General features: G+C 46.2%; 1 protein-coding gene across 1 annotated transcript; it reads right to left on the bottom strand.

The window, feature by feature from the left end:
• Window positions 1-31424: 31424 nt before the first annotated feature.
• TGM3 (transglutaminase 3) lies at window positions 31425-71444 on the bottom strand. The gene is made up of 13 exons (XM_041733131.1): window positions 71375-71444; window positions 60368-60541; window positions 59751-59993; window positions 58963-59081; window positions 57533-57661; window positions 54791-54968; window positions 54568-54703; window positions 45295-45398; window positions 42421-42666; window positions 38948-39256; window positions 36693-36850; window positions 32380-32513; window positions 31425-32033 (listed from the first exon to the last, which is right to left on the bottom strand). Exons 1-13 carry the CDS (start codon window positions 71379-71381, stop codon window positions 31886-31888), a joined length of 2085 nt encoding a protein of 694 aa, XP_041589065.1. The 5' UTR covers window positions 71382-71444; the 3' UTR covers window positions 31425-31885.
• Between the last annotated feature and the right edge of the window lie 270 nt (window positions 71445-71714).

The following is a 71714-nucleotide window of genomic DNA, read 5'->3' as shown; positions in this document are numbered from 1 at the left end:
GAGGAAAGGTGGAGTGGGTGGGGGGAGATTCTGGGAGATGGGGGGGCAAGGACGGGCTGGGTCAGCAAGTGCTGTGATCCCTGTGATCCCCTGAACATGCAGGAAAGTGTGTAAAAACCCCAAGTGTTTGATGTGGAAAGTGGCAGAGGGATTGAGTTCTGCTTGCCAGTTTGATGCAGGGCAAACATTTTTATGGGCTGTTTGCAGGCCTGCACTGCCTTTAATTACTGCCTGCTGGCCCTGGGCCCTGGTGTTCCTCCCTCCTGCCCTGCAGCCTGCAGACCCGGGCCCTAGGAAGCTGCCTTTCTGCCTGTGAGGGTCAGGCTCCTCCCCACTAATCACTATCTCATCCGGGGCCCTTTATCTTTCATCTTGGGTTGGCCTGGACTGGGATCCCAGAAAATGGGGCATTTAAATGCCATCCCCCCACCCCCCTCCCCACGCCCCTACCAGCTCAAACAACCCCAGATGACAATCCATACTCAAGCTTAGAGGAGAACAGTGTACTCTAGGAGGAGAGCCAGGAGACTAGGCTCTGTTATCTCTGGGCCAAACTGTGTGACCCTCCGCCAGTCCCTAAGCTTCTCTGGGCCTTGGTGCCCAATAAGATGGTAGCCCAGGTCCTACTGGTTCTGGTCTTCTCTGATTCTAAATGATCAGGAAGGAGCCAAAGACTGGGACTACTTGGGATAACCCAGTGTTGCTTCACAAATTAAAATCCCTGTCTGTGGAATAAACATATGTTTTTTTTTTTTTAAGATTTTATTTATTCATGAGAGAGAGAGAGAGAGAGAGAGCAATGGGGAGGGGCAGAGAGAGAGGGAGAGAGAAGCAGATTCCCCGCTGAGCAGGAAGCCAGACGTGGAGTTCAATCTCAGGACCTGAGCAGAAGGCAGACACTTAACCAGCTGAGCCACCCAGGCGCCCCTAAATGCGTCCTTTACAAATTGTTTGCTTTTCTGATTGTAAAGATAATACATAACTCAAGTAGAAAATCCAAGCAACGCGGAGAAGGAAGAAAGTATATACTTCATGCATATCGCTGCAAACATATGTAAATACATTCACAGACATCCCGCTGTACGGAGAGGTGGATTTATAGCCTAACCTTTTCACTGAACCATGCTCACATCGTGCTCCCTTTCCAGATCACGGCATACACACATGCACAGTCATCACTAGTGGCATTTCTAGTGTTAATTTACATATTTTGCTTACTTTCCCCGAATTGATGGGAATGCCATTTTTTTTCTCGGGTTTTTGCCCTTATGAAGAAATGTCATGCTCTTTGTAGAGGTGTTTCGGTGTCCTTGCATTTCCGTTTCCTTGACGACAGACATCTGGAGAGCTTCTTTGTCTTCTAACCTGCTCACTGAGCCCTAGATCTTGGAGTTGGGGTCATGCTAATGGCCCCTGTTCCTTTGGTGGGAGGAATTTAGAAAAACAGGGGCTTCTATCTGGGCAGTGGAGGATGGGGTGGGGGCTTCCGAGGGGGCGGCGCAGAGCAGCAGAGACCTAGGCAGGGCCTTCCCTTTAAAGAGGAATGGAAAAAAAAAATTAAAAAAAAATAAATAAATAAAAAATAAAGAGGAATGGATTACTCATAGGTTTCAACCCAGCAAAGTGGGCTCCAAAAACAATTTTTAAAAATGATTTTTAAGGGGTGCCTTGGTGGCTCAGTCAGCTAAGCATCTGCCTTCAGCTCAGGTCATGATCTCAGGGTCCTGGGATGCCCCCCAGCATCCGGCTCCCTGCTTGGTAAGGAGTCTGCTTCTCCCTCTCTCTCTGCCTGTGGCTCTGCCTGCTTATAGTTTCTTTCTCTGTCAAATAAATAACTAAAATATTTTTTAAAAATAAAAATAATTTTAAAAATCAAAATGATAACTTTGGGAAATAGAAGGATTTGGGGGGTTATTTAATTTCAAATTTACTCTTGTTTTAATTATAAGAATTGGAGGGCACCATGACTTTTCCAGGACTCAGGGCACCTGCCTGGCCCTGCCTTGGAAAGTGTCAGAGGCAGAGCTGTGAATCTGTGAGTGTGCGGTTAGCATCACCTGGAGCTGGTTAGATATATAGACTCCTGGGCACTTTCCCAGGCCCTCTGAACCCGAGTTTACATTTTAACAGTTCCTCACATGATTCATATGCATAATACAGTTTGAGAAACTCTACTGAGAGCAGTCTTTCTCGAAGGAAGATCTGGGGTCACCAAAGCTCTTTCAGGGAATCTGTGGAGCCAATCCTATTTTCATAGCACTAGGGAAGCTTTCTTTCTTTCTTTTTTTTTTTTTTTAATTTCATTTTTATTCTCTTGTGAGTGTACAGTAGAATGTGTGATACGTGATATTGCAAAAACTGAATGGAAAAGCAGATATGAGACTATAGCCATTTTCCTAAGAAGCCTTCTCTTTAAAGAGATTCTTCAAAAAAGAAAGTAAAACAATGCTATTCTTACTAATTTTATTTCTTTGATTTGGAAAACACAGTTATTTTTCCTAAATATATGTTATTTGTGTTAAGATGCAATGGGTTTATTAGTTTTTTTTTTTTTTAAAGATTTTTATTTATTCATGAGAGACACACAGAGGGAGGCAGAAACACAGGTAGAGGGAGAAGCAGGCTCCCTGTGGGGAGCCTGATGCGGGACTCAATCCTAGGACCCTGGGATCACCACCCTGAGCCGAAGGCAGATGCTCAACCACTGAACCACCGAGGTGATCCAGTTTATTAGTTTGCTTTTTTTTTTTAGTTTATTAGTTTTTAAAATGAGCTAATGAATAAACATTTTGTGAGTTTCTCAATGTTGATTTCTAAATTGGTAAATATCCATAGCTATAACCCACAGAAGCAAACCTTCTTCGGGGTCCTCAGTAGTTTTTTCAGAGTGTAAAGAGGTCCTAAAACCTGAAATGTTTGAGAACTGCTAGTCCAGGTATACTTTCCTCTGGGAAGTGGGAGTGGAGAGTGGGCCTGAGGCTGTGGTCTCTAGTAAGGACGAGTCCGTTGGCTAGAAAAATCCCAAAGCAACTGTGCTCTGCAGGGGCAGCCCACTCATTTCCAGAGTCCCGTGGCTCCAGCAACTGCCAGCATGATGCTGTCTGTGGGCAAATCCCAAGGTCCGAGCAGCCAGCTGGACACACGATCCCCTGTGTGCTCAGGCTGGGAGTCATCTACATGGTCTTGGGAATTCATCTTCACAGGACAATGAGTCAGAAGGACGAAGCTAAGTTGACCTGGACTGGTCTGGTAGCAGGCTGTCCCCTCCCGTCTCTGGGCCTCTGTCAACCTGAGCTGGGAGATGGGAGATGATACTGCTCCCTCCACCCTGGGGGAAGTCATTGGGTAACTAATAAAAGACTCTAAAGCCCTAACTCATCTCTACATCACTTCTTCCTCGGAGTATTAACCACGGTGACATAGCTAGCTGGCGTTCAGGCTCTGGGAGGGAGATGTTTGCATGGCCGGAAGGCAGGTCTCCATTCAGGTCACCATCTTCAGCAGACCTCCTTGTTGGCCACTGTGGGAGGGCCAGAAGCTTCGGGCAAACCAGGAGATCACAGGTAACCTGCCTCCCGACCTGTATCCAAGTGTTGCACTGTTCATCTACCTGCCTGTCTATCAAACATCATCAGGACCTAGAAGCTGCTCTGAAGCCGCAGAGCTTTTACAGCTTACTGTGTTTTAGTGTTGGGTGTTCATGATCCCCTCATATACTCACACTTTCATTCACTCTTTCCAAAATTTATTCAACAAATATATCTTTGTACCCACTCGAGAGTAAATAAATCTCTATGGAACCTACATAGGCTTCAGTACTTGTGGCAATTTTTTTTTTTTAAATCAGTGTTTATATATCAATCTATTTTAGATCCTCCTCTTGATTCATCATTGGTTCACTCATTCTTCTTTGAGGATAATATGTTTAAAGTATTTTCAGCTGTTTTTCTTATAAATTATGTTGCCTTGGGACTCCCAACCCACTGAAGTGGAGAGCGATGGCAGGCATTGGTTGCCTGATCGGATGTTCTGGTTTCTGCTTGCTTTGATTATTAGTGCCTAACAAGACAATGATCTTTAAAGCTTGGCCTTGCCAAGAAAGGATTTAGTAAACTTTAAACCTCCCCTAACAGTCAGGAGTCAGGCCTAATGGATAAGACTCTCAAGGTTACCATAAGCCAGGGCCAGAGATCTCTGGATATATCATTGAAATCCTTTCCATCTGGGAAGTGAAGGAAGTCCCCCCTCTGCTGATTGCAGGAAAGAGAAGGGACACCAGAGGAGGAGAAGCAGGAAGATTTCTTGACCTGACTTCAGGTCTCCCAACTGAATTTCCAGAGAGGTGGGAGGACAGACAGGGAGGTGTTGGTAGCTACTGCCAGAGTGCCTGGATGGCTCAGTCAGTTAAGTGTCTGCCTTCAGCTCAGGTAGTGATGTTGGGGTTCTGGGATGGAGCCCCCATCAGGCTCCCTGCTCAGCAGGAATTCTGCTTCTCCCTCTGCTCCTCCCCCTGTTCGCATGCTCTCTCTCTCACAAATAAATAAATAAAAGCTTAAAAAAAAGAATTATTGCCAACTAACCTGTGGTGGGAGATCAGAATTATGGTTGCCTTTAGGGGTGAGTTGGGGACAGGGATAGACTGGGAAGGGACATAAAGGAACCTTCTGCGGTGATTGGAATAGTTGATTGGGATGTTTGTTACACAGGTATTGGTAAGCTTCAACAAATGTATACTTGATATTTGTATATTTGAGGCACTGGGTTGGCTCAGTTGTAGAGCATGTGACTCTTGGGTCTCAGAGTGGTAAGTTCAAGCCCCACTTGAAATCGGGTGAGTTGGGTGTGGAGATGGCTTAAAAAAAAAAAAAGTCTTTACGACATCTGAGTGATTCAGTGGTTGAGCGACTGCCTTTGGCTCAGGTTGTGATCCCGGGGTCCTGGGATCGAGTCCCACATCAGGCTACCTGCATGGAGCCTGCTTCTCCCTCTGCCCGTATCTCTGCCTATCTCTCTGTGTCTCTTATGAATGAATAAATAAAATCTTTTAAAAAAACAAATAAAAATCTTTAAGAAAAGAATTTGCATTTTTCATTGTATGTGAATTTCACATTTAAGAAAAGAAAAACTGTAAGCAAATTTCAAATTCTAGTCAATGATAGATGTGAACTATTTAGAGGGAAGTGTACTGATTCTGAAATTTAATGATAGTGCAATTGAAATGCAACAAAAATGAGATGGAGGGATGGATGGAGAGATGTGTCATAAACCAAGTAAAGTCACATGTTAGTGGTGGGAACTAGGTGGTGGGCATATGGTGTTCACTATAAAATTCTTTGACAAAACTTTGTAAAAGGTATGTTCAAACATTTCATAATAAAATGAAAAAGGGCTTTCTTTCCATGGTGCATCATCTTATCTAATTGCCCAGCCCCTTTTGAATGCCTTTGCTGAGTATGATGAATTTCCAGCCTCAAGAGTATCAACCCAAAGGCAGAACACAGAAAATCCTGGCCTCCCTTGCAGTTAGGATTTAGACCTGTGACCTACACTCATCAGATCACACCAGACTCAAGCTCAGAGTGTGTAGTCCTTGCACATCCTGTGTTTGCTGGCATGAGTGGTGGCAGAGACCAGCTGCTCTGGCGGTTATGCTTTCTTAGATGTCGCAAGGATGAGCTCCTGTCCCAGAGGTGGTATTGGCAGGGCAAGGGCAGGAGCCTCAGTAGTATCTGCTGTTTCCTCTCCAGGCTGGTTGTGAGGTTCCAGGTATCATTCCTAGAAGCTGAGTGCTCCTGATGATTCTGAGTCCTCCTTATCCTTTTAATACACACACACACACACACACACTCTCTCTCTTTTTGTTATTGTTGGAAACAGCAGTTGCCAGGGAGGGGGCTTGAAAGGTGGGCCTGAAACAACCTTCTTATATATAACATGTGGGAATCCAGATGTTCTCATGTGCCCCTGGGAAGTAGAGATGCTGAAAGGGCTGGTGGAGGAGGCTTTCTGGTTCCCAGCCCTGCATATAGGGAGCTTGGATATCTCATGCTGTTCTATCAAGTAAACAATGGAAAATCAACAACTCTTCTTAGATCTGTCCCAGAAGTGGGGTCATAGGGTAAGCTACTGACCCCCAAATTGGAGCGATAGACAGGCAAGTAGAAAGGCAATTTACTGGAGCAGAAACCTCCATGGGAACTTGTCTTGGTATTGGAAGACCTAGTCCATTATTGATGAATTGCTGGAGGCTCAATGTGGACCAGTTTGAGAGATAAAAACTCCGGGGGCCCCGTCCTAGAAGGGACCCTACACCTTTGTAAGTTTTGTCTCCGGGAGCCCTACCAGATTCTCACAGTGCAGATTAGAGAACACTCCCCCATGCTTCAATCAGGGGCAGGGGAAAGGAACCATTTAGAAATAGCCCAAAGCATTCTGTTCTTCTTAACAAGGCCTGCCTTTAAGCGAGACTAACCTTAGCCTAACTATTGTGTGTGTGTGTGTGTGTGTGTGTTTTTTTAAAGATTTTGTTTATTTATTTATTCATGAGAGACACATAGACAGAGGCAGAGACACAGGCAGAGGGAGAAGCATGCTCCCTGTGGGGAGCCCGATGCGCAACTAGATCCCAGGACCCTGGGATCACAACCTGAGCCAAAGGCAGATGCTCAACCACTGAACCACCCAAGTGCGTCTCTACTGTGGTTTTGTAGAAGCCTAACTGACTTGGGCCAAGGAAAATACCCAACTCCATGCCCCTTTAGCCATCCTGTCCCACCAAAGGAGGCTGAGGGGCTGAGAAACACTTGTGATGGTCACAGCCCAGAGGCTCAGGCTCACTAAAAAGCTGTGACCCAATCATAGAACCACAGAATGCTTCCCTCCCCTCTCCCCAACACCTCACCACCATCACATCACTACAGGTCTATTTATCGAATTATTTTACCCAGAACATCATGTTCAGCTTTCAATGAAAAATCACAAAACATACTAGAAGGCAAAAACACAATTTAAAGAGATAGAGAAAACATCAGAACTGGACTCAGATACAGCAGGGATGTTAGAATTATTGGACTGGGAATTTAAAAGAACTCGGACTAGGGATCCCTGGGTGGTGCAGCAGTTTAGTGCCTGCCTTTGGCCCAGGGCGCGATCCTGGAGACTCGGGATCGAATCCCACGTTGGGCTCCCTGCATGGAGCCTGCTTCTCCCTCTGCCTGTGCCTCTGCCTCTCTCTCTCTCTCTCTCTGTGTGTGACTATCATGAATAAATAAATAAAATCTTTAAAAAAAAAAAAAGAACTATGACTATTATGCTAAGGCCTCCAATGAAAAAACAGACAATATGCTTGGCTTGGGTAATGTAAGCAGGAAGAAGAAAATTCTAAGAGAATCAAAACAAATGCCAGAAACTGTAACAGAAATGAAGAATGCTTTCAATGGGTTCGTTAGAAGACTGGAAATGGCTAATGAAAGAATCAGTGGGCTTAAGAATATGTCAATAGATACTTCCAAAAAAGAAAAGCAAAGAAAAAAAAGAATGAAAACAAAAACAAGCAAAACCACAAAGACCCCCCAGACCAGAACAGGATATCCAGAACTGTGGGACAACTACAAAAAGTAACATCTGCGTAACAGGAATGCCAGAGTACAAGAAAGAGGCAGAGACAGAGAGAGATAGAAGAAATATCCAAAGCAATCATGAGTGAGAATTTCCCCCAAGTTAATGTCAGACCCCAAATCACAGATCTAGGTAGGTCAGAGGGCACCAAGGAAAAATGTGAAAGCCTGCAGCCCTTGGAACCAGCGCCATTCCCAGAGGGCCATGTGGGACTGGGCATAAGTCACTTGTCACCAGTCAAGGAGCAGATGGATAGCTCTCTGTGAACAGAGGACTCCATCATATAAGCTCCAGATGCGGTGCTGGAGAGAAATAGGGAGAGAAGGAGCTCTGAGAGGCTGGGCATTTATCCAGTAGGGGTTGGACCATCACTGTGGACCACTTGGACTGACCCACATTTAAAATCCATTGTTTCAGGGCACCTGGGCGGCTCAGTGGTTGAGTGCTTACCTTTGGCTCAAGTCGTGATTCCGGGGTCTTGGGATTAAGTCTTGCATCGGGCTCCCTGGAGGGAGCCTACTTCTCCCTCTCCTTGTGTCTCTGCCTCTCTCTGTGTGTCTCTCATAAATAAATAAATAAATAAATAAATAAATAAATAAATAATATCTTTAAAAAAATAAAATAAGATAAAATCTGTTGTTTCTGGAACCCAGCACAGCCAGGGTTCACAAAGATTAGATCATGATAGAATGTTTATAAGCTATCTTTTCTTCACCTTTTTGAGAAATTGTCATGGTTACCATTTACAGTTGTGCTTCCTCTGTGCCTCTGCTCTAACCTGCTTCTCATGAATTATTAGTTACCAGTGTTGTCCCCACTTCTTAGAGAAAGCTGATGCTCAGAAAGGATCCATATATGTCTCAAGGTCACACATTTGAAGACCGATAGAGCCACACTTGAACCTGTGTAGCCTAAGTGTGGAGCCTGTACTCTCTCTCTCTCTTTTTTTCTTTTTCCAAAATAACATTTATTTAGAATTGTAAAATATGAGCAATAGCAAATAAAATGTCTTCATTCCGACAGTTTTTTAAGAGTTTGAAACCAAAGCATTTGCCCAGAAAGTTTTATGTATCTAGATCTCAGTCTGTACCTATCATAGTTTCTTTTTAGTTCATCTAATAAATGGCCTAGCCACAATGAGTCCAAACAAATATTTAAATTAGATGCCCATTTAGTAATTTTGGTTAAATATTTATTTATTTTTTGATTCATCTGTACTTTAGTACACTTGTGGATATTTTTCAAAGGGTAAAACAACTGCTATAGTACCATTTAATGATTTCATTAATATAAATTTATTTGGGAAGCCAGGTTTAAGATGACCCAGGTTTCTGGGTCATCTGTTTTGGTTAACTCTCTGGTCTAGTCTTATGATTGTATTTTTTAAATACATATTCTCTCTTAATCTTATAAATTGCTTTAAGAATTGCTTTTATGATATTATATCTAATATGTTTTTTATTTAATTTTTAAAGATTTTATTTTTTTATTTGAAAAAGTGTATGAGTGGGGGAGGAGTAGAGGGAAAGGGAGAAGCAGGCTCCCCAGTGAGCAGGGAGCCTGATTCGATGTGGGGCTCCATTCCAGACCCCTGACATCATGACCTGAGCCAAAGGCAGAGGCCTAACCTATGGAGCTACCCAAGCGCCTCTAAATAGTTTTTTTTTAACGTATCCTTGTCTTGCCTGTTTTTCTTACTCCTTGACCTTAATGTAGAGAACACATCTTAACCATTTTAAAAACCTTATTTAATGCCCTGTGCATATAAAATGCTCCATATATGGAGTACTAAACTAAATCTCAGAAAAATGTATGGAAAATAAATTATGTGTATGCATAGATGTGTATATATCTGTAATTTAAATGATATGTACATTCATAGCTTTATGTGAAATGGTGTTTTTTAAAGATTTTATTTATTTATTCATGAGAGACACAGAAAGAGGCAGAGACACAGGCAGAGGCAGAAGCAGAGTCCATGCAGGGACCCCGATGTAAGACTTGATACCAGGACTCCAGGATCATGCTTTGAGCTGAATGCAGGCGCTAAATTGCTGAGCCACTCAGGAATCCCAGAAATAGTGGGGTTTTTGACAAAGATTCATACAAAGGTATAAAACTTGTATAAATTGGGTATGCAACACTGGCTGTTTGAATATTAGACAAAAATATAGAAGACACAATTAACCCCTCTTCTTCTCATGCAAAACCAGTGAATAAAGGAAAAATACCAAGCCAAGGCTTTCTGTGGTAAAGCAGGTTAAACAAGGGCACGTGGGGGGCTCAGGTCAGGATCCTGGAGCCTGTATTCTCAATGCAGGGTTATGCAGTGAATTGATGTTCAGCCCCAGGGCAATTTTTTTGTTTCTTCATTTCTTCAGTAAATAGCTGGTGCTATTTATTGGGTTGGGATAGACACAGCAAGAATACAGCAGGGACACTGGGAGATTGCTGTGCTCCTGCTTCTCTGGTCCAGTTATCACTGTTGGAGACTCCCCATATCTTCTTGTCAGTCATCGAATGCATATTAGCACCTATATGGGGCATCTGGGCAGGGTCCTTGGAAGATTAAGGAGTTAAACACACTCCTGCTACCAAGTGTTATTTTGTTCAGAATTCCTCGATTCATTTATTCATTCACTCCATCATTTATAATGTTTATTCACACCTGCTCCTGGCAAAGTGACAGCAGGAGGTGGGGAGAGAGATTAAAATGAATAAGACAGTCTATAGCCTTAAAGAAACTCAACGTTTGTAAGAGAAATAAAACACATACCCCAAATAATCACAACACATGGTAGAGATGGATTATTCCCAAGAAATACATAAACAGAGAATAGGTTAGCTCAGAGCTGGAAGAGGCCATTCCAGCAAAAGTTTCCCAGGAAACGAATTAAAAGTAATTTAGTTCTGTTGGGAGTAGGATGTTCTTCCTGTGAATTCTGAGTGTTTTTTTTTTTTTTTAAATTAAATCTCAAATGGAACCAGTTGGGAGAAATACTCTCACAACCTAATTCCCAATCTCCCCCGCCCCAAAGCATTCTTCAAACTCTCAAGGGAGATGAAACAAAGAAAAAGATGAGCAATGGGTGAGAGTCTTCTGGCTTTTGCTGTGTCCTGGCCAGCACCACTTGGATGGTCCTCAGACCAGTCACTCCAGAAAGTCAGCTGGGAATGCTCCCCCACAACTTTACTGAGAGCTTCACAGAACAAGGAGGGGCGGGGATGGAGGATGGGGGGAGGACTTCCAGGGAATGGCACTGGAGTAAATGTGTTCAGGCATTTCCTGAAACTTTGCTGCCAAAATGGCAAGAAGGAATTTCTGTGGAAACACATACGTGCACGAGGACCAGAGAGCCAGGGAGAAGGTAATAGCAGCAAAGGTTTGAAATGTAGAGAGCAGGGAGAGGAGTGCAAATCACTAACAGATCTGAAAAACAATTCCCAACCTGAAATCACCAATGGAAAAAGCCAGGCAGTAGTGAAAACCAATGTTGAGTTACTGTGGAGTCCCCCTAAGGCTCTGGAACCGACAGCCAAAGACACCTCCATCATTGAAATCTGGGGTAGAGGAGCTCATGGTGAGAAATAAGAATTGATTAAAAGTCTGTTTATGAAGCAGTACATCACCCCCCTCACCCATGTGACCTGAATGACTTCTCCTTCCCTCCCTAGTAAAGCCTGGAACTCTATTCTTTGGAGAGAACACAACAGAGGCTGGCCTACACCATACACAGTTGAGAGCTGGGGTACCACTGAAAACAGGTGCAATGGGGGTGGCATTCACTGGTGCACCCTGCCTCCACCTCCCTCTCAACTTCCCACCCATGATGCTGACAGCCGAGAAGAAATATCTGTCAGGAGGCTGACCATCCAAAGGAAAGACTTCAAGATGCAAGGTTGGAGTTTCCCACCTAAATAGCCCCAAGCTGCCACCGCACCATGGCATTCCTGTCCCCAGGCATCTCCAGGCCTCCCCCCTGCACCTCCTATGAGCACTTCAGGCCCCATCCTTAACCCTGGGCAGACAAGAATCGCCATACATCTGCAGAAAACTTCTCATGAAAGAGAGGAAAAGAAATAAACATACTAAAATAAGAACCTTGGACAAAAGAGTCTATTTGAGGAGAAACATTTCAGATAAGTAAACCATGCTTGGTATCCTCAGAACCATGAGAAGATATTGTAGCCATGGAACAAAAACAGGGTATAATTAAACAAACAAACAAAAAAGGAATGTTCAAAATGAAAAGCTCTAGGAAACCACAAATTTGATAGCAGAAATGAAAAATTAGAATATATAAGTCTTGGAAAAGAAAGTTGAAGATATTGCCCAACGAGTAGTGTGAAAAGAAAAATAAGCAAGTATGTACACTGTACACATGGTAAAGAAAAGATCAGAAAATTTCAAGGCCAGTCCATAAGGTCCAATATCCAGGCCACGGGAGTTTCATAAAGACATAGATGGAGACAGATATGAATTATCAGTGAAGTATTTAAAGAAAATTCTTCAGAACCCAAGGACATGCCCTTCCAGGGAGAAAAGACTTTCTGGAGGACAAGTAGAATGGACAACGGACAACTAAGGACACCCACCAGGTCTCGTGAAATTACAGAAGCCCTCAGAGGAAAGCAACAGATCACAAACAAAGAATTGGGAATGGAAATGGCTTCCATTTTCTCAGTAACACTAGAATGCAGAAAATTCTGAGGGAAAATAATTTCTGCTTCAGAATTCTTGATCCAGCCAAGCTAGAAGCCAAGTGTGAGGGTAAAATAAAGACAGTTGTAGACATGCAAAGTCTCAAAAGATTTACCTCTAAGGACCCTTTCTTGGGAAATTACTGTAGCATATCTTGCAATATAAAAGAGAGAGTAAGTCAGGTAAGAAGAAAAGACAGGTGATATAAGAAACAGGAGCTCCAAAGGAGAAGAGGGACAAATTCCAGAATGATCCAGAAGGGAAACCCCAGGACTCCAGCTGGTTACTGGGTGTAAGAAGCAACCCATCCAGGGTCCAGCAGGTCGGAAGGCTCTGAGAAGCTTCTCCAGAATGTTAGAATGGATGGAATAGCTGAGGTGTCCGCAAATCTTGAGAGGCTATTTCAACATTTGCCAGAGTGTTTGGTTTTTGAAATAGTAATAAGTATATAGAAAATGAAGCAAACATAAAGTCTAGATTTTAAATCATAACTCCAGAGAAAACCAATTTTGTGCAGGAAAGGAAGAGTAAGCATGATGCAGCTACATGGATGTAAGGACCACATAATAATCCTACCAAAGTTATGACATAACTACCCTGGGAGGAGGAGGACAGGAAGAGTGTACTGGAGGTTGGGCTGGGGGTGGGAATCAAGAGGACCTGACCCTCATTTTCCAAGGTGGGAAGTCAAGGGACAGTTGTCACTGTATTTCTGAAAAATAAAGATGCAGCTATCAAATTATTCAGGGTATGTTATTTGAAGACATGGCTGTAGACTTTTTAAAAAATCAAGTAAAAGAAAGGTGTAGTTGTGTTTTGATTCTACATGATAAATTGCCACAAATAGCAGCTAAAACAACATGTATGGAAAAATATTTGGTGGCTCCTCAAAAAATTAAACATAAAATTACCCTATAAGTCCACAATTCTACTCCAAGCTGTATATTCAAAATAATTGGAAACAGGTTTCAAACAAGTACATGTATACCATATTCATGGCAGCATGATTCACAATGGCCAAAAGGGGAAACAACCCAAATGCACATCAAATGATGCATGAATGAATATATTGTGGGATATGCATACAATGGCACATTATTCAGCCATTAAGAGAATGACGTACTAATGTCTAGCATACCATGGATGAACCTTGAAAGCATCATAGTAAGTGAAAGAAGCCAGACACAAAGGGCCCCACACTGTATGGTTCCTTGTCTATGGAATATTCAAAATAAGTAAGACCAGAAAGACACAACTGATTGGTTGGTTGCCAAGAGCTGAGGGGAGGGGATGTGGGGAGTGACCATTTCATGGATACGGGGTTCTTGTTTCGAGGATGAAAGGTTTTAGAAATTTATAGAGGTGATGGTTGCACAACATTATGAATGTACTAAATGCCACTGGGTTGTTCACTTTAAAGCGGTTAATTTTATGTCATGTGAATTTCACCACATTAAAAAAAAAAAAAACCTATATAATCCTAATAGTATGGTGTCATTCTGGGTTAGTGTGTGTAGCAGCCCACTAGCCTGATGAAGAGAACCTACCATGTAGAGTTATAACCTCTTCCTCCTTCATTGGCTGTTTTCCAATTCTGTTTTCCGATTTAATTCTACTCCCCAAAATGGAATAGTACACTTCCTTTTATTTTTTATTTTTAAATTTTTCTTATTTTTTAAAAAAGATTTTATTTATTTCTTTGACAGAGAGAGAAAGGGAGGGAGAGAAGGAGAGAATGAGGAGAGGGAGGGGCAGAAGCAGCGGGAGAGAGAGAATCCACAGCAGAATCCTCTCTGAGTGGAGTCTGGGGCTTGATCCCAGGATCCTGAGATCATAACCCAAGCTGAAGACAACAGTTGGCCACTTGACCAACTGACCCACCCAGGTCCTCTAAAACTCTGTTTTTGAAAAACCAGCCAAACCAAAAAACCCAGACAGCTCTAATTTCACAATTTCTGTAGGTGTAGGCTTGCTTTAACTGGAGTCTCTGCTGATGGTCTCACATGGCTGAAATCAAGTTGTTGGCCTGGCCTGCTCTCTCATTGGAAGCTTGGGCTTCTCTTTCAGACTCATTCAGCTTGTTGGTAGAACCCTATAGATGTAGGCTTGCGGTCCTTTTTGTCTTGCTAGCTGTCAACGGGGAACAGCACTCAGCTACTAGAAGCCATCCTCAGTTACTTGCCAAGTAGCCCCACAGACAGTTTACAGCATGGATGTTTGCTTTCTTCCAGCCCAGCAAGAGCAGGTCTTTCTGACTTCCTTTTCTGCAACCAGGCAGAGAAAATTTACTTTCAAAAGACTCACCTGATTAGGCCAGGCCCTCTCAGTATAGTCTCCCTTTTGCCATGTAATGTAACAAAATCATGGGAGTAATACCACACTCATAGTTTCTATCCACACTCAAAGGAGAGAGGATTTTTATAAGGAGAAGGGTTATTGGTGGTTGTAATAGTCAGGGTTCTCCAGAGAGCCAGTAAAATGTATATAAGGACATTTATTACAAGGAATTGGCTCATGCAGTTATGGAGGATGACGAATTCCAAGATTAGCCAGGTGAGTTGAAAAGCTGGAGACCCAGGGGAGCGGATGGTGTAATTCTAGTTCAAATTCAAAGGATTGAGAACCAGGAGAGCCAATGGTGTCTTTCTAATCTGTAAGTCAGTGGCTGGCAACCCAAGAAGAACTAGTGTTTCAGTTTGAATCTAAAGGTAGAATAAAGAGTCCCAGCTTGAAGGCAGGAGGACTTCCCTCTTACTCACAGAAGAATCAGCTTTTTTTTTTTTTTTTCTATTTAGGCCCTTGACTGATTGAATGAGGCCCACCCACGTGAGAGAGGGCAATCTGCTTTACTCAGTCTATCAATTTAAATGTTAATCTCATTCGAAAAGATTCACAGAAACACTCAGAATAGTGTTTGACCAAATATCTGAGCACCCTGTGGCCCAGTCAAGTTGACACATAAAATTAACCATCACAAAAAATCAACCAAGCTCATAGGTACAGAGAACAGATTGGTGGGTTCTAGGGGCGTGTGTGTGTGTGTGTGTGTGTGTGTGTGTGTGTGTGTGAAGGGGTAGGTGAAACGAGTAAAGGGGGTGAAAAGTTACAAATTTCCAGTTAAAAAAATAAATCAGTCCTGGGGTTGTAATGTACAGTGTGGTAAGATTATAGTTAATAATATCGTATTGCACACTTGAGACTTGCTGAGAGTAACTCTTCAAAGTTTTCACAAGAAAAAAATTTTCTAACTACGTTTGGTGACAGATGTTAACAACTTGCGGGGATTATTTCACAATATATACAAATATAAAATCATTATTTGTATACCCGAAACCAATAAAATGTGGTATGTCAATTATACCACAATAAAAAGAAAAAAAGGACGCCTGGGTGGCTCAGTCTGCCTTCCGCTCGCGTCACAATCCTGGGGTCCTGGGATTGAGTCCCACACTGGGTTCTCTGCAGGGAGCCTGCGCAGCCTATGTCTCTGCCTCACTCTGCGAGGCACTCATGAATAGATAAATAAAATCTTTAAAAAAAAAAAAAGAAAAAAATTAATCATCAGAGCGGCCATCTTAGAATTCTGTTTACCACCAAATGGGAAAGAAGTTGTCAGTGGAGAGGGGCAATTAGGAGAAAGGGAGTGGGTAACTGATACTTTTCATACAAATCTTGTAGAATTATTGGATTTGATTTGTCCTTAGACCTGGGTCATGCATTGTACTGTGTTCCCCCTACCGCCCCTTGCCAGGGAGAGAATTCTGGGAGGCCAAGACGTCATGACTACAGGGAGCTTGTGATACCATCTTTTATTTATTTATTTATTTATTTATTTATTTATTTATTTATTTATATTGGAGTTCAATTTGCCAACATATAGCATAACACCCAGTGCTCATCCTGCCAAGTGCTCCTTTCAGTGCCCATCACCCAGTCACCCCAACCCCCCACCCACCTCCCTTTCCAGTACCCCTTGTTCATTTCCCAGAGTTAGGAGTCTCTCATGTTTTGTCACTCTCATTGATATTGTCACTCATTTTCTCTCCTTTCCCTTTATTCCCTTTCGTTAATTTTTATATTTCCCAAATGAATGAGACCATATAATGTTTGTCCTTTTCCGATTGATTTATTTCACTCAGCGTAATACCTTTCAGGTCCATCCACGTCAAAGCAAATAATGGGTATTTGTCGTTTCTAATGGCTGAGTAACATTCCATTGTATACATAGACCACAGCTTCTTTATCCATTCATCTTTCGATGGACACCGAGGCTCCTTCCACAGTTTGCCTATTGTGGACATTGCTGCTAGAAACATCGGGGTGCAGGTGTCCCGGCATTTCACTGCATCTGTATCTTTGGGGTAAATCCCCAGCAGTGCAATTGCTGGGTCGTAGGGCAGGTCTATTTTTAACTCTTTGAGGAACCTCCACACAGTTTTCCAGAGTGGCTGCACCAGTTCACATTCCCACCAACAATGCAGGAGGGTTCCCCTTTCTCCACATCCTCTCCGACATTTGTTGTTTCCTGCCTTGTTAATTTTCCCCATTCTCACTGGTGTGAGGTGGTATCTCATTGTGGTTTTGATTTGTATTTCCCTGATGGCAAGTGATGCGGAGCATTTCCTCATGTGCTTGTTGGCCGTGTCTATGTCTTCCTCTGTGAGATTTCTCTTCATGTCTTTTGCCCATTTCATGATTGGATTGTTTGTTTCTTTGCTGTTGAGTTTAATAAGTTCTTTATAGATCTTGGAAACTAGCCCTTTATCTGAGACGTCATTTGCAAATATCTTCTCCCATTCTGTAGGTTGTCTTTTAGTTTTGTTGACTGTATCCTTTGCTGTGCAGAAACTTTTTTTTTTTAAACTTTTATTTTCTTACCAATTGCATTTAATATTTTTTTTAATTTTTTTTTTTTTTATTTATGATAATCACAGAGAGAGAGAGAGAGAGAGGCAGAGACACAGGCAGAGGGAGAAGCAGGCTCCATGCACCGGGAGCCTGATGTGGGATTCGATCCCGGGTCTCCAGGATTGCGCCCTGGGCCAAAGGCAGGCGCCAAACCGCTGCGCCACCCAGGGATCCCTGTGCAGAAACTTTTTATCTTGATGAAGTCCCAATAATTAATTATTGCTTTTGTTTCCCTGGCCTTCATGGATGTATCTTGCAAGAAGTTGCTGTGGCCAAGTTCAAAAAGGGTGTTGCCTGTGTTCTCCTCTAGGATTTTGATGGGATCTTGTCTCACATTTAGATCTTTCAAACATTTTGAGTTTATCTTTGTGTATGGTGCAAGAGAGTGGTCTAGTTTCATTCTTCTGCACGTGGCTGTCCAATTTTCCCAGCACCATTTATTGAAGAGACTCTTTTTTCCAGTGGATAGTCTTTCCTGCTTTGTTGAATATTAGTTGACCATAAAGTTGAGGGTCGACTTCTGGATTCTCTATTCTGCTCTATTGATCTATGTGTCTGTTTTTGTGCCAGTACCTGTGATACCATCTTTAATCTTGACCACGCTCTGTGACCAGCAACAGCCCCAACCGAGCAGCTCCATGCCTGCATATAACTCCTTCCCCACATTGGTTTCCAAAAGATCTGTTCCCCAGATTGGTCCTCTTGTTGGATTGGACACTGCTGTGTGTAGTATCCCTAGATATGAGAAGTGGTCCGGGGCTGCCTATTGACAGATGGTACCATGGCGCTGGAACACGTTTGCCCGGATGTCTCTTTTCAGTGAAACTTTTAATTCTGAGGAAATTGCAGAATCACATGCAGTTTTAAGACATGACAGAGAGATCCAGGTACCATTTATCCAGTTTCTCCCAGTGGTAACATCTTACAAAATTCAATCGAGATGCTGACAGTAATAAAGTTCATGTGCTTTACTTGGATTTCTCATTTTACTCATATCAATGGGTGTGTGCTTTGTTTCATGAAAATTTTTATCATCCATGTGGGTTTGTGTATCCACCCTCACAACCAAGATACAGAGCAGTTCCATCCCTAGAAGGAGCCCTCCTCATGTTGCTCTTTTATAATCACACTCACCTCCCTCCTGTATACTCCCTCCCCATCTCTAACCACTGGAAATCAGTAATCTGTTCTCCAGTTCTTTTCTTTCCTTCTTTCTTTCTTTCCTTCTTTCTTTCTTTCTTTCTTTTTTTCTTTCTTTCTTTCTTTCTTTCGTCTTTCTCTTTTCTTTCTTTTTTTTTTAAAGATTGTATTTGTTTATTCATAAGAGACACAGAGAGAGAGGCAGAGACATAGGTAGAGGGATAAGCAGGCTCTCTGAAAGGAGCCTTTTGTGGGACTCCATCCTAGTACCCCAGGATCACGACCTGAGTCAAGGTAGATGCTCAACCACTGAGCCTCCCAGGCATCCCATGTTCTCCATTTCTATAATGTTGATGCTTGGAGAATGTTATGTAAATAGGATCATAGTAGGTAATCTCCCAGTATTGGCTTTTCTTCTCTTCCACATGGCATAATTCCCCCCCAAAGTTCATCTAAGTTGTGTGTACCAATAGTTTGTCCCAAATGCTGGTGAAGATGTGAAGAACCTTGATGACTCATCCATTCTTGATGGGAATGTAAAAAAGTATGGCCACTCTGGAAACAGTTTGGCAATTTCTTATAAAACAAAACATGTGATTCCCATATGACCCAACAACTGTATTCTTTGGCATTTATCCAGAAAAATGAAAACTTACATTCACGCAAAAACTTGACACCAACCCATAGCAGCTATATTTGTAAAATCCCAAGAATGAAAACCAGGCCTTCACCTAAACAACGGGTGAATTATTTACAGACAGTGGAACATCCACACCATGGAATTCTACTCAGCAATAAAGAGGAATGAAATATTGAAGACACAAAACAACCTGGAGGTCAATCTCACCCTGATGCCAAAACCAGATACATGCAGGAAAAAAAAAATTGAGAAGTGTTCTTTCTTCTATTTTCTGTAAGAGATTACACAAGCTTCGTGTTAATTCTTCTCTAATGTTTGATAGAATTCTTCAATGAAACCCATCTGGGGTTGGAGATTTCTCGGTGTTCATTGTGGCAGGATCTCCCTTGCTGATGTCACTCAGCACCTGGCATCTCTGGGTGGGGAGGAAAGCCCTGGTTGCCTATGGGATTTGGGTGGGTCCCTCTTGCTAGAGCCGGGGTCCACATGGTCGTGTCAGAGTGACTCCTGTTCAATCCAGGGAAGGAATGAGCCTACCTGGACCACCTTCCCACATTGGGCTCCCCACAGAGAGCCTGCTTCTCCCTCTGCCTGTGTCTCTGTCTCTCTCTGTGTGTCTCTCAGGAGTAAATAAATAAAATCTTAAAAATAAATTAAAAATAAAATAAATCAGAAGCATATTTAGAAAATAAAAGTGAGCTCATAGAGACAGTAAAATGATGGCTGTCAGGGGCTGGGGGCCAGGTGGGGGAAACAAGGAGAGGTTGGTGAAAGCATACAAACTTTCAGCTATCAGAGGAATAGGGTCTGGGGATCTAATGTACAACAAGGTGATTATAATTGATAATACTAGATTGTATAATTGAAATTTGCTAAGAGTGGAATACAAATGTTCTCACCAATAATAATAATAATAATTAATCTGTGAGGGAATGGATGTGTTAATTAACTAGGTGGGAGGGGACCCTATCAGAATGTGTACATATATCAAATCATCAGGGCGGACATTTTAAATATTACAATTTATTACAATTTTACTCATCAATTTTATCTCCATAAAGCTGTAAAAGAGAGGTGTAAATAAGGTTAAAATAGGAGTTCTTTCATAAAGAATGGAAGTTCTATCCAGTTGCAGTTCATTCATTACCATTAAAACCTCACCCTTCAGATCACTCCAGTTAGGTTGGAAAACTGATTCTTAAGCTTCTTTTCTGCTCTAAATATTCACCTTCAGTGACCTCATCCATGCCCATGACATTGAGGATCAATTATAGCTTGGTGTCTTTTTGAATCTCTGTCTCCTGAATTCTAGAAACTGACAACCAATGTCTACCGGAGCTTTCACCAGGATACCCCTCAGGCACCAAAGACACATGTCCAAGACCAATCTTTTTATCAACCCTCTATCTGCTGTGAAGGCCTCATTTCCCACCCTCTGAACTCGGCCAGGAGCCCAGGGCTCTTTCCTCTGCTCCTTCTGTCCCTCAACTCCTGCTCCCAGGCACTGTGGCCTATTTATCATGCTATCATTTGACATGAAGCATTTTAAATGTTATATGAAGTCAAGAGCATTGATCATTTCCTTTTGGCTACTTTTTCCTGACTCCAGACAGCTTCTTGGAAGTGAAGAAGGCAAGGCCACAATGGTCAAGGAGCCTGGGGTCACTGGCTGTCACCCACCCAGGAAAAGCCATTTCCTCGCTGTTTCTTTCACTATAATTTTTAACTTATTTTCTTAGTGATTGCCTGGGGGTTACAATTAGTATCTTAAAACATTCTTGCTTGAAAAAAAAAAAAATTCTTGCTTGGATTAATACCGACTTACTGCAAATGGCATCTGGAAACTTTACTCCAGGATAAATAGCTCTTTTTTCTCCTTAATGCTTTGTGTCATTATTGTCATACACATGACATTTTTATACCTTGTAAACATATCAATGTAGTTTTATAATTTTCTTCATCAACTTGCTAGAGCTTTGTTCTATTATTTTTTCCAATAAACCAATATTTTGCTTTGTTCAGCCTTTCTACTGAACATTTTCTGTTCATTTATTTTTTGCTTTCTTTTTTATTATGGCCTCTATTCTATTTTTTCTTTTATTCTTTTATTTTAGGCAGTCTGGCATTGTTTTCTGCTATTACCTTTTAAAAAAAAGATTTTATTTATTTATTTGAGAGAGAGAGAGTGAGAGAGAGCACATAAGCAGCGGGGAGACGGAGAGGCAGGCTCCCGGAGGAGCAGGGAACCTGAAGTAGGGCTCCATCCCAGGACCCTGATACCATGACCTGAGCCCAAGGCAGATGCTTAACCAACTGAGCCACCCAGGGGCCCCTCTGCTGGTGTCTTTAAAAATCCATACTGGATGAATATGTGCGACTATAACAAGCTCCCCTGGTGCTTTTGATGCACTCTCTGTGGTGCTAATTCTGTCTTAATGTCCATTGAAATCACCTGGTTTCCTGAGTGAGTCTTTTGCTAGTTGCTGAATTTTGGAGGCTGGTTCTGGTCTAAGGCTCCCTCTGTTGGTTATCCTTAAGATTGCAGCAGGCTGTCCCCAGCCCTCATCACCCTGGGCTCTTAATAACCAGGCCAGGGCTCTCAGTGTCTATCCCTGTGATTCCCTGGAGAATGGGGATTCTGCTCTATTCCAGGCAAACCCTTAGAGCTCTGAGCTGGGCTGAGAACCTCAGCCCAGGTCTCTCTCTGTCACCAACTCAGCCCCCATTAGACCATCCTGAACTGAGAGGAGATCAAATCTCATCCATTGCAAAAGTCCTTCCAGTTATCTCCAGGCAGAAGGAGTGTGTCTTCCCTAGTACTCTCAAACCCTGAAGCCCGGTTAGGAGTGGCTAGGATGATGCTTGGATCTGGCAATAATAATTAAATCTGCCCTTTCCTGAACACTTCTCTGCCAGGCACTGTTCTAAGAGCTCAGCATGACTAACTCAGCTCTGTCAGGTGGGCACCAGTATTGTCTTCACTGTATGAAGGAAGAAACAGAAGCACAGAGAGTTTAAGTAATTTGCCAAGGTCATACAGTCAGTGGAGAGGGAGAGCTGGGGTCCCTCGGCAGTCTGGTATAATAAATCATATTATTTATTGTTTAAAATAATTTTATTTATATAATTAATTTCATTCAATAATTTAATCAGTTTGATGATTGATTTATTATTAGTCATTTATTATGTTGTTTCTGTGTCCAGGTACTGTGAACTGCTTGATATTCATGACCCCATTTAATTTTGTGGATGAGAAGTCGGAACTCAGAGCAGGAGTCAGAAAATGGAGTGGACTTGGGTTTGTTTGCCCTGATGCTCCTCCAAGCCAGGTGCCTGTGTTGGCAAAAGTCATCAAGGATGCTCAGTGGAGTGCCTACATCAGCTACATCTGGATGGCATAAAATGCACATGCCTCACACTTCCAAGCCAGAGAGTTTGGAGGTTGAGCTGTGAGAATCTGCATTTAACAAGCACTCCTAGTTGATCCTGATTAAAAAATGTGACAAACCTTATTGCCCTGCTCCCTCTACCCAATAGAGCATATCTGACCCGTCACCTTAGATGCAAGCAACTTAGCATGTGTCTCTTTGCCTCTGCAACAGTTAAAAATGCTTTTGTTGCAAGTAATAGAATCTCTGACAACAGTGGCTTAGGTTCTAAAGACTTCTATTGTCTCTTTAATAAAATGTCTAGGATTAGACAGTCTCAAGGCTAGTATAGCAGTTCAGCCGTGCCATTAAGGAGCTAGTTTTTTCTTTTCTTTTTTTTTTTTTAAAGCTTTCTGCTATATTATCCCTGGCTGTTGGCTTTTCTTTTTCACACTTGTTTCATAGTGACAAGAAGGCTGCTGCAGATCCAGGTATCTTGTCCAAAGTCCCTAGACTTTGATGCAGCAGGCACACAGTCACATGACTTAGGCTTAGCCAAGCACGTGTTCTCACCTGGAATTTTTAATTGAGAGCTGGTGACACAAGAAGTGGGGACAATGAGGACTGCATTCCAGGGGACGATGGTGACAGTTTTGGTGGCCAAAATAGGTTCTAGTGCTACCTTATTATCACATCAGCAATCATGTGCTCAATATACTGGTTTTGTGATGCAATTTTGTCTGTGATGCTGCCTCTGTGGCCACCTTTTGCTTCTGCTGCTTTCTAAGCCTGGTTCTCCGTCTTCTCCGCCCAGGTCTGGGAGTTCCTGAGGTCCTTTCACAATTTCCTCCTTTCTTTGATCCAGCCAGAGCCAATTTCCATTGCTTGCAGACAGGGCTACCAAGCTTAACTCTTTCTAGTCTTTGCCTAAAGGCAGCTCCTCAGAGAGAGCGTCCCTAGCTCTGGTGGGGGCGGTGGGGGGGGGGGCGGCGGCGGGGAAGGCAACCTGCTATTCCCCAGACAACATGTGTGTCTTTCCCTCATCATACTCATCACAAATGGTCAGTATTTTATTTGTGCAGCCAGACAGAACATTTACTTGTTCTGTCTGGCTGGATATTAGGATGTAAACTCCAAGAGACCATGGACCATCATGTTCTCCTGTATGCAACACAGTGCCCGACACCTAGTGGGTGTTCGGGTGGTTGTGATGGGCTGAGCAGGTGCAGAGATGGCTGGTGCGTGGCGTGTTTGGGATGGGGCTGACCTGGGAGGCACCCGATGGGTAGAGAAGCCCTTACCTCGGGTCTTATCCCTTCAGTCCCCCATATCTTCTCCTTTGTGAGGACCAGGCACATCGTTGACTATGAGAGAGCATCATGGAGAGAAATCCCTGCTCTTAAACAGAATCACAAGGGCTGTTCCTGCCCTGGGTGGGGAGGGTGCCTGCCTCCCCAACAAACAGGCACCAGCCAAGCACGATGGGGAAAAAAAAATAAAATAATATTTAGATAAAAGGCTATAATTAGCCTTAATGCCTGGGCATAATGCCTATTTAGACATTGATCACCCTGGAAATAATAGGGAGACATAAATGACACTAGGAAATTAATTCGCCAGGCTGACCATGTGTTACAGCTTGTCCCAGTTAGTGGGTAAAACACCCCCAAACTCAGTGGTGTAAAACATCCATTAATTGTTCTCCTGAGCAGGATCTCAGACAGGACATGGTGGGGATGGCTCCCCTCTGCTTCATGATGTCTGGGGCCTCAGCTTGAAGTCAAGAGAGAGGGGGTAACTCAACATCTGGGGCTGAAGCCACCCGAAGGTTCATTTACTCACGCGGTTGATGGTTGATGCTGGCTGGTGGCAGGAAACTTCGCTAGGCTTTCAGCTGGCCACCTACAGAAGGCCTGGGCTGCCTCACAGCACAGGGGCTGGGCTCCCAAGGTAAGCGCCCCAAGAGAGAGCCAGGCAAAAGCCAGGCCGTCTTTTATGATTTATTAGAAGTCAAAGTGCATCACTTCTACTGCATTCTGTTCATAAAGGCAGTCTCAAAGGACAACCCTTTGAAAGGGAGGAAATTAGACTCCACTTTTTGATGGAGTCTGGAAGAGCATATGGAATTTTAATTAGTATGTGGCCCTTTTCAGAAAATGGAAAACATAATCTGCCACAGGGCTCCCTTCCCTGGGCTGCCCCCCCAAATTGAAATTGACTCTGGCCAGTCAGGGCTGGGATTTCCCCCGTCCTTCTCATTCTCACATTTAGCAACACAACTTCCTTCTCTTGTCTCCCCCTGCCAGGGTCCTAGGTCCCCTGTTTGAACATGAGGGAGTCCTAACATCCTTCCAGGCTAGCTCCTCTGAGAAGTCCTCCCTGATTACCCCAGTCTCCCAGCTGGACCTCAAGAGTTCTTCCCTCCCCGCCAAATCCCTCCCACCCACCCCACGCCCCTCCCCCACCCCCTACTGTGCCTAACCAAGCCCTGCTCTTCTTTCCAGGATTGGCATGGAGCTCTCAGCATCTGGGACCTCTGCTGAAGAAGATGCTTCTTAAGCTTAGACTAGGGTCCCAGCACAGCAGCTCAGGGGTTGGACAAGAAAGGCGGCCTGATGGTGGCAGGAGTGAGCCTGGGAGGAGGAAGTAAAGAGCCTTCCACGTTAGTTTCCCAGGGCTCACGTGGTGGAGGAAGAGCAAACCAGTTGTGCTTGGAGAAGTCTGGAGTCATGGAATGGCTTGGGCTACCAGATAATGTCATTTGTGACTACTTTCTTCATATCCCACATCCAATCCCCTGGGACAGCTGGTGGGTTCAGCCTTCTGCACCACTTCTCACCCTACATTGCTGCCACCCTGCTCTGAGCACTGGTACCTCTGCCCTGGACGGTTACAACAGACTCCTCACTGGACGCCCTGCAACAGCCAGAGGCTTTCTTCAAAAACACAAGTTAAATCTTGTCATTCCTCTGCTCAAAACCATTCTGGCCTCCTCATCTCATTCAGAGTAGGAACCAAAATCCTTACAGTGGCCTTACAGTGGGATCTCTAACCCCCCCCCTTCCTGATTCTTCCCACCCTCCACTGCTCACTGCAGGAACGTTGCTTCCTCTGTGCTCCCTCCTCAGAGCTTTGACCTGCTGTTCCTGGAACTCACTCCTTTAGATCTTCACATGGCTTTCCCTCTTAGTCCACGCTGGGGTTCCACCCAAATATCACATATCAGAGGGCCTCCCCTTCCCAACATATACCCATATCCTGGATTTTATTCATCCATTGTATTTTGTGTTTATTTGATTACTTATTTTATTACCTATCTCCCCACACCCACTCCTGTGCCTCTGTCTCCCTATGATGACAAACTTCCAGGAACCACAGTTCATCTGTGTGGAATCCCTAGAACCTGGTCATAGTAGGGGCTCATTAACCATCTGTGATTCAGTGAGATCTTGGCCATGGCATTTTTTAATGGCTTGGTGACCCTGGGAGGTCAGGCGAGTGAGTTTGCCAATGTCATACACAAAGATATCAAAATCTCTCTGTAGAACTAAGTTTCCAGTCTCTTAAAGTTTAAACAGGCATTTCAAATTTCAACAAAAGGCTAGTCCTTCAGTCTGAAGCACTGGCCATAAGATGCCTGCAATTCCCATAGTGGAACAGTAGGAGGCACCTTACTCTCATCCCTCAGGGGCTCAGAAAACTCCAGAGGAGAGCATGGCAATCTCAAAACCTGCCTGTTTTCTGGGGGGAAAAGTGGAAGTGAGTGGGGAACAGGAACTGTTTTTTCATTTTCCTATGCTTTTGCATTTAAGTAGTTTTGTATTGTGAATATATTTGTATACAATATTTTAATAAATGTGTCTTAAATTTTTTATTTTACAAGAGAGAAAGCTAATTTACTACGAGTGGCCATAAACTCAGAAGACATAAGTAATATTATTTTATTTTGTTCCAGATTGAACCTCTTGATTATATCTCCTGAAGCATGCTAAAAGTGTGGGTTTATTCAGTGGAAATCAGAGGCATTGATCATACCAGGCAGCATGCAGGATTAATGGAATCGCCACGTTAACACTCCAATTTTGTCGCCCTTTTGCACAGCACAACAAATTATGCTGTGCAATAATTCAAACACATTTAATTTATCATGCAATGTCACTGAATGTATCATATATTCTAATGTGATATCAATAAATTATTTTTATGCATGTTTGCTTATGTCTCCACGCTGTAGATCGGCAACCACTGACAGGTAAATGGTTGCAGTAAATATGTAGGTGATCATAAAGGCAGATGAAGGCTAGAATGAGAGCCCAGAATGGAGAGAGCTTGTCTAAACTGTTGCTTCCTCGTTGGTCCAAGGGTAGGTACGTAAAGTCCCCTCTTTGAAGGTTGCCCAGAGGAGAAACAACATAATAGAGAAGCCCTCCTCCTGAGCAGGAGATGTTGGTTGAATCCAGTGTTTTAAGGCTGGCTTCTTAGGCAGAGGGAGGAGCAGGAATCCCATAGAAAGCCCGATGTGGGACTTAATCCCAGGACCCTGGGATCACAACCTGAGCCAAAGGCATATGCTTATCCACTGAGCCACCCAAGTGCCCCTAAGGCTGGCTTCTCAGGCAGGTATGATCAAGGTCAGGAGGAGGAGTGACTGAGAGCCAGAAGCTGGGCAGATGAAGAGGCTGCTTCTGGAAAGAGGGACTCCCAGGTGTCCTGCCAATGGTACCTCCTCAGTATTGGAATGCCAGAGCCGGTTTCTAAGCAGTTGCAGGCAAGTAGTTTGGGAGGAGACATCCAAGAATGCCTTTCCAGGGCTGTGTGCCACAGCAGAGACATTCTTCCTTGAGTTTCTGCATCCTATACTTCCCTGTCTCTTTGTAAACCTGTGATAAAATTTATCACTGGGTACCTTTTTAGAATCTGTGTAGGCAGCACTACATAACACAGGGGTTAGACAGGAGCCAGCCTGCCTGGGGACCAGCCACTGCCTTTACTAACTCTCCCATGACCTAATTAACTGTTTGAGTATCAGTTGTCTCATTTGTAAAATGAAGGCAATATTAGTCTTTTCCTCAAAGGATCATGGGGTGGAGTAAATCCACAAATACCTATAAAATACTTAGAATGGGCTTCTGGTCTGGTGAGTACAAAGCTTGAAAGTTGCTACTCCATCCTAACAGGTACAAAGCTGAACAAACAAACTCTCTTAGAACCATAAGAGAGGTGAGGTCACAGTGCAAACAACCTGAAATTGGAGACACTAACAGGCGAATATAGAGTCATCACTTAACAGGAGCATAAACCCCTAAGCAGGGACGCCTGGGTGGCTCAGCGGTTGAGCATCTGCTTTGGCTCAGGTCATGATCCTGGGGTCCTGGGGTTGAGTCCTGCATCAGGTTCCCTGTGGGGAGCCTGCTTCTCCCCCTATGTCTCTGCCTCTCTCTGTATGTCTCTCATGAATAAATAAATAAAATCTTTAAAAAAATAAAACATACCTAATCATCGGACTATAGGATGCTTTCCTCCCTCCCACACCTGATCACCACATTACTAAAGGTTATTTACAACAGTTCATTTGATCCAGTGCATCACTGATGCTTGGCTCCCCCCAAAAATTGCAAGGCAAAAACACAGTTTGAAGAGACAGAGAAAGCATCAAAACCAGGCTCAGATGCAGCAAGGATGCTGGCATTATCAGACCAAGAATTTAAAACAACTGTGATTGATATGCTAAGAGCCCTAATGGATAAAGTAGACAACACGCAAGAAAAAGCAGATGGGCAATGTAAGCAGAGAGATGGAAAGCCTAAGAAAAAGAAAAAAGAAAAAAAAAAAAAAGAAATGCAAGAGATCAGAAACACTGTAACAGATATTAATGTATTTGATGGGCTTATTAGTAGACTGGACATGGCTGAGGAGACAACCATTGAGCTTGAGATGTCTTGATAGAAACCTCCAAAATTCCATAAAAAAAAAAAAAAAAGAAACCTCCAAAACTGAAAACAAAGAGAAAAAAAAAAAAGACTAGGGAAGAAATAAAAAAGCAGAACAGAGTATGCAAGAACTGTGGGACAACTCCATATGATGTAACATATACATGTGATGGGAACACTAGAAGGAGGAGAAAGAGAGAAAGGAATAGAAGAAATATTTGAAACAATAATGACTAAGAATTTCCTCAAATTAATGTCAGACCCCCAAGTCACAGATCCAGGAAGTGCAGAGAAGACCAGGCAGGATAAATACCAAAAAACAAAACCAAAAAAACCCCCAAACACCCTACACCTAGACATTTCATTCTCAAACTTCAGAAGATCAAAGATAGAGAAAAACTCCTGCAAGGAGCCAGAGGGGAAACAAACCCGACCTTCTCTATATAGGAGCAAACATAAAAAAATTACACCTGACTTCTCAGAAAGCATGCAATAGAGAAGAGAATGGAGCGAAATATTTAAAGTGTTGAGACTAAAAACCCCATCAACCTCATACCCTTCAAAAGTGAGGAGAAATAGCAACTTTCTCAGGCAAACAGAAACTGAGGGAATTTGTTGCCAGTAGATCTGCCTTGCAAGAAGTGTTAAAAGAAGCTCATGTGAGAGAGGAAAAACGATATAGTTCAGAAAGTAACTCAGCTTTACATAAAGAAAGGAAAAGCACGAGAGGTGGAATAAAGTGAAGGTAAAATAAAAACTTGTATTTTCTTATTGTTAATTGATCTAAAAGATAACCGTTTATTCAAAATAATAATAACAATATATTGTTATATATCTGATATATATATATGCCAGATATAGCATATGTATGTATGCTTATAAATAAGTGAAATGAGGGACAGCTATGATCAAGGAAAACCACAGAAAGGCAGAAAGATAGTAGGATATAAAAATAGGAGCAAAGCATCAGAGGAAGAAATGGAAACCAGTAACAAATAGGGTAGATACGAATCCAACCGTGTCTAGTTACTTTAGATGTTAATCGTCTAAATACACCAGTTAAAAGACAGATTGTCAGAATGGATCAAAAAAAGACTCAACTATATTTTGTATAGAATAAATTAACTTTAAATATAAAGATTAAAAGTAAATGAATGGAGAAAGATATACTATGCTAATCAAAAGAAAGTGAGAGCAGCTACATTATTTTCAGACTGCACAGATTTCAGAGCCAAGGAATGTTATGGGAGGTAAAGAAGGACATTCCAAGGGTGCCTGGGTGGCTCGGTTGGTTAAATGTCTGCCTTTGGCTCAGGTTATGGTCCCAGGGTCTTGGGATTGGGTCCCACATTGGGCTCCCCGCCCAGTAGGGAGTCTGCTTCTCCCCCACCCCTGCTCTCTTGCACACTCTCTGTCTCAAATAAATAAGTAAATATCTTAAAAAATGAAAGAAGGATGTTCCATAATGATAAGGGGGTCAATTCTCCAAGAAGACAAGGTGATCCTTAATGTGTATATGGAGGACAATTGGATGTCAAAATACCTTACAAACTCCAACTTTGGTTCTCCCAGAAATAAATGTAGTGCTGTGACCTCTGCCTGCTTTCCTTTGTTTCATTGCTAAAATTTTCTAGAACCCCAGTGGGATGGAGGGCTTCTATTAGATACAACCCTTACAGGACACATGTGCCTGGGGTTGGTTAGGAACTCCACATGGATTTTTAATATCACACCTTAGGAGTCCCCCTCGAGGGTGGAAACCCAAGGGCAGGGATCACACCATGACTGATTTTCAATCTCTCTTGATCCTATGCCTGGCAGAGAGCCTGGCACAAAGTATACACTCAAGAAATACTTGCTGATGAGAGATGCTTGAGGGAATTAAGGTCTGGGGCAGGCCTCACAGGGACAGAAGATATGGACACCTTTGGATCTCCTTTCTATCAGAAACTGGAGTTGGTGTCTGTCAATTTCACCCTAGCCCTCCTCATTGGGGACTGGTGCAGAATCTCTTGAGGAGGAATGGAACATCCCATCTCCAGGCCGAGTCCCCGGGCAAGGCCCCCAGAACACTTGGAAAGAGTGGCAGAGCTTCCAAGAAGATAAGCAAGCCCCTTGTTTCTGCAGGGGACGTCTGCTGCATCCAGACAATAGAGCTGGGGCCTGGTGAGGGTTCCTTGACATTGGGAGTGCAAGTGGGCACAGGTTCTGGTGCTGACTGCCCCCAGGGAATTGGGGAGAGGGGGGAGCTGAGCCTGGAGCAGCTTGAGATGAAGGAGGAGGAGAGGGCCAACTGGGGCCAGAGAGCTCACTCCCTGCTTGGTGGATCAAGGAGATGTGATTGTAGCTCAGAAAGGCTGCCTTTACACTCCAGCCACACAGACAGTCTCAGTGGCCAAGCTGTGTCAGCTTGGGACCAGTAGGGACAGACCTTTATGGTTTTTCTCCAGCTCTGATGGATCAAGCAGTAGGAGCGGGGAGGTGGATGGAAGACAGAGTAGGTTAGGCCTGAGCTGAGCATCGGCAGACACTTTGAGCTGGATGTGGGGCTGAAGCTTCCATTTAGCCTGGACTGGTCCCTTAGATTCAGAAAGCGAGGCACAATTGCCAAAACAAAATTCGTCAGCACAAGTGACAGTAAAGTGATGGGCTTTCAAGAGGCAAAGACTGGGGAATCATCAGAGCATGTGTGAAGGCAGAGAAGGTTCCAGCTGAGCTAGCAGTGCTGAGGCCTCCTGGCTGCAGGAGGGGCAGTGTGGCGCGAGGAGGGAAGAGCCCAGCGTGAACAGAGGCTGGGCCACCACGGGGAGCCTGCTCAGCAAAAAGGTTCCAGGAAAGACTTTGAAGTCCCTTCCCACTCTGACACCCGTAGAGCTGGCCCAGCAGCCACACGGAACTAGGCGCTCCCTCTCCAGGCAGCCTAATCTATGTTTGGACATCATATTAGAGAATGTTTGCCTTCTGCACCCGGAGCCACACAGAACGAACCCGCTCCCTTTGGACTTTAGGATGTGGGGAGCACAGCCCCTTTGGGTCATCCCTTCTCCAGGAGAACACGGCCCCCGCCCCGTTTTCTCTTCCACCTCTTCGGCAAAGCAGCAGTCTTGGAGAGCCTGTGCTGATTGTGTTCTTTTTAACCTTTATTTTGAGTGTAAAGACGTGAGTGCCACGTCAGAGAGCCAATCATCCCCATCCCTCCGCTGTGGCCCGAGGGAGGAGTAGGAATGTCCCAACTGCAGGCTTGGGATCAGCAAACAGTCCAGACTGTCCTCTCCCCGGATCCATTCAGAGAGCCGCTGGGTCACGTGCCACTCTGTTCTGCAGCGCTGATGCGCTGGGCGGCTGAGGGGGCCATGGGGCTCATGGGAATGTGCAAAAGTGAAGTCCCAGGCCCCGGTGGAGCCAGCCCAGCCTGGGAGTGCGGGCGAGGGCGTGTGCCTGAGGCTGGGCGTCCAGGCCAGGCCACCGGGGGGATGTTGTGGGTTTCCCAGGCTGGACAGCATGGGCAGGGGGCTCACTCCACAGGTGCGCCCTGCCTGCTCCGTGTTACCCAAGTTTGTACGGGGGCCACGCAGGCCCTTCACTCGGCCACGTCAATGGACAGCATGGCCTTGATCGCAGGGAACTTGTTGCAGGAGAAATCCGCGAGCAGCTGCTTGGTGCCACTCCGAGTGGGCAGGATCTCGAAACGTACCCGAGAACGCTCCTTGGGGCGCAGGGTTGGCACACTAGTGGGGAAGGGCATAGGTCAGTGTTGATGAGGGGGTTCCCGGACCTCAGGCTAGGCAGGCCCTCTGTGGCCCTTGAGTCCTGCACTGGTGAGGTGGCTCCCTCTGGCTCCCTCCCTGGATTATGGGGCCCCTCAGCAGGGGAGGGAGGAGTTCCATGATCTCTCACATCTGCTAAGCCCTTGAGGACCAGCTCCAAGCTCTGGTGATCTGGACTTCCCGGGGGGGGGGGGGGGTTCAAGCCTGGCAAACCCCCAAGCCAGGTGCAAATGTGCCTCCCTACCTGTAGGTTCTCCCAGGGGCACCCCTCCCAGCATCCCACACAGGGCCCTAGGCTGGGACTCACTCAATCCTGAGGCTGCCCAGCAGCAGACCGCTGCCCTCCACCATCAGCACGCAGTCTTTCACCGGCTCGTCCAGTGGGTTGGAGAAGAGCATCTGGACATTCACAGGCTTCTGCACCTGGGCCTGGTCCAGCACCTGTGGGGAGGATGGGTTGACAGAGTCAGAGTGCAGCTGCTCATCTCACCTGCCTCTTGCTGAGATCCCACCAGGCTGGGCAGGCCACTTGGTGATGGGAAGGTGTCTGTGCGGGGGGTTCCTGGGAAACTGTTGTCATCCCCATGCTTCGGACAGGACACCAGGCTCAGTGGGAGAGGCGGCACATTGTGGTGGCTGAGAGCACTTTACCTTCCCCCCTGGGCTCCCAGGCCCTCCTGCCTGGTCATCCTGGGAAGGGAAGCTCCACCTCCCAGGACTGCCGAGTTCCACGCGGGCAGCTCAGAGGGCTGGAGACTATTTCATTCTGAACTTAGTGACAGTACTTTCCTTGAGGCTCTTACTCACTGGTCCTGTCTCTTCCCTCCTAGCCTAGATGTGCCCTCCCCGGGAGGCCTGACCCTGCTCAGACCTTCACCCCTGCTCAGAGCTTCACGCTCCTGTCCAGAGGACAAGGCATTGGGCCCCCACTTTAATTCAGGCCACTCTCCTCTGATGACACCCCAGTCTATCAATGTCTGTCGATACCTCAGGGGCCCAAGGATTCCCTGTGTGCTACGTGTGGTCTAGACAGGGCTCCTGCACCCCACCTGCACCCCTCTGACTCTGGTCAGAGACCGGAGAAAAGCCACCTGGACTCTTTGCTGTCAAAAAGAAAGCTGTGCTTTTGCCAAGCAATAGTGACTGAGCAGACACATCACCTCTCCTGGCCGGGCATCTGCTAACGAGGGCTCACTGTCCCTCCCTGCCTTGCATGGGAGGAACTAAATGAGATCATGAATGTAGAAGAAAACGTCTGAGAAATAGGTCTGGAAACGGTGTGGCTGCTGGCTTTCTTTTGTCCTTCTTTGGAGGATCATCTGTTGTTAGCATGGTTTTTCTTTTCTTGCCCCTCATCCACACAGCAACCCATTTGACAGCAATAAAGCTTTAGATAAATGCAACAATCAAGGCCTCTCTGGTTCTGGAGCCTTTGCTCTTTGCATCCTGGGATGTCTACCAATACTTTGTGCAAACCTGAAGCATTGAGACCATGATCTCTTTGGTAATTATTCCCATGGAACTCATGTACAGGTGTGACAGGATGTGAAGCATGCAGCATAATTTTATGCCACTGGGATACAACAAGGCTTCGGTAATAATGCTGTATTTTTCACATTGATATTCAATTTGAGATTTTTGTGGATTTGTTCTTTCATTATTGCTGCTCACCGCCCTGGCCCATTGACCCAAATCTGTATATGCACCCAAAAGAGAGGGTAAGAGCCACCAGAAATCTGTGTCTGATTATCAGTGGTTCACGGGCCAACATGAAGGACATCACCCTATGGAACAAAGTTCAGATTTCATGGTCTGATTCTACAGTGTAACATCCTCAATGCCTGCTGCCAATCAGTGCCAGATAAGGTCATGGGATTTCACCTGAATTATTATCTTCTCATACAGATTACCCTCATGAGTTTTGAAATCTGTGCCCACTCTGAGTGAGCTACACATTGATTCTTTCAATCAAGACAAGACTGCGTTGATGCTCTCAAGGCTGAAGGTGACATTGGGTTAGAAGGAGATTCACACAAAGATGTCCAAAAGAAGAAGGATCAGATGCCTTCTTTAGAGGTGGGGAGAAGGGCAGAAGGTGAGGGAGAGAGAATCTTACGCAGATTCCACACCCAATGTGGAGCCGGATCTCACAACCCTGAGATCATGACCTGACCTGAAATCAAGAGTCAGATGCTGAACTGACTGAGCCACCCAGGTGCCCTCAGATGCCTTTTTAAAAGATTAAGCAAGAAAGTTCTTGGTGGCACCTTTTCAGCCTGTTTATATTCTGATCTTCTTTTTAAAGATATAGGCTTTTTAGAGACAAAGCTGACTTGATATGGAAATCCAAAAGGTGTAGAGCAAGTGTTGAATAAAAGATAAAGCTATAGGAATGTTTGAGGATAAAGGAATGTCATAGGGAAAAACTACCCTCACTTAAACACTGATCATTGTAACACGGAATGTCTTCATAACTGAACTGGCTGCTACTCAGCATCACCTCCCAGTCTCACGCAGGAAGCAGATCTCCGCTGCCCATCACGTCTGCAGGGAGGAGGTGCGGGTCTAGGAAATGTCTTGGGAGGCAGGAAGAGGCTTCAGCACACAGAGGACAAGCACTGAGTGACAATGAAGATTCTTGTGAGAGGGACAGATGCGTGCCTGGAGCCCAGTGCTCTCAGCTTACCAATTCTGATTAGCTTCTATGATATCATACGGACAATGCCCAGAACAGGGGCGGCACCTCCCCTGGTGGAGCTGACAGTCCGACAGAAGACCAAACAAGTGCACAAAAAAGGTATAAGTTCAGGGCACCTGGGTAGCTCAGGGGTTGAGCATCTGCCTTTGGCTCAGGGTGTGATCCCAGGGTCCTGGGATCAAGTTCAGCATCAGGCTCCCCACAGGGAGCCTGCTTCTCCCTCTGCCTGTGTCTCTGTGTCTCTCTCTGTGTCCCTCACAAATAAACAAAATCTTAAAAAATAAAAATAAAAAAGGTATAAGTTCAACCAGAGCAAATGTCACAAAATGAGAGGACACAGGCTCTCCAGGGCGTATAGCTGGAGACCCTGCCTCATTTGGATGGGCAGGGAGGGGGCGCACCAGGAAAGGCTTCTCTGAGGACATGGCACCTGCACGGAAAGTATTCTGTTAGCCCCGTAACAGAGTTGGAACACCTGACACACAGAGATCAAGGTTTACTCAGTGTGGCTGTTGATACATGATGGGGCCTGGATACAAGGTCAGGTCCAAGGGCTGAACTGCTGCCCCTCTCTGCTCGTCCTCAAACTGCCTGTCCACTCACTGGCTCCCCCTCTGAGGTAGGGGACCGATTCCCATTCTGGAGCCCAGTCCAGACCCACCAGAAGAGCAGAAGAGCTCAGGAACAGGCAAGTGGCTCGGGAGTGGGCACCCCTTGGTCCCTGTCCTCTGAGGTCAGGAATCCTGGAGGCTAGGGTGCAGATTAGGGAAGGCTGGCACTGGGGCAGCCACAATCATCTGGCCCCTCTAGAAGCTCAGAATGCTGCTGGCACTGCGACAGGACAGAAAGGGCCAGTGTCGTCTAGGCAGCCAGGGCAGACAGTAGGTACAGGAGATGTGGGTGGACCTGACCTGTGACCTGTGAGGCTCTCTGTGGGACCCCATTGGAAGAGCCATCTCCTCTGCCATCCATCTGGCCATCCTTGCCTGCCAGCACCTCATCCCTCAGATCTGTGCTGTCTGGTTCTACTGTCTTCCACCATGGGCTAGGGGGAGGGTGCCAGCTAGGTTGGACAGGAAGAGACAGGCTTGGAGTCAGTACAAGGACGGGCCCTAGTGCTGAGAAAGGGACAGAGTGGTCCCCGGTGTTTCACTACACCGGCAAGCCCCCTTCCCCCAACCTGGGCTCCTGGGAAGGACCCTGGGAGCCAATCAGAGCCAGAAGCAAGCCCTAAAAGCAGAGACCGAGGCCCCTCATCCTCAACCACCATGAAGATGCTGTTGCTGGCTGAGGACACACCCAGACACCTGGAAATGGTCCTGGGCTGGGAATCCCAGGACCTGAGGTCCAGCCCTGGCTCTGGCAGTGATGGCAGTTCCCTTTTCTTCTCTGGGCCTCGGTTCACTCATGTGTGAAGAGGTGGGGTATGGAGCATGAAAGTGGGCTCCTAAGAGTCCATGATTCTGTAACTCTGGCATCTTGAATGTGGAGAGATGCAAGGGAGTGGGCCTAATTCTGAAATGCTCCACAGACATGGCCAGGGGCTGGGTTGTAGGCTCCTTGTGGGCAGGACCCACCCCTTGTGACTCCTTGTGATTCCTGAGCCTGGCGGAACCCAGACCATAGCAGGTGCTCAGAGCTGACTGGGTGAGTGAGCCGAGGAGTCTCTCCAGCTGCTTCTCAGCTGACACCCCCCAGTGTATCTGGAGCCAGAACCAAAGGAGCCTGTGGGGAAATGTGCCTGTTTGTCATAAGGAGCAAGGACACTGGTGTGAGTGGGAATCTTGCCAATCCATTGGCAAAGGCTGGACCTGAGCTATGCCCAATACCCTGCCCCCTCAGCAGGGAAGGAGCTTCCTTGTGGTTTGGGGGTGCTAGCAGGGCTGGGATGGCTGGGAAGGCACCCCTTCACCCTTATTTACCTCCAGGGTCAGGCTGGGGTTGTCCAGAATGATGTCCCTTTCTACCAACACCTCTGCCTCCTCAGAGACCTGGCACACAGCTGTAGTCCGGATCATGTTATCTGCCTTCAGGTACTTCTCATATTGAGCATATGTGATCTTCACGGGATGCTGTATTTCTGGAAGGAGAAGCCAGGGAGGGCAGAGTGAGAGGGAATGGGGTTGACTTCTGGACCTTCAGAATTGATGCCAAACCAAGGTGGCGGGAGCTGGCCAGGAATGTCTGCAGCCAGAGCTTGACTGAACCCTCCCTGCTGGGCTCTGTGGGAAACGTGCCCCCGTTCTGTGCAGCCTCAAGAGCAGGGCCCAGGGAGGCACCAGGACACTGACTGGCTGGGTAGCTTCCTAGGAAACTGGGCTGGTAGGGACTGAAGCTTCCTCCCATCCTGGAAAATGTCAGAGGGCAGGAAAGAATACAAATGCTAACTGATTGCTTAACGATGACAACACAGTAATAACTGGGAAGGGAAGCCAGGGATTAGCTCAATACGAGCTCAGGATCCTCCCAGACCCACTAATGGCCTGGGATTCTGTTGTGGCAGCACCCTGAACCACTTGCCCACCTCTGGTCTCCCCTGCTTCCCAGTCACCCCCACAACCAGGCAGACATGGCTTCAGAAGCATACCACCCCCCAACATCTTACTCCCCTTCTTCCCTGTCACTTCAAAATTTTTCCCATGGCTCCTTGCTGCCTCGGAAATAAAGTTCAGACTGCTCAGTCTGGCCCCGCATCACTGAAGCTAACTCAGCTCTCCCTCGAAAGTGCCCTTGGTGTTTCTCATTGGTCCTTGGACAACATGGGCACATTGTCACCTCCGTGCTTGGACACACATGGTTCCCTCAGGTGGCAATTCCTTCCCAGCTTCTGTCTCTTTACCTGGCTCCTCCCAAGACTCAGGGGCCCTCTCCCTCCTCTGTGGTCCAGGTCACTCCCACCTCTCTCTCAGTGGTCATGCTGGGTGGCCTGGGTGCCCTGATACCCACAGGGTCATATGCTCTTTGAGGAGGAAGGTGCCTCTGCTGTTTGCACTGGGGGAATTTGCCTGGCCTGCCCTGAATGGGCAGATGAATGTGCGGAATGGGTTGGCTTTTTGTTTTTGTTTGTTTTAATCATTACCCTCATGTGAACTATTTTTGATGTGCAAAAAAAGCTCTCCCCTTGGGCTTTGAAGGTAGCTAGCAGCCTGACGGTTGCTTCTGGTGTGGGGATGATTTCGGCTAAAATTCCGCCAGAAGATAGACTTAGCTAGGGATGCTGCCTTCTGACGGGTATAAAACATCTGTTTCCCTAAAGACAGAGCTCTTTCAAGACGGGCTGTATAATTAATCAGTTTTTATTTAGGTGAAGCCAATAGCCACCCCACCCTTGTTAATCTGCTTTGTAAGGCCCAACTTTTCATAACAGCTTGGAGGATTTTGCCAATGTGGACACACCTGCGTGCTAATCCTCCCAGAGCACCAGCCTTTTTCTGCTCCACCTGGCTCCCTCCCTGTCTGTGCTACCTGTCTGCCTTGAGTCTCTGTTCCTCCCAAATTCTCAGGCCTCCGAGAAAAGCCATCTCTGCCCTTGGGAATCAGGAGACTCCCCACCTGGCAGCTATGCGGGGAGGAACACAAGACAAGGGTTTAAGACCCTGCTGTATATTGCCACCTTTCCAGGGTCAAACCTGGAAGTGAAAAGTGATTCACTGTGGGATGGGGGGTGGGGAGCCCTGGGGTGAGGGCAGGTGGTGGGGAGTGACAGAGATAGAATCTAGTAGATGGGGAGTGGGCCTGGATGTAGCATTAGGAGATCCCAGTCTTGCCACTTACTAGCTATGACACTCAATCTGTTACGCAAGTCATGATCTCTCCAAGCCTCAGTTTCTGCCTCTGTAAAAGGTGATTCTAAAATCTGTCCTTTTTAGAAGGCTAAATGAGAGAGGATCTAAGGCAGCTCTCTGCGGGCTGAGCGAAGTGGTACATACTTCGGTGTGGCTAACTGCCAAAGGCTCCCTCCTTCCTCTCCCCAGGATGTCGAAGGATTTTGGTTGGCACCAAACTGATTTGCACTGTTCCCCATGACTTGCAAACCTTCAAAACCCAAGCCTTAACCACAGCGACCATGTGTTGTTCCTGTGTAAGCTGAATCCGTTCCAACAGGAACTCTCCAACCCCAAAAGAACCTCGGCCACCTCGGATGCGCGGCCTCCCCACACACCACAGGATGAGTTACCTTCATTGGGATCCAGGGATATTGTGACAGAGTCCTTCCACACCTCGTGTACCAGTGTGCCATTGTAGACGATGGTCCAGGCCGTCATGTTCACGGTCACTGTCTTCATGTCGCTTGTCAGGTTTTTGAGTATCAGAGCCATGTTGACTTCTTTGCCCACTTCCAGTATGCCAGTGACCTTGAACTTCCCAGAAATGCTGGGTTCCCTTTCATCTTCTGCCAAGTGTCTTGCAGACGTTGCACCAAATGATGCACGGGGTTTAAGTTTCCCCAAAGCCTTTTCAAACACTTGCCTCTCCTGGCTGGAACCTGTGTGGTGGGAAAAGAGGGAACCATCTCAGGGAGGGGGCGGCAGCCCGGATGAAGGACAGTGCTCTACCTGGAAAGGCAGCCTGGGACTAACTGGCTCTGCAGCCACGCAACGATTCTGATCCAAGCAAGTGTCCACGCTCTCTGAGTCTCTCCATTTCATCCTCCTTAACAAGAGGCTCACAGACCAGCCAGTCTGTGCGCTTTCCCAGTCAGCTCTGCATTTCCAATGAGCTGTAGGGAAGGCTTTATCAGCACCTGCACAAAATTACCATATGGCCTGATATTTGTCTCAGGCTAATTAGGTTAGGTTTCTTCCTTTTCTGTTTTATTGATTGATTGATTGATAAAAGTTTCCTTGTAAGAACAGATACTTTAAAAATAAGTAACAAAAATTGAGTTAGAAAAAAGATTAGAATGCGTTCATTCTAAAAAGGTTATGATTTAGAATTGGCTTCACTAAAAAATTTTTTTTCAAAACACTTTACTATGTTATTCTGCTTCGTTTTTAAGGTGCTTTGAAGTCACATAGTGGCACTTCTGCCCTCGTCAAGGAAGAACTTCCCATGGTTGGTTCGGTTCCATGTTAGGACTAATTTAATTTGTCGAGAGACTTCAGGTTTTAAAAACACAAAGGACAGATTTTCTGATGGTGGCTCAGCTTGTGAGTGCTGCTGAACGTGATGGTATAAATAGCTCCCGGAGAATGGCCGTCGTGTACCCTCAAAGTCATGGCTTTTGGGCATTAAGGCAGGTAACCACTTCTAAGCCTCTGGGCTGCACAGTTCACATAAGGCTCCCTGTCGTGACCTGAAGGCAGATCCACTAATAAGAAGGTGTGTTGACTTTCCAGAAATAAGGGCAAACATATGCAAAGAGTTACCATGTTTTTAACTGCAGACCATACTTAGAGCCCCCATCTTCCCCAACCAACTTGAAAGTTTTAAGACACCAGAGGACTTATCATAAGCACTTTACTACGAAGCGAGGTCTTTCCCATAAGTTATATGTAACAACTGGCTGAGACCTCGGAGGCCAACTCATCCAAGCCCATCATGTTAGAAGTAAGGTCCTAAGGATGAGAAGCAACCTGTCCAAGTAACTGGTCTAATCTTGGGCTTAGAGGTAGAGGAGGGGGTGGCCAGTCCCCAGGCATCTACAGCCATAATCCAAGCATCCCCCCAAACCTCATATTGAAAAGGAGACAGGCAGCCAGATTACCCAAGCTGATGGCTCCTGGTGGGCTGGGTTCTTTGTGGTGCCTTCCCATCCTCCAGCAGAGTTCTAAGTCCACACCCAGGGCTGATGTTTGTGCCGGGAGCTGAGCCTCCTGTGCCCAGGACCTCAAAGCAGGTGTGTTTGCACAATGAGGCTCAGAGCCCAGATACCTATATAGGTCACCTGATAGGCTTACTCAGGACCAAGCTTCCTGCTACTGTTTTCTCCCTTGGTGTTGTCATTGTGTAAATGCTTGGCAACCCATTTTATAAGCTTTTCTTCCCTGGGGCCCTCAGAGACAAGCTGGCATCATTAGGTAAGGAGAACTGGGTAACAGGGTGATCGGCTCTGCTGTCACGCAGAGAGGCTGGGGCATTGCCAAGAATCCTGCGGGGAATCACCCCAACCTGCCCATGGCTTGGCCCCCCTCCATTGCTTAGAAGGTCTGGCTGGGACAGTCAGAGCCCCTTAAGGAGCAGAAGCAAGGTATGACAGTAAGAGAAGGAACCCATAGGACCTATATCCAAGTAGGCAGTGCACTTCCAAAGGCACCTTGGGAGGTCATTATTCCAGTGAAGCCGCGGATGTCCAAGTAGATACACTTCACCACAATTTAATAATAAGTCCTCCCCAGGTGCCAGGCACTGCACTTGGCACTTTCTGGAACTGACCTCCAGCCCTCAGTTATTTGTCCCCTGACCCCTATACTAGTTTCTCCATCATGACAGTGTTGAAAATACTTCTCCTATATCTGTGAGCTCAGCCCAGGGGGTGGGGGGCAGGGGCCCCATCTGCCATGCCCCTCATTGCCTCCCCAGAGCCGAGCATGGAGCAGGCCCTGGGGTGGGTCTTAGGATGTGTTTTTGAGAGACACAGGCTGTCCAACCCTTCCCATGGGAGGGCTTTCAGAGGCAAACTGGGGACCACACCAAGGCCACCAATCTTATTACCCTAGGCCCATGCCTCTAAATGTCCCCAAATATCACACCCAGAGGGGTCATCCACTTGGACTTGGAGTCAGACCCCATCTCCTGAGCTCTTTCTCCAGCTCTCCTCTGCTGTGAACTGTCGCTGATGCTAACAGCCAGCAGTAGTGAGAGTGTTGGGGGTTCACTTGAGGGTGTGCTTGGGGTGACTTTAGGAGCACATGGCTCCTGACCCCTCAGAACCTGTGCTCTTTGAGGATCAGCCCAAGCATCTGTTTCCAAATAGACTAGAAAAAGAAATGTGACCCCTTACAGAGTGACTGGCCTGCTAGAGCCAGCGTTCATTTACTTTGGGCTATTTCTGCAAATGAACGTCACCTTTGCATGTGTAACTCTGTCACTCTGGAGAATTCCCAGCAACAAAGGCTGTTGACTCCCAAAGCAGCTTCCAGACTAGAGTAACTACTGTAATTTGCCAAGCGTCAGCTCTGTAGAAGCGAGCCTTCCCGCTGACTCAGGTGGGTGCTTCGGGCTTCTTGGGGGGCCTCTGATGCATGCCTAGCATGGACCCACATCTTCAGGGTCTTTGTCCATGTCTTTGTTCACATGGTGTTTCCTGCCTGTATTTCCTGGAGGCTAGGGGGACAGGCTGACTGAGAAATTTCTCCTAAAGCCCTGGGCAGCCTCTCCTGGGGGCGATGTTTCTTCCTGTGATGTCCCATCACAGGGCTGTCACCCCAGTTGTAGGAAAGGGACACAGCTGGGGAAGAGCTGGGTTGACAGCTGCTGTGCCCTGCAGCAGAAGTCCATGGGCGCTGGATCTGCCTGTGACGGTACTGTCCCCAGTGGAACTCCTCTGTCCCCGAGGAGCCGGGTGTTAGGTGCCAGGGAGCACTCCCACCATTAGGCAGAACGGGCTGAGGACACCGGGGAGGATGAGCGGCTCTCCCTTCTCCACCCGCACAGCGTCTTCCCCCGGTCAAGGCCGGGGTGGCACAGCCCCACCAGTGCGCCTCCTACCTTCTGGATGCTTGTACTTCTCCGTGATGTCCATGCGAGAGTTGCTGCCCACCGCCTTGGTGCTGATGTACCTGCCAATGCTGTGAGCGTCCGAGGCGTTCTGCTTCTGCGTGCTGTTGTAGACGTCATAGATCCAGGTGATGCGGTCGGCGTTCACCTCCGCGAAGACGAAGGGCATGTCAAAGTCCAGGTTCACATCTCCCTCCCGGACAGCGGCGACCGAAGCGGGGCCGCACTGGAACACCCCTGGTGGTGAGGAGCAGAGACCTCGTGCATGCCACGGCTGGGCCCACGTGCCACAGCCCACCCCAGGACCTGTTCCCCGGGAGCCACCCACAGCGGCACCACTCCCCTGCCTCTCCCCGCCAACACTCCCTCGGCCCCCCACCTGCCGGCCCCACTCATTCAGCACTCAGCACCGACGCCCCTGGTCCTGTTATCTGCTGCAGTGGCACCCCACTCAGAGTGCTCTCCTGCAGAGCCTGGCCCCGTCCTGCCCTCCGTGGGCACATTGTGGATGGTGACCTGCCGCCCTTGCACTGTCTCCTTTCTATCTCTTGTGCTCAGGGCTGCCTCTTACCTACCCGTGCAAATCATCCTTCCCAACTCCTCACTCCCTATTTCTAAAAGAATTCCCTAAACCCAGGTCACAGGAGACTTGCTCCTCTGAGCTCACAAGCCCTGCCTATCACCTTCCTCTGCTAGCCCTTGGCATGGATAGATCAGCTTAATAGATAGTTGTAGATATACAACTATAATAGATAATAGTTGTAGATAGATATGTTAATGCAAAAATAGATATATAACATAGAGTTTCATTCACAAAGTCCCCAAGTGAAAAAAAGCAAGGTGCAGCAGAATAAAAAGAAGGGGGTTATTCTATTTGTGTTTACAAGACAAATAAAAAAGACACATTTAGGGTGCCTGGGTGGCTCAGTTGGTTAAGCGTCTGACTCTTGATTTCAGCTCAGGTCATGATCTCCGGGTCATGAAATTGAGCCTCATGTCAGGCTCCGTGCTGAGGATGGAACCCACTTAAGATTCTCTCTCCTTCTCCCTCTCCCCTGCCTCCTCACTCTAAAAAATTTTTAAAAGACACATACATGTACTTTTATATGCTTGGAGCAGTGACTTTCAAATTTTTTTTTTTTTACCATAATTTCTAGATCATGGCACATAGATGGTTCTGAGACAGAAGTTTTACAGGACAATACTTGTTCTTCCTGTGTCCAATGCACCCTGATATTTTTCTTTTCCTCTCTTCCCACCTTTTTATGACATCCTACTTTACTTCTTTCTTTTGTTTTTAAAAGATTTTATTTTAATTTTTTTTTAGCATTTATTTATTTATTTATTTATTTATTTATTTATTTATTTGAGACACACAGAGAGAGGCAGAGACACAGGCAGAGACACAGGCAGAGGGAGAAGCAGGCTCCAATGCATGGAGCCTGATGTGGGACTCGATCCCGGGACTCCAGGATCACGCCTTGGGCCGAAGGCAGGCGCTAAATCACTGAGCCACCTAGGGATCCCCCTAAAAGATTTTATTTTTAAGTAATTTCTACACCGAGTGTGGGGCTCAAACTCACACCCCCAAGATCAAAAGTTGCATGCTTTACCAAATGAGCCAGCCAGGCACCCCCATTCTACTTCATTTCTTAAAATGATAGTCATAACCCACTAACTTGATTTTATAACCATTAAAGGGTCATAGTGAAAAGTGTGAAATCCACAGGCCTGGAAAATATCTGGAAGGTTACTCCCCACCCCAAATCCAGTAATGCTCATTGCTTCTTGTTGAGGCTGGGATAGGGGATGGGGGATATGACTTAGTTTTTATTATAAATCCTTTTAGAATGGTTTGAATTTTTTTTAACCATGTGCACATATTACTTTTATAATTAATTTTTTTTAAAAAAGTAAGCTCCATGCCCAGGGTGGAGCCCAACGTGGTGCTTGAACTCACAACATTGAGATCATGACCTGAGATGAAATCAAAAGTCAGATGCTGGATCACCTGGGTGGCTCAGTGGTTGAGCATCTGCCTTTGGCTCAGGTGGTGATTCTAGAGTCCTGGGATCAGGTCCTGCATTGGGCTCCCCACAGGAAGCCTGCTTCTTCCTCTGCCTATGTCTCAGTCTCTCTCTCTGTGTCTCTTGTAAATAAATAAATAAAATCTTAAAAAATAAAAAGTCAGATGCTTAATTGATGGAACCACTCTGATGCCCCATAATTTTTTTTTTTTTTAAGTTTGAACGAACAATTTGAAAAGAAGGTGGCAAACAAGACCAGCCCTGGAGGGGGCGCTTTTCAAGAAAGAAAAGAAAAATTCTGGGAGAGTCTGAGACCCAAGCTCTGAGAGACCAGAAGTGGGAGCAGAAGCCCTGCGCACAAGGACAGGGATGAGGCCAGACTACATGAAGGAGAGCTTGGCTTGGCAGAGGGACACCGTGGATGGGACAGAGGTGCTGGAGCCTTCGATCATGGAGACGTCCAGCTGAATTGGGGAATTGAGGCTAAATCCCTGGGCAATGGAGACCAGAAGCTTTCTGTGCTAGGAGACACAGGCTACTAGAGGCAGTGTGGGGAAATCTCTGTTGGCAGAGTGTGGTTTCTTTCCCTTGTTGCCAGGCACGTGCCAGGGCCTCCACAGCAGTGACAACAGTCTTGTGGGCGCAGGTCAGGGAAGCCACTCATTTAAATAGCAGCCGGCGCCAAGCAAAATTAGGTTGGGAAATCTACTCTGAAAATATTTTTGTTTTAATTCCATCATGTCTCCCAGAGATGGCGAGCCCTCAGTGGCTTTCCTATGTTGCTGTCCACTGTCATGGACAGAGAAGGGGGTGGTCAGCAGGGCCAGTAGAGGGTTACCTTGGCTCCTCTCCTGGGGCGTGGCATCCAGAACCTGCCATCCATTGTACGAGGGGCCCAGGTCAGTCCGCACAAACCAGGCTTCATTCCAGACGTGGAAATTCCTGCAGACAGAATCACAGACTGCAGAGCTTGCCCAAGGCCACACAGAAGGAGGGAGCAAAATACCACATCTCCAGCCCAACAATGTAGCGTCCAGTACCCATTGAACGAGTTTACTCTGCACCAGCTACTAGGCTTAACCTTGCTGAGCACTCTCTCATGAGTCCTCATGGCACTATGAAACAGGTACTATTTTTATGCCAATCTCAGAAAAGGAGAAACTGAGGCTCAAAGGTTAAGCAGCTTATGATGGCAGAGTCAAAGTTTGGACCCAGTTATATGCCTACCCCCCAAATCTGCATCCTTGACCACCACATTCTACTGCCTTCCTGAGGAGCAGAATGGCTCCAGGTTAGAGCCAGCAACCAAGCAGGCAAACCCACACCGCTTTCTCTTGCATGTCCTACTGGGGCACATGTCTGTATCTCATGTTGGCCGAGGATGGATGAGGCTGCAGCAAGAGTGACAGCTCTGCAGAAGAGCCATGTGCTTCCAGGCTGAGGTCTAGATTGAAGAATGACATATGCTAACCCTAGAATGTTCTTCATTGTTAGGATCCCTTCGTCTCCCAATCTGTATTCTCAGTCACGTCTCCAGGGATAACCTCTTAGCTAAAGTGTTAGTCATTCCACCTCATGGTTCTGCCCTCTTGGGTCTGGTTCTCTTCTCCACACCCAATGCAACTGCATTAGCAGTGGCTCTGGCAGCTTTGATCCGATTAGAAGATGCTATAAGTGTGACATGAATCCAAGTTCTATACAACTTGAAAACAATTTTTTTTTTTTAGTATTCATGAGGTGGGGAAGTTAGTTCAAAGCAGAGTACCAACTTGGAAACCATAAAGAAAACGACTGAAAATTTTGGCTAGGTAAAAATATTAAACTTGCATATACAAACCAGCCAACCAACCAAACTGTAGCTCTGTTTCCTGTGTGTTAGAGTAAGCTCATAACAGATGGTCCCTTCTGCAGATAACAATCAACTCCAAGAGAAAAACAAAACAAAACAAAAACCAAAAAAACAAAGTAATTACTCAAGAGTGAACAAAACAGGAGGATTTTGGAAAGGAGACAAAACTTGGAGAAAGGAGCCATCATGGGGCAAATTGCACTTTCAGTGGCTGGGCCCTAAGGATAGGTCACAGTTGGGGTAAAGTGCTGGGCAATAAAAACTGTAACAGACATTCCACATTTTCCTGACCTGAGGAGCCAAGAAACAGCCCAGGTCAACCAGGACCACTAGACAGTGAAGAGGAAGCTCTGGAAAGGAAGGAGTCAGGGAAAGAAAATCCCAGATTTGTACATAAACTGCACCCAAGCCTCTGAGCAACTCTGACCCATGCATGTATGTGGCAGACAACGATCAGTCTGACTGAAGATAAAAGAAGTGAGCTGAGATTTGAGTTGTTGCTGGTCACACGTGAGACAGAGGTCACAGTCTAAGGTCCACCTTAGGCAGGCTGCTAAAATGACCTAACAGCATCCTGACATACCCAATGCCTAGGATACGGTCCCAGATGACTCAACATACAAAGAACCAGAAAAACGTGATCTATCTTTCAAGGGAAAAGACAATCAACAGAGTAACCTTAAAATAGTACAGATGCTGGAATGATTGAACCAAGACTTTAAAGCAGCTATTGTAACCATGCTCAGTGAAATAAAGGAAAATATGGCAATAGCAAGTGAAAAGAGAGGAACTCTTAGTAGAGCAAGAGAAGGGCAGCCCAGGTGGCTCAGCGGTTTAGCGCCGCCTTTAGCCTAGGGCGTGATCCTGGAGACCCGGGATCGGGTCCCACGTCAGGCTCCCTTGCATGGAGCCTGCTTCTCCCTCTGCCTGTGTCTCTGCCTCCCTCTCTCTGTGTCTCTCATGAATAAGTAAATAAAATCTTAAAAAAAAAAAAAAAAAAAGTAGAGCAAGAGAAAAGATGAAAAAAAAGAGGAAATTTTCAACTGGAAAAAAAGACCACTATCTTAAATGAAATAATTCAGTGGATGGGCTTAGAATGGAGAGGACGGTGGAAAAAATCTGTAAACTTGAAGATAGATCAGTAGAAATTGCTGGAGCTGAACAAGAAAGAAAAAATGATTGAAAAAAAATCAATAAAATAGGAAAGACATATACAACATATATATAGACAGAGATTTACTGTAATTAATAGTATAAAGTACTTACAAATCAGTAAGAAAAACACAAAAGAACAAGTGAAACACACCAATAAAGGACGATGAGCAGGCAATTTTTATAAAAAATACAAGGGATCACTGAATGTATGAAAATAGTTTTAATCTCACTGCTGTGAAAAGAAAATTAAAGTGACAAAGAGATACCATTACACCCATAAGATGACAAAGATGAAAGCCCAGGATGATACACATAATTGTGTGATAGTCATTTCTAAGTGTGAGAAAACAAGCATGGTCAAAGGCCACTAGTGGGAGTTTAAATTGGTGTGATATTTATGGAGGGCCATTTGGCAACGAGTATGAAAAACCTTTAAAAATCTACATATCCACTGAGCCAGTAATTCCACTTCTAGGAATTTCTTCTGTAAAATAATTTACATGAGTGCACACAGGTGTACATGGAAAGATGTTCACTGTAGTATTGTTTGTAACAGCAAAAACAATGGAGGAAAAATCCACCAATAGGAAAATTGTCAGGCAAGTTATGGCACATCCATGCAACAGAGTTTCCAAAGCTGTCCAAAAGAATGAGCAAAATCAATCTAGCACTCACAGGGAAAGATGTCTAAAAGATAGCAAGTAAGAAATAATGCAGGGTCTCTGATTTTAACCACCAAACTATAGTGTCACTCTAAATTTTTATTTATTGGCATAGAAAGATACAAAAATCATTTTTTTTGAAAGATACAAAAAATTATAAAACAGACTGTTTAAGTTTATCCTGTTTGACTATTTAAAACTCATTACACATACATCCAATGTGTGTGACTATAAACAGAACGAAATGTCTGGGAGGATCTATCTCAAAATGTTATTAGTGTTTTTCTTTGGATAGCTATATTATTAATGACTCTCCTTATATATTTGTTGTTATTATTTTTAAATATTTATCTGAGAGAGAGTGAATAAGTGAGTCGGGAGAGGGGCAGAGGGAGAGACTCTTCAAGTAGACTCCCTGCTGAGCATGGAGCCTGCTCATGATCCCATCACCCTGAGATCACAACCCAAGCTGAAACCAAGAGTTGGAGGCTTAACTGACTGTGCCACCCAGGCGCCCCTACTTTTTATTATTTTATAATCAGGAAAAATTTGTTTTCATTTTGCATGTTTGGAAGAGGGTCCCCATAGGGCCAGATAGGATCTATGTGCATGAGGGGTTTGTATACTTTACAGCAATTGGAGGAGTTATAAGTGCCCATGAGTACTTCTGGGGTGCAACATGACCCTGGTAATCCTTCAGGAAACAAGGAGAGATACAAAAAGTCAGCTTCAAAACAAGGCAGAAGGGGATAAGGCCCTAAGAGGTGAACAGATGATTAAGAAAGGTATCAACCAACTATATGAGTGGAGAAAAAGAATACTCTTTTCACTACTGCGATGAAACACAGATCATCACAATTTTTCTGGAAGCCATAAGCCTTTAAAATGTTCATTCTCTTTAACCCAGGACATACCATTTCTAGGAATCTTTCTTATAAGACTAATCACAGATGTGTTCAAGACTTACATGTAAGAATGCCCATTACTGCGTTATGTGTAACAGGGAAAAGAAGGGAAATAAGTAACCTGGGGAATAGGGAATGGTAATAGCAACAGCAGGAAAAGAAATAATGGTTCAACCATATAAGGGAATATGATGCATTTAAAATCTTATTTTTGATGATTATTTAATGACATAGGGAAAATGCTTATAATATGACGTTTCAGTATAAACACGCAATTTAAAATTGCAAAGTTGATTTCCAGATGTGGGAAAAAGTAGGGTATACCTGTTATATACTCTGCCTTGTATCCATGCCTTATAAAATGTATAATCTCAATTCCATAGACGACAGAAACTGATAGAGAAAAGATTGGCTGGAAAACTATCAAATATTAAAAGTATGTGAACAATAGGATTTCAGATGACTTTTACTTCTTTATCCTGAAATTTCCTATAATTGTGTGTGTGGGGAAAAGTCATCATAAAAAAATTATTACTAATGGGGGTGCCTGCGCAGCTCATTCGGTTAAGCATCGGACTCTTGATTTCAGGGTTGTGAGATGGAGCACGGTGTCAGGCTCCGTGCTGGGCATGGAGCCTGCTTAAAACCTCTCTCCCTCGCCCTTTGCTCCTCCCCACAAACCCCCACTGGTGTGCTCTCTCTCTCTCTTAAAAAAAAAAAAAAATTATCCCTGGGAAGACCGACAAAAATATCTTTTTGAATGGGCCTTCAAGATCAGTGAGAAATCACCACCAGGAGAAAGCAGGTGGTGTGAGTAATGATCAAGGTACAAGACAGGGATGAGAAAACAGTAAAAAACACCCAAGTTTCACGTTCATCTAGTCCCAGACAGAGAACCCCAGGGCAAGGGTGGGTTGGTAGCAAAAACAAAAACAAAAAGTAGCTGTGTTTTAATACTTATTTGCAAGGTGGGAATTTATGACAGAGCAGATAACAGATACATCCTGGTCCCTCCCTTCTTTGGAAGCCAGCACTTTACTGGCAGCTATTTGGGATGCAGATGCCTTTCAAATGCCCAAGGGTGCACCATGGAAATTCTGCTTTGTTTCTAATTGGATGACATGCTCTGTCTCACCTCCCACTGGGGCTCTGTTTCAGTCTGGAGGGGTTTCAGGAAGAGGAGCTCAAGAAAAGGACACACTGTAGGTCTCAGAACTACTCGAGATATCTACTAACAGGTGTGGCTTCCCCTCTCTCCCTCCACCTAAATCAATTCTAATGTGATCTTGAAAGTTGATAAACCACAGCCCTAGAGACAGCATCTGAGTTATGCTTACCTTTGAAATCGCGGGGTCAGGAGACCCTGTCTAGCAAGTGACCTCCCAACTCCTACCCCTTCTACTGGTAAATAGCAGTCCAGCTACTACTCTCGCCACAAAAGCCTTTCCCTGACGTATTGGAAGAGTACCAACCATATGTCTGTGCTACCTCTGAATTTTGCACACGATTCAGTTATTTGATGTTTTCTACTCCATAATTATCTGTCTTCTCATGCAGCTGTGAGCTCCTCAGGCATAGTTCCTACATCTCCCCCCTCTTGGTACCAGGTGCCAGTGGCAGGGTCCTGGGGCAGAGTACATACTTAATCATGTTTTCTGGAGCTTGAGCCACTCTTAGAGTCTTGGATTCCTTGCTGCAGGTCTGAGCCAGGTACATTGGGGTGGCTAAGTATGAGTGGAGTCTGGTAGCCATGGAGAGATTGCATCAGGAGCCAGGAGCTCGGGCTCAGGTGTGGTTGCCCACAGCTCTTCCCCAGAATTAGTCAACTCCACCTCCCTGTGATGGGGCAGGGCAACCTCCACGTGCCTGCCATCTTGGAGCTATAGAGCTATATAAAGTCTACAAGTAGAGTCAGGTCTGTGACTCTGGAAATTGGGGAATCAAGTCAAACAAATTAAGAAAACAAGCCAGAAATGGCAAGTATTACCTTGGTCCTACTGTTCCAAATCATTTGCTTACTGCTCAGTGACTGAACAAGGAAGGCCCTCGAGTCCTCCTTTACAGTGGCTCAGAAAAAGAGTTGTGTAAAAGAAGCATTCCAAACTAAGCCCCCCACCCCCTCCCCAAAGCAGCCTGATTCTCAAGAAGCAAATACTCCAGGGGCTTGGACCTCCTAAGCCAAATCACTGGTATGAGCTGGATGGCTAAGAAGAGGGGCATCTGCGTGGCTCAGTGGTTGAGCATCTTCCTTTTGGCTCAGGTCATGATCCTGGGGTCCTGGGATTGAGTCCCATATTGGGCTTCCCACGGGGAGCCTGCCTCTCTCTATGTCTCTCATGAATAAATAAATAAAATGTTAAAACAAAAAAATAATAGTTAAGAAGAACATGTACCCCAGTAGAAGCAGTGAATGTGATTTAAAGAAAGAAGATCTAGAAGAAATTGCTGAGGTCCCTTGATCTAGCCCTTCTTTGGACAGATGGGAAACTGAGGCACATAAAGGCTCATTTTCTCATTCATGAAATCAGCAGGTCCCTCCCCGAGATCCTTCCAGTCCTAAGGTTTTCTGATTTGGGAGAGTACCATCTGTGGGAATCTGTGTTCCACCCCTAGCTTGGACACAAATTCGCAGTTTGACTTCAGGCAAGTCATTTCCCCCTGCTGAGCCCGTGAGGTACTGCTTAGCCTTGACAGAGAAGTACCATCTGCTGCCCAGGCATGAACCAAAAAGCCTCGCTCCGCCATCTGCATGGGTTTGGACGGCACCCAACCTCACCATAGCTCTGGTTGGTATCCAGCCAACCAGGAAAATCTCAAGGTAAGCAATGTTCTATTGCTCAAGGTAACATCAATCAGAAATAATAACAACATTCTCTGGCATCTCTCTGGTGCTTTATAGTTTACAAAGCTGCCTGGGTTCAAATCCCAACTCCACCATTTGCTAGTTGAGTGCCCTTGGGTGAGTGACTCTGTGTCTCAGTTGCCTCAATTGTAAAATGGGGTGATGATAATAGTGCCTACCTCATCATTTCTGACGAGTAAGTACCAGGATAGTGCCTGGTACACAACAGTTGCTCAGCAAACTATGCACTACTGCTATTATCAACAACTTTCTGATGCTTAACCTCACTTGATCCTTACTTTCTATTACTTTAGGCAAATTGGGCAAGGTTCTAAACGCTTTCAACATGTGCAACACAGAGAGATTCACATCGAAGTGTTTCTGTCCAAACCCAAATTGTCCTTATAATAAGGGCTAGGAAAGTCATGCCAGGCAGAGAATGACTCGTGGTTTATCTCCCCCTTGGTGGAATCTATGCAGAAGGAACCATATAGGTCCCTTGGGAAAGGTAGCTCTCATACAAAAGGGAAGATGAGAATAAAAAAAAATTGAAGCCAGTAAGAGCAAGAATGTAGTGGGGCTGGAACCAGGACTCAGGACTCCCTGTCCTCAGGTTCTCCACCTGCAGCTGGTAGGCAGTGGGTTGGGTAGGGACTGCTGGTTGCCACTGCTTTCTGAGAGGTCTCAGAAAGTCTGGTGGGGGGTGAGAGGGTAAGAAATGAGGAGACCTCTAGCAATAATCAGAGCTTTGGGGCCTGACACCCTCCAATGAGGCCAAAAAATGACAGTGGAGACGCCCTGGAATGTCTCCACGGGCCCATACTTGTCCCTACATGATTATTTTTGGAATGAATTATAAAGCTAATGTGGGGTGGTAGTGTGAACCAGTAACCAAGAGGTCTGGGTCGTAATTCCAAATTCAGTTTAAAAGCCCCACATTTCTGTTCCCAGGGAGCCTTCCTCCATGACTCCTTCCCCAAGCTCCCACGGGGCTTACTGCCTGATGCACTTCCCTGGCATACCACACACTGTCCCACGACGCACTAAACAGCTTTGACTAATGGCTTCCCATTCCCTGTCTTCTAACAGACCCAGAATGTTTTCAGTAAAGGATGGAGTCTCCAGCTTTCTGGTCCCTCTCTGGATCCTGGCAAGGAGGATAATCCCAGAGGTGTTACGCCCCAAGGGACCTCCCCTCCCAAATGATGTTGGATCAATCATCTCATCTGGCAAGGAAACCAAGGTCAGGAATGGCATTTTCACCCAGTGGCGAAAACAGGTTGCAATGGGATTTTGGACACAACAACAAAGAAAAAAACAGGGAGGAGAAAAAGAAAATACTCATTTATGAGCAGCTGGGAAACAACTTCTTGCTATGTAGCAATGTCATTAGAGAAAAAGTTGTATATGTGCAGATCAGGAAGGAATGTCCTGAAACAAGCCTTCTCTGTCTCATTACACCCTAGAAGCCACGTGACCTTGGGTGAGTTATGTAAGCCTTATTCTCCCTCAGAGGTGAGGGGATATTTATCTTAGTTCCATTGTCGGTATGGGGTTGTTGTTTACCTGTTTTAACAACTTTTCTGTTTGCGTTTATTTTCCTTCAACTTTATTCAATTGATTACATTAAACACATTTCAGAAAAGTTGGACCTACTTATACTGGGAATATTAAGTAATAGGAAATATCTTATATAGACTATCTCAAAATTGGACATCCGGAAATAAGATGGCATCCGCTATCAGGTTATCTAGCCCTATATGTGTGTGAGTGATTGTGTGTTTGTGTGGAGGGATATTCTTTGAAATGGATTAAAACCAGTAGATTGTTAAAAAAACAAAACAAAACAGTAGATTGTTGACATATGCATGTAGTTCTTTGCAAATATAGGCACATAGTTATCTATGTAATACATGTGGGTATAGACATAACCATTTTCAGTTACCACTTGGTAATAAACTGGCATTTAGTATGATCTCAAATAGCTGTAATAATATTTATTTTATGCATTTTTATACTGCTATATGAAGTTATAGATATATGTCCATAAGTTTTATACAACTGACTTCCAGTTGCCACCTATTACATATTACATACTTATGTGTAGATACATACATGTGCACATGGCATGTTGATGGTTAGAAATATATATGTTCAAATACACACAAAGCTTCTTTTTTTTTCAGTAGGAATCCAGAATAAATTGACTTTTTATTCTATCAATCAAAGTACATAAAAGGTACACATGCATAAGAGAAAATGTGTTGCCTTTTTTTAAGCAAACCATAAGTCATATGGGTTGCCTGATATAAGATAAATTTATATTTGTTACTGGAAAATCAAGAGTGTCATCATTTATATTCTTAAGTAGCTTAGGGTCTAGTGGACCCTATAAATTCAGGGCAGTTGTGCAGAGCCCGTGAGCCACTATCTTTCACTGGTATCAGACCCTTCACCCTAAGGCAAGACACTGGACTTCCAGTCTTTACAGAGCCCTGGAAAGAGTTGTTTTGGATCGTACTAGAAGTCTAATAAGCATGGCCAACATTCCCATTCTAAAGCTTGTGCTGACTTATCACTTGTCTCCCAGCTCCTGTTTGGAGTCTGGTCCCAGGACCTGTCGGGGGTTGGGGGTGGGGGGTTGGGAGGTGGACTAAGAAGCTGCTCCAGTTTGGTGCTCAGAAAGTCAGTTACTCACCAGACACTATCACTGCCTTTGTCCATGGGCCTCCCATAGGGGTCGTAGTACACATCCACGCTGAGGTTTCGGTCTGTGTCATGAGCTGAGTTGAAGTTGGTGACCACCCGGGAGGGAATCCCAAAAGACCTCAGCACTGCAAGTCAAGGGGCAGCATAAGGACCCAGGCTGTGATGGAAATGGCACCTTGGGGTCCCCCATTGTTGTCACCAACCCCGAGTACCTGTGTTGAGGGTTCCAGCAAAGACCCAGCACTGGCCAAAGCGCACTGGCCTGAAGCCAGATTTTCTCCACTCCTTGAGGATCTCCACACTGCCATTCCAGTTCCGTGGGTCCCGGCCACCTGTGTAGTTGCCACTCCAATTTCCTGAGATCACACCGTTGTCATCATTGCCGTTGACCTGGGCAGGGGGAGCCCCAGATGAATCAGCATAGAGGGGGACAAGGTGGGGACATGTGGAAGGAAACCATGAAGATGTCAAGAGAATTTTCTATGTCTTTCTGGGTGACTTGAGAATGATAATTGTAATAATGATCTTCTAGGGGTATTAAACAGTTTATTAATTTAAAAGTGTTTTGCTTAACAGGCCATGATCAATTGCCCCTAACCCATCTATCAATCCCACGAGCAGGCTCACATGGCAACCTGAGAATTCACGGCTTGTCAGTGGCACTGCAGGGTCAGACAGGCAACGTGCAGGTAACTTCCTGCCAGCACGTATGGGCTGTCATTCATGTCTGACTTGGGAGTCTGTATTTTGAAACTCAGTTTTGGTGTACTGGTCTAAAAAGGTGCTGTTAGAACTTTAGCTGCTAACTTCTTGGAACATATAAAGATGGAATACTGCTTTTCATTCATTCATTCACTCACTCATTCATTCAACTGAAGATCTGATTCTCTTGTAAGTAGTACAAGCAGGATGCAGTGTGAACAGAGCACTGGATTAGGAATCAAGAGACCTGAGTTCCATTGTCTTTTAGAGACACATATTGTAATATTTACAGATGAAGTGATTTAATGTCTGGGATTTATCAAATAATCTGTAAAGGAGGGGGTCAGAGCTGAAACCAGACTGGCCTCAAGGAGGTGACCACAAAAGCTGATGGTGGGTAACCTGGGAGTTCGTTGTACTGTTTCCTCTATTTTTGTGAAGGTCTGAGCTTTTCCACAATAAAAAGTTTACAAGAGAAAGAAAAGAGAAACCAGGGTATAAGCCCAACTTTGTCACTTGTCAACTGGGTGACTGTGGGCAGGTCAGTTCCCCTCTCTGGGCCTTTTGTTCTTCACCTTCCTTCCCTTACAAGGAGAGTTAGAAACAAATGAGCCTCCAGGAGCCAAGTGTCAGAGTTCATGAAACTTCAGCCAGCACTTATCCCAACTGTCCAGTGAGAGGCTGTGAGCCCTGCTCCCTCTCTGTGGGCTCTGCAAGGGCCGAGACTAAGGAGAACAGAGCCTGGACACAGAAGAGTCCTTGCCCCACAAGGGTGGAGCCACCTTCCACAGCCCCTCCCCCCACTTCCAGCAAAGTCTGGGCTCTCATCGCAAAATCAGGCAAGACAGTCCTTCTCCATGATGGAATATTCTGTGGCCCATCCCATCTCTGAGTCACACAGGCTCCAGCCACTGAAGTGGTAATCAGCAAGGTCATCTCTGGCTGAAAGCTGAGCATTTCAAAGCCCCGTACAGACCATAATTAGCTGCAGGCCCAGCCCGACCAAAAGGCCTGGAGAGAACGGCGGGGAGGAGCAGCTAAGGAACTTGGTGCTACCATAACCTGCTTTGTGCCCAAGGTCAGAGTGAGTCAGCAGCTGCTGGAGCCGGCTGGCCTCCCCCACCCTCTCCTGGGCCTGCGAGGCTCAGCCTCCTTTAACCTCAGCCTCAGCACCATCCTGCTGCTCCCAGGCCACTCCACTGGCAAGATTCAGCCCAGGCCTTCCCTCCTTGGTTCCTGCCCCTGCCTCAGCGGCTCCACATCCTCTGGGCCTCCCGCCTCCTGTCCCTGCAAGCTCCGACTCAGCCTGCACTTTTTCGGAAAACAGAAGATTGCTCCAATGTCTAACAACATAACTAACTCGTTAACTCAGGCTCCAACCTCAAAGTAAAGAGAGAAATGCCTCGGCCATTAACAACAAAAAAGTTAGACGCTTCCAGGCCATTGGTTTGAGAGGATTCAAGTTCAAGAACTCCTTGACTTTCAGCTTTGTAATTCATAACTTTTAAGCAGGTTGATACCATGTTTGGACACTTTGTGGATGGGGGCCTTGTCAGTGCATTGAGTACCAGGAGATAGATTCCTCCAGGATCTAGTGTGTGTGTGTGTGTGTGTGTGTGTGTGTTCAGGGAGGGGGCAGGTCCCATGTGGAAGGACTGAGTGGATGCAAGAGGCCCTGGGCAGGCCGTTTGAGGACTTGTTCTGGTTTGACTCATTGGCCATGGGCTGTGAGCCAGTCACTTCAGCTCTGCGGGTTTCCCATCTAGATACTGAGTGGACTGAGTGGGTCAGCTCACTGCCTGCCCAGTCTGACATGTGAGTGCTCTGCTGAGGAGGGGATGGAGCAAAGCAGAGGAGGTTAATACCTCAGGCTTACTTGGGAACTTACCCTTTTCTGGAGGAGCCCAGTGATGGAGCAGTTTCACCTTTGTCTCCTCCTAGCCTAGTAGACACCAAAAGGGCAAGTTCCCCTATCATCCAAGAAAGGCCTCAAGATACAGTGGCCAGGGCCTTGGAGCCAGGCCAGACCTGGGGCCAGTGCCGCCTCTGCCATTCACTCACCATGTGTCTGAGGCAAGTCCTTTAATTTAGAGAAGTCTCATAGTCCGTGTGTGCAGAGCAGGGTGGTAATAGCCACCGACTATATTTTGTGAGGCTTCAAGAGATGATATACGTAAAAAAACACAGACCTAACCCATTGTTGAGTTTGATCGATGGTAACAAACAGTTATGATGGTATTCCTATCACTCACCATGGCACTGAGCACTCGGCCAACATATTTGGGGTCATTTCTGCGGGCCACATCCGTAGCAGGGTCACGGCGGAAATTCAGGCTGTGATCCAGGATCGAGAGGCAAATGTTCAGAATGCCTTCTTCAAACTGTTCCAAAAGACACCATAGATGATGATGAAAGAAATGACAAGGAGTGTTGGCTAATTAAGGGTACAGGAGCTATACTGGTGAGAACCACAGGCATGACTTGGCTCCTTTCACCCTGTGGCTTCCAGGACAGAGAGCTCCCAAGGAGCAGCCGCCTCGCCCAGCCTCGAACCCGCAAACTCAGCCAGAAGCCCTGGCTATGCACAGAGCCCTGTGCCAAAGTCCCTAAAGTGAACCAGACTCCCTCACTGTCAGGGCAAATTGGGAACAAATCACTTAGCCTGCCTGGGCCTCGAATTCTCCATCTGTATAACAGGGGAGCAGGCTAAGCTCATCTCAAAGTTTCCAGCTGGCTCTACAATCTTGAGCACATTATTTTGACTTCTCAGAAACTAATTATGAAGATATAATATCTCACTAAATGAAGATTTTGAGGCCATTTTCTCAAAATAAGGCTTGTTTTTAGTTACCACTTCTCAAATGGAGAAGGCCATGCTTCCTCTTGCCTTAGGGTCTTTGCATGTGCTGTTCCTTCTGCCTCTAATGCGCTTCCCCAAGACACCTATCTAACTCCTTTGCCTCCTTCAGGTTTCTGATTAAAATTTCCTCCCTAAGAGAGGCTTTTCCAGACCATGCCATTAAAATTAGCCTCCTTTCTACCCCGAGGTACACCCTATGCCCTTACACTTTTTTTTTCTTTTTTCTTCCTTCCAGTGAAATTTGGCCCCAAACCTCCAACATATGAAATATACAGCTGCCTTGCTCTAGTTGACTATATGCTGGGAAGAAAAGGTGGAGGGAGTCCCCTAATATGTTCTAGGCTAAGCACACCTGAGAGCTCTGTGGACTCAGATGGGGTGGTCAGAGTAACGGAGGACAAAAGGCTAAGGCTTTGAGAGGCCAAACTTCCTTCCAGGAAGTTCTGTCACATTCTTAGATGGAATGAGTAACAGAAAGTACGTTATTGCCCAAGTATCTCATCTAGGCCTTATCCTCATCTGTGTATCATGGCACCAAGAAAACCTCATTGTATCGATTTAATGATATATTTGTTTTGTACACTAGATCACGACCTCCTCAATGACAGAAAATGTGTCTTATCTCTCTTCCGTGTGCAAAAGTGTGCAGCTGGGGCCTGGTACAGAGTAGGTGGTCAGTAAATGTCTTCTGAATGAGTAAATGAATGAACAGAAGGGCAGGCAAATAGACAGAGTTGGGAACTTCCACCTCTCTGCAGGGCCAGCCACAGAGCTTCTTGGGTAATAGGAACAGTATGCCCAGCCTCCTTATGACCCTTTTACCTGTCCAAAGTTCCAGCCAACCATGCCGATTCGATTTGTACTCCCCACATAGATGATGCCGGCATCTTCCAGAACGTACTCCTCTCTTTCCACATGGTTACTCATAAAAACACCATCCTCTGTTCAATACAAAAATCAGATGTAACAAACTAGAAACTTACAGAGGACTTCAGAGACCAGTCCTTCTCCCGTTCCTAAGTACTGGCCTTGTGGCTGGAACAAACCATACTTGCAGCCCTTCCACCAATCTCCACTAAGGAATGAAGCCTTGAACTCTAATGCTCCCAACTCATATTGTGGGAACTATGAACTTGAAAGAGAAGCTGGGGTGACCTGAGGATCTGAAAATGAGACTCCAGGAATGAGACACTTGCTCCTTCAGGCAGGAAGCCATCTCCATGCTGTAGAATTACACTGTGGTCATTGTCTCTTTTAGTTATACCATATTATGCACTTTGTAAAAGCTCATGAGGTCCCTGCAATAGCTGCAGAGGAAATAGCAGGGTATCCATTTAATGGTAAGGAATTTGAAGCTCAGAAAGATAGATTGACTGCCAAGACTTACAGAGCTGGTTAGGTAGCAGAACTGGGACTCAGATCTATGGCTTCTGGAGGAGCCCAGTGATGAAGCAGTTTCACCTTTGTCTCCTCCTAGCCTCTTCCTGGCTTCTATTTCCATAGCCCACAAACCTCCCCTAATAGAACTTGAGCCTGTAAAAATCATTCCCCCAGCTTCTTTCCATTGGTATTGCTTAGCTGATGGCTGGGAGTGTGGGTTACGTGCCTACCTTGCAACCAGGGGTTAAAGAGCAGAATGAACATCCCAAGTTTCAGAATGAAGTCTTTGCCCTGGGAGGAGATCTGAGTGCTCAGTGTGTACCATCCTACAGGTGCATTGACAGGACTGGAGATGGAGATGGTCAGAATATTGTCCCTGTTGGACACAAGCTCTGCACTCCAGCCACCACGACTTGTCCTATTGGAAAGTGGAAACACAGCCTTTGTCCTGGCTGACTCTGAGGGTTGAGGTCCTATAAAAGAAAACAGAGGACAATGAAAACCAAGGCGTATTGGCCAGACTGTGGAGAGAGACCAGATCTCAATACAACCACAGGGGTGTTTTGTGGGGACATCATCCACTGAGGTACCAATAATAACACTGGACACAACTGACACAACCAGAGAAGCCAGGTGGGCCAAACCTCTCTGGTTTGAAGAGTTGGACTCTCAGGCTCAAAGACATGCAGAAACTTGCCCAAAGTCACACCAAGTCAATGGCAGAGCTGGGTTAGAGCCCAGAGCCTAGTGACCCCAGTGTCACACCACCACTCCCAGGAATGCACAGCCCCAAGGGCTGCTCAGGTGTGTGTGTGTGTGTGTGTGTGTGTGAAGGATGAGCAGGTACCTGTGGAGACTACGAAACCCAGACTTTCTCCAGTGCCAAGACTTCGGTTCAAGCTCAATGAGAAATTGAAGGATTGGCCTCTCCGCAAGATGAGCTCCTGGCTGGAGAACCTGTCTGTGTGATGTGCGCGCCGGTTGGAGGTCGCCTGCCAGTTGATACTCTGGGGTTCTAAAGCTGTAAGACAGAAGAGGGGAACTGAGGTCCTGGAAGGCAAGGGATGGTGGCTTGGGGAAAGGTGTAAGTTACCTAAAGGACAGCTTTTGGGTGGGGCTAGTTGGGAAAGAGCCAAACTTCTAGGAAGAATCACATTAAAATTCAAAGACTTTGACTGAGCATAGCAAGCACTTCATAACCTATTCCTCATGCTGTCCTTTCAGGCAGCTGAACCTCTGCACACACTACTCAAGGAGCTGAGAATATCTTCCCTTCTACTTGGTCAACTGTCATTCAGCCCTTAAGGAACAGGCCATGTGCTCAGGGTACTTTCACCCAACCAGCCAGGAGAACCATGCGATCAGTTCTGTGTAACCACATTTTGTCGCTTTAGCATCATTACTTTGGTGTGGGGAGAGGGGCTCGGACAGAACTGGGAGGAGGTTATGTCTCTCAAATCCATCATCCCAGTTTGACTTGCTTGCTTTTCTCTTTGTACCTTCCTAGATACCACATGTTGTTTGTTTGTTTTTTTTTTTTTTTTTTTTTTTTTTACCACTGCAACATCCAGCAAATGTGTACTAGTGTAGTGTATTCCTTACTTTCTCTAGATGTGCAATACCTGGATGTCAGCTGGGCCTCCCACCTGCTGCTGGCTGGGGAGGATAGCTGACTCTGAGGAGCATTTCTAGGCCTAGAGATTGGGTGATCACTGGCCTGGAGGGGGCTTTCAAATGCTCACTGGCAAAAGTGGAATATGGGAACCAGTCAAAGCCCCATGAGATTTCTGGATAAGACCCAGAGGTTAAACACTTCGAACCTCCACCCAACCCCAGATTCTCCTTATGTGGTTGTGGAGTTAAATTGAGAAGGATTTATGACAGATGCCATGATGTATAAGGAGGGTAGCCTAGACAAACCTGAGAAATTGTATTCCTCAAAGTTGCATGCGAGATTTTTATCACTCATTCCTCTGCAAACCAAACTGGTTTCTGGCTATATGATGAGAGTGTGGTGACACGTCCCAATGCCAGACACAACTTTTTTTTTAATGTGTATCTGTCTCTCACCATCAGAATGGGCCTTCTTGATCTTCATATTCTTATGCCTAAGCACATCACTTGATAGTGTTAGGACAGGTAGATAGACAAATGGATGAAGGAATAAATGAACAAATAAAGTCTCATCATGCAATGATCATCATGACTACAGCTCAAAATTTAGCCCATAGGGAAAGTTGAGTGTGGCGCATTCATCCAGTAAACATACATAAAGTATCTATTATTTGTAGGACACTACATTAGGTGCAATGTTGGAAGTGTAAAAATGTATGAAAAGGGGTTTTAACCCTCGAAGAGCTTCAGCTGTGGGTAAGACAAGCGCAAGTGGAAATAAATGATATAGGGTAAGTCCACTGTCTCCCCATAAAAGTTGTCCTGGAGATGCAGGCAGAAAAGAATCACTTTCAATTGTAGGGATTAGGAAAAGCTTCACTGAAAATGCCAGGTCTTGAAGGGACTTTTCTTTGATGCAAAGGGAATAGCCTGCATTCCAGAAGGTAGGGAGAGAATCCTAAGGCAGGGCAAGCAGATGTATTGTTTGGCTAGTGTAGAGGCTCTGCACACAAGAGAATGTTGAGGTGGGAGAGAGTGGGGCTCCAGGGCAGGCCTGGGGCCACGGGCTCCCACCCAATTAGCTGGGGAAATGGGCAGAAGCTCCTCATAGATACTCTATCAAGTGAAATGCAGACTGTCTGGGGTAGTGAGCCAAAGAATGCGAGTGGAGAGAGGGGGTTCAGGAAGTGATCTTGCCACCAGCTCAGGGCATGAAAGATTCATTCATTTACATCTGCCCATTCATTCATTCACTCAACAGGTAAGTATTGAAAGAATAAAGTGATAAGCTTTGGCACAAACTCAGGGAAATGAAAACATTCCTGCAATCCATAAGTATCTATTGAATAAAGGTAAGAGCAGAGGAAGAGCAGAAAGGAGATGAATGTTCCTGTACATAAATATTGAATAGTGACAGCCCAGATCTTAGACCTTTTATATACTCCCACATAACTGGGCAAACATCGAGCTCTTTAGGGCTTGTACAGAGCTAACTTGTTATTTCCTTGGTCTTTCTAGGGCAATGTTCCCATGTTTTTGAACCCCTGCCTCTTGACAGCTTGTTTACTACCTTCCGTGCATCCCTGACAGTTGTGATTTGGTAGAGCTTTACACTGTCTTGTTTTCGAAAGAAGAGCTCTAAGGAACATATAGCCTCAGATCATATGAGTCTCCAGAGATTCCTCACCCTCCTCCCAAACCCAAAAGGAAGCATACCTTTCTCCCCCAGATGAAGCTCACTACTTTAGATCATGAACTTTTTGAGAGTAGAAACTGTATACCCGGATGGTCCTCCGCAAAGCTCAGAGGGAGGGAAAGAGGGGTTCGTGTCTGTAGCTGGCATCTGCCTCCCCTCCAACAGGCCCAAACATCCTTTTTTGCTCCACCAAGGGTTATGCACTATTTGCTGAGTCCAGAATAAGGCCTTCTCCCTTTCACTCCAGAAACCAATGGTTTGTTCATAGAGAAGATGATGAAGAAAAGGCTGAGCTCCAGGTGCATTGGCTACAGAGACACTGAAAGGAGATGAGGAGCACTGTGCATGCCCCGGTAGGCAAGACCTCACTCAGAGTGACTGTGACAGTCATTTCTGCATTTCCTGACACCAAGCGTGAGCCCCAGCACGAAGGAGCCAAGCTCCCCATTAGGACATCTGTGAGACACACAGGGCTTCTCTGAACTGGAAGGTGAGGAGAAACAAGCCTTACATTTGACATCAGTCTACTGCAAGTCAATTGCTATTAACAATATACAGAGCACTTTGCATACATCATGGGTGGAATCCTTCTACAAATTGGAAACTGACGCTTAGGGGGATCAAAGTCTTATTTGAGGTCATATACCTAGTAACCGACAGGGTCAGGTTTTTACTGGCACTCTCCTGTTGCTGTGATCCCCAGTTCTCTGCCTGGAATGGGGGGCCTACAAGGCCTTCAGCCCAGAAATTACCCACGTGGTGAGTGGACCTCATTACGCATTGTTTTTCCCACTGGCATTTGCATTCTGACCAAGAGGAAAGAGTGAATACCTGGAAGAGAAACATGTTAAAAAAAAAAAAAGAAACAAAACCCCCACAAAACAAAAAGGCATTCCTTCTACATGAGAGGTGAATAAAAGGGGAGCAGCCTGCCCCTGCATCCCTGAGTGGGATGGGCAGGTTGGGTGCATACTCATAAAACCTCTGGTGTGGTTTCTGAAACTTTTCTCCTTGCCACCTTCAATCACTGTCCTTTCTCTGAACCCTAGGATTGGCTCTACCAGCCCCCTAATCAAGGATCTGATGATCCTGTCTGTGGATTTCCTAGTTTCCTTTGTTTTCCCCCACCCTCCATGCCTTGACATATCACTCATCACAGCCCCCTCTGCCAGAAGGGAAGGGGAAGGGGAAGGAAAGGGACAGGCAGGGAGTGGGGTAGGGACACAACTATGTAAGGTTCTCCACAAGGTTGAGTTTACTACAACCTCAGGGCTGTATCTTGACCCAGTCTGGATGGAAGGAAGGGAGGAAGGGAGAGTTGCATGACTCTTCCAATTGACTCATGAACATATACTCATAAAAAACATCAGAGGGAAAGAAACTTTGGAGACAGATCATACACTCACACTCACACTCTGGATGTGAGCTCATGGAGGCCTGGAATGTGGCTTTCCCACAGCAGGACATCTCTGGACTCTCATCCCAGGGTTCTCTCATTTCTATGCCACCTCCTGGAGTTACTGCTTAACTCCGGTGGCAGGCTTGGGGCAATTTCTCAAATTCTATTTCCTGAGAATATCAGTGACTCCAGCAGTCCCAGTGTGGCAGAGACTATTCTAAGTGTCTACCCCTATATTCCTTCACCCCTTCCTTTTTTCTTTTTTTTGAAGATTTTATTTATTTATTTATTTATTTATTCATGAGAGACACAGAGAGAGGCAGAAATACAGGCAGAGGGAGACGCAGGCTCTATGCAGGGAACCTGATGCGAGACTCGATCCCAGGACTCCAGGATCACGCCCTGGGCTGAAGGCAGGCGCTAAATCTCTGAGCCACCCGGGCATCCCTCTCCCCTTCTTTCTTCGTAATAAAATCCCCCATATAACTGGGCACTACATTTCCCGGGCTCCCCTGCAGCCGGCGGGGGGGGGGGGGGTCAGTGTCACGTGAATGAGTTCTGGCCAATGACCTGTAGGCAGAAGTTATAAAGCTGCCAGGAAACCTCTTTTTTTTTTTTTTTTTTAAATTGAGCTAAAAGTCACAGAACATAAAATTTCCCAGTGTAGCCTTTTTAAAGTGTACAATTCAGTGGCCTGTAGTACATTCACTATGTTGTGAAACCATCACCATGGTCTGGTTTCAGATCTGCTCATCACACCTATTAACAATCATTCCTCATTCCCCCTGGCAACTATGAACCTGTTTTCTGTTCCCACAGATTTGCCTAACCTGGACATTTCATATAGGAGGAATCACACAGCTATGTGGCCTTCAGGGTTGGTTTCTTTCACTTAGCATAACGTTTTCAAGGTTTGTCCATGAGGTAGCATTTATCAGAAGTTCATTCCTGCTTATGGCTGCAAAATATTCTGTGGTATGGCGGTACTGTACTTTGTTTACACATTCGTCAGTTGAGGGGCATTTGGGTTGTTTCTACCTTTTGGCTCTTGTGAATAGTATTGCTAGGAATGTTCTTTTGCAAGTCGTTGTTTGAATACCTATTTTCAATTCTATTGAGAAAAATCTCTTTTTAAAAATGGTTGGCAAATGCCCTTAATCTGCTTACCTCCCTCTTCTTCCATCCTGCTGCCCAGAGTGTGGGTGTGATGTGGATAGATGTGCAGGCCCATGCCCTGGGAATGGCAGAGTGGGAGCCTGGTTGGGGTCGGGCCCCTGGGCACTGTGCAGCTGCCTTACCTTCCCAGAATGGCCCACATCTCAACCCACTGTTTAAGGAAGAAGTAAACTTCTGTTTTGTTTCTCTAAGCCATTCCTATTTGGGAGTTCACCGTCATTCATAACCAAACCTAATCACATATACCTAAAGCATAACTCCCACTCTGTGGTCCATCTTTGGCAGAGAACAGATTCTGGACTGTGTTACTAGTCAGCTGTCTCAATCTTTATCAGCCTGGCTCTATACCTGAATCATCTGCCATAGACAGGACAGCAGCAGACAGGGGTTGCCAGGTGTATGCCTGGGGTTCTCCGCTTCCCATTCCCAGGAGGACCACACCATACAGTTGCTGGCACGTGGTCCAGCATGACATAACTAATACTCCAGTGGCTGGATCTTCCCCACCTGTCCAGTCCCTATTCCCCAAGTCCCCTCTCTAGGCAAAGATTTGTATCTTACAGATTTCTAGAGCTAATTAGGGCTGATTGTTGAACTAAAAACCGTCTAGCCAAGTGTCTTCAAGTATTTTTTTAGAGACCACATTAAGAAATTAGAGTGTTTAAATACATGAGTCTATAATAGATATAAAGTTTCACAAAATACTATTACTATTTACAATGTACTGATATTTTCTCTCCTCTTTTTTTTTTTTTTTTTTGATTGCTGGTCACAATCAGCAGTGTGATTATAAACTGATTTTATAATCTTCTAATGAGTGACAGCTGATAGCTTGAAAAGCAGTGATGTAATCCAATATTCTCATATTACAGGAAGAGCACTGAACCCCCAAAAAGGATTACAAAGTAGTTTAGAAGCAGAGCGTGGCCCAGAAACTAGGTCTGGAAGCCTGGTCACTCACTGAGGAGCTGTGAGCCATTCCCAATTCCCACCCTCTCCTGCCACTCCCCTCTGGACGCCCGGAACACTCCCAGGTCCTGGCCAGCCCCCCACTGGCTCCAGGCACACAAGGCTTTCCTCTCAGCTCTCAGCTCTCTTGAGCCCGGGTCATTCATTTCCTTTTGTCCTTCACCCGTGTTCAGACATGTTCGATCCCCATGCAGCGCGGGAAGTACAGTTTCTTGGCACACAGGTGGTGGGGAAGATGGGGTTCCACTGGCCAGCTGAGCAAGGGGCTGGCGAGGCCCCCTGGGGTCATGTGGAATGCACCCTGGACTGGTGGTCTGAAGGGTCCTGGGGCCTTGGACAAGCTCTCCACATCTCTGGATGGTGCTTTCTCCATCTATAGAAGGGGACTGTGAGGCCCCAACATCCTCTCTTGTAGGGTAATTATCGGGATCCCGTCACTAAAACCTGGGCCCCCAGAGATGGGGGCAGGGAGGGGGACAAGTCCCTTGGGATCCGACACGTTATGCCAATAGTGACATAAGATAAAGGATAGTTGGAGCTTTTTTATGGACTGCCATTGGGGACCTCGGACACACCAGGCACCGTGTATCTTATTGACATTATGTCCTTCAATAGTGACAAAACTCCCATGATGTTGTTATTCCCCTGTCACAGATGAGAGATTTGAAAGTCCAGTCGGTGACATCACTGGCCAAATAGCACATACTCAGACAGAGAACCTGGCCCCAGCCCAGACTGGAAGCCAGTTTTGCCTGACCACACATGCCTCCAAGCTGCCAGCCTACAGCCAATCCAGGTGACTGTGGTGTCAGTGAGTTGGGCACGGACCCAGGAAGCTGTAGAGGAGAAAGGGCCACCCCTAGCTTACTCCCTACCTTGACAGTAGGCAGTCAGGGAGAGAGGAAGGAAGAAGGACTCCTCAGCCCCCTCCTTTCCAAAAGGAGCTGTTAGAAGCCCCTAAACCAGTGGTTCTCCACCCTGGCTGCACATAAGAATTGTCTAGAGAGTGTTAGATTGGGCCGGGAAAGATTCAATTAGAATCTCCTTCCCCTTCCTAGAAAGATTCAATTAGAATCTCAGGGTTAGGGTCAGCACTAGGGGGTTGTTGTTTTAACCCCCCCACCCCCAAGATTCTAATATGCAGGGAGTACTGAGGGTCCCATCCCTTGGGCCTGGTCACCATTTTAGGCTCATCAGCAGCACGCTCTGCCGCCACCTGTCTCACCTGAGCCACGTGGCCATTCTAGGGGGTGGGGTGGGTGGGGGGAGATCACAGCTCCTCATCACAAAAGAACTAAGCTAAGAGCAAGGAAGGCAGAGCTTTCTGAACCCATCCCTCAGCTCCTGCTAGAACCCCTGGGGCCTTGTTCCCTCCACTCCCCAGCGATGGGGAAAAGGATTTCCTATTTGAGCTCTCACCCCAGCGGCAGGGGAGCCTTGGGGGGATCAATTGCCCCATCTGTGCAGCCCAGCCCAGCAGGGTGGACACAGATGGAGAAATCATGGGAGGTGAATACAGGTAGCCCACATACAGATGAGAACTGGGGACTCCAGAGGCTGGTGAGGAGGCTGGAGGGGGAAAGGGTCCTTGGAAATCCTCCTCAATAGAAAAACAAAATGCTTTTTGTCTCATAGCGTTTTTCTTCAGACTCCAAGCAAGGAGAAACAGGCTCAGGAAATAAGTTCCCAAGTGATAATAAGCTATGTGGCCTGAGCACCTATGAAGTGGACACTAAAATGCCACTTGTTATTTTACTTTATTTTAGATTTATTTATTTGAGAGAGAGAGAGAGAAAGAGAGAAACAGCATGAATAGGGGAAGGAGCAGAGGCAGAAGGAGGGAAAGAATCTTCAAGCAGACTCCCCACTTCACTGAGCGTGGAGCCTGATGGGGGTCTCCATCTCACAACCCTGAGATCATGACCTGAGCTGAAATCAAGAGTTGGATGCTTAACCAACAGGACCCACCCAGCCTCCCCTAAAAGCACCCCGTCTTAGAGATGAGAAAACTGAGACACAGGGTTAAGTAGCCTGCCCAAAGTCACTCAGCTAGTAGGGACAGAGCTGAGATGCAACCCAGGACACGTCTGACATGCACTTGTCACCCCGAGGCTGTCCTGTCTCTGTAGGTGGAATCCTTGGTGGCAAAAGTGGAATCCTGGGTGGCCCTCCCTGCAGGTGGTTGCAGCCACTGGGTGACAGGAAGCTGGGGGGTAGGTGGGGTCCTGAGGCAGAGAAGGGGCAGTTTATCCTCTTACAGGTGCTAAGCGGGTATAGCCCTGAACCCCTGAGCCCAAGGGGTGATCTGCCTGCAGAGGTAGCCTTGGTGTCGCTCTGGTCCAGGGGGCTGAGACAGAAGCTAGTACCCCCTGCTCCAGGAAAGCCCTGGACTCTCTGAGTTTACAGAAGGAGGCAGACCCCTGCTTCAGGGGCAGAAAGAGCCACTGGTGTCCCAGCTCCAAGGAAAAATTTTCTGTGGCAGATCTACAGCCCAAAATGGCACAGGTCCTCTGCAGATCAGGAATGAGGCTGAGGAAGGTGAGCACTCTGCCCCATAAAGCAGGTGGCAAGAAGAGCTCACCGCCCCACGGGGGACGGAGAATTAGTCCTGGCCTCCTGCAGGTTTAGACTTTGGGGGTTCTGTCTCTGACTCAGACCCCCCCAAGGCACTTTGGGGGATGTTTGGGGGTGGGGAACAAGGCTTTCCCCCCTCACAGAGGGCCCTAGGACGCTGCACCATTTTGTGCAGAGCATTGCCAGCCAGGCCTTCCTCTGCCATCGTCATCCCCACCACCACCCGGGCAGCTCCCTCCAGTAGGCGAGGAATAACCAAGTCCCTGCTGATTCCAGTTAGAACCTTAAGTCAGGAGCGGGACACAGAGTCCTTTCAAACCAGCACACGTGGGACCCTGCTTGTCCCCTGGGTTATACCTGCCGACCCATCCCCATTTATTTTCCTGTTTCCTGTGCCCCAAACACTCCTCACCCCACGAGGCTCCTGACCATGCCTAACTCATCGTCTGTGACCAAATGCCATCTGCTTCCCGGGGCCTCCCCTATCCTAAACCCTGGCTGCACTTAATCCCCTCCTCCTCTTGGCGCCCCACAGCGCTGGGTTTGGATTTGCTAAGCAATCTCATGACCATCCACCTTGTCATGACCTCACTTGCCTAGGAACTAGTGTTTCCAAGCAGTGTCAGGCCGTGAGTGCAAGCTCACTGAGGGCATATACTACAGCTCATGTATCTGTGTCCCCCACCTGCACCTGCACCTGCCATGGCTCTATTCCCTAGGTGTCCCACAAGTAAAGCCATTCATTCCAGAAACATTTGCTGAGCACTACCTGGCTTGGCTGATGCTAAGCTAGGAACCACCTGTGTGACAATGCCACAAATCGAAGGGAATGCTAAAAAGGCAGGTACTCACCCTGCCTTTTTAAAAACAGATTTTTTCCCCCAACTGGCTACTGTCTACATTTTGTTGTGACCTTAGGATGGCTCTGGTTGATTTAGATACTGAATCTAGTGTCTCCATGAGTCACAGGCCCTGAAACACGGGCCTGCTGAAGTGGTGTGGTCTCACCACGGGCAGGCTATGCTGGGGTCCCTGCAGGCCTGCAGAGTGATGCCATGCACTCGCCACTGGGGTGAGCGTGTGCCAGGACCCGTGCTCCCTGATCCTGGTTTCCTCTCATGGCCAGGGCGGCCAGTACCAGAAGGAGCCTGAGCCTGTCTACTGCACGCCTTTCATCTTGCAAACGGGAGCCTGAGGCTTGGTGATGCCAAGGAACACAGAGCAGTGGGGAAGAGAGCTCAACCGAGCAACCAAGGTCTGTACTGTTTTCCTGCGTCCCAGATGTCACATGTGCTCATCTCTGAGCTCAGCTCTGATAACAGGACAGAGCAGAAAGGTCACTGCTGGGACCAAGTTTGGGCTGTGTGGCCCTGGGAAGACTGTCCCCACTGGGCCGCTGCCCTTTCCACCTGGAGGGAGGGGGATGGCCTAGAGGACACTTATCTCCTCATGCTAGAGTCTATAGGGTCCAGAGTTCTTCTTAGCAACCCAGCGTGAATGCATGTTCCCAGGAGGATACAGAGGACAAGGGAGGGCTTCGTGCTTGCAGCCACCCTGTCCTGGGCTTTGGGATTACCAAGGTAACCAGCATTTGCCTTTTGCATCAGGCTGAAGGATTTCTTTGGCAGACCTTCCCGAGGTCCTAACTACCATTCACGATTTTTACAGGTTTGACTCATGCCTTGTTTGGGTTTGGCGTCACTGTCAACCCACGAGGCTGAGCACCCCTGACACGCAATAATTAGCACGCTGCCTGGCAGGGGCACTGGCTAACCAGAACCCAAACCCTCAGCAGTGACTGCAGAGCTCAAGAACCTGTGCTCCTTCGAGCTCTTTCCCACCCGTCCTCCCCTGGTGCAGCTAGAAGGGACCGTCTTGCGTCTTGCGGCACACCTGCTCTTTCTGCCACGGGAGGTTTCAGCTCATCAAGTCCCTTTTCAAAGAGCCTGCGGTGCTTCCGGATGTGTGGTTTACTTAGGAGCATTCCAGCTGTGCTAATGAGTTTTTTTTTTAAATCAACTTACACGCTGTCACTCTCCCTCTCCCTTGTAGCTCTGTGATGTGCTTTTCTTTGCCTATGTTTACTGACAGCTGGAACAAGCGCACTGAGAAATAAGAGAGGCGGGTCTCACTGGGCTGGAAAAGGTGAGACTTGTCCATCTAAGGGACAGGACATCCAGCTGAGTGGAATACTGTGCCCATCACTCAGGACTACGTTCCAAACATGTTCTACCCCCGGCATCATGCTGGAGGGGTGAGGCAGCCAGTGAGAAAGAGGCGCCGGGGAATACCATCCCAGGGTACTAAGATCTAGCCTTCAGAGCCCCCAGGGCAACGGTCGGGGGTTGAACACTGGCCCGTTGGGCTGGCCCAGGAGAAGCACGGGCTTCCAGCGAGGACCTGTAGGGAAGATGCCATGCACTCACCCGTCATGTTGGCCTTCCTCTGCCTCTTCTCTGGGAATGGCACAGACAGACGGACGGAAGGTGTGGGGAGCCGGCTGGGGATGTCCTTACCATTTATAGCAGCCTCTCCTACACACCTAATTAGAATTCTAATGAAGTGGGCGAGGCACCAGGTCATTCCTGTAGTGCTTGTAAACGTTTCCCTTACGACATATTTGTCACCCAATGGAAGGTCATCCTGCTTGTGCAAGACCAGCTTGGGCAGAAGAAGGGAGATAAGAAATGCCAGGAGTTCGCTTTTATGATTTTTTTTCTTCTAAGACGAACTTCCTGGATTGTAGAGTTTAGGAAATGATGTCAT

The sequence above is a fragment of the Vulpes lagopus genome, chromosome 18 (assembly GCF_018345385.1).
Source record: "Vulpes lagopus strain Blue_001 chromosome 18, ASM1834538v1, whole genome shotgun sequence".
Classification (NCBI taxonomy): Eukaryota; Metazoa; Chordata; class Mammalia; order Carnivora; family Canidae; genus Vulpes; species Vulpes lagopus.
The sequence above is the reverse complement of the archived record's forward strand: the minus strand, read 5'-3'. Positions and strand labels throughout refer to the sequence as shown.

Excerpts from the sequence above, each read along its gene's own strand:
- TGM3 (XM_041733131.1), bottom strand. Across the intron at positions 42,667-45,294 it reads GCCCCAGGAGAGGAGCCAAG|GGGTGTTCCAGTGCGGCCCC; the intron begins GTAACCCTCTAC and ends CCTCACCACCAG. Across the intron at positions 32,034-32,379 it reads CTGGGCAGCCTCAGGATTGA|TGTGCCAACCCTGCGCCCCA; the intron begins GTGAGTCCCAGC and ends CTTCCCCACTAG.